A 66,368-nucleotide genomic window follows, 5' to 3' on the forward strand; every position below is an offset into this window, starting at 1 on the left:
AACATCTTCGATGTCAGAATTGTAAAGTTAACTCGTCTGCCAGACTTATTTTTTTTTGTAAATGTCAAATATGTGTCGCTAAGTCCCATGTTTTGGCGGGAAGATATTCACGACGACATGTCTTAACAATCCCGCGTTAAATTTAGTCAATTTCGGTGGATCTAAAACAGGACACAAGATTAGCAAAGTCATCTGAAAACATTGTCAACACTGAAACTCTTCTTCGTCGCCTTCGGTTATTTTTCCCACCTTGTCCTTGTTCCATAGACTCGGTAGAATTGTGAATATCTTCATCTTCGGAAGTTTCAAATTCTGTCTGAACCTGATCATCTTGTAACATAGGGTTTTCCATGCCTTCATTTACATCTATAGGGTCTGGCGTTTTCCTAAATTTGTCTAATGGTACCTTTTGTAATAACCTGTCATCCAGATGTTCAGCTTCCAAGAGAATAACCTCAGGTGGTTGATTTGTAAATCTGACATGTTTTTTGTCGTCTTCTTCTACGTCAGAATACTCTCCTTTTTGTTGGTCTACTTTCTGTGGCTCTGGTTCTGCTTTTTGTGTGTCTGTTTCATCTTCTGCTTCTAATTTGGCGAGATTGTTAATGTCATTCGGTATAGAAACTAATCCCCAAGATAGCTTGTCCTTCAACATCGCCATTCGAGTGATTTTCATGTCTTTTTTCGTCGATAGTTTTGAAGCTCTTTTATACTTCTTATACATCCAGTATACTGATGCCAGAGCCGTTAAAAATAAAAGCATTGAAAGTGTTACCAGGGCAACAATAACACTGGTAAGCATAGAATCTTTCGATGGTGATGGGTCTTCATCCATGATCGGTAATGCAACCGTACTGGTAGCGTTTCGTTGCGTTTCGTTCTCGTAAAGTTCAAGCATTTGGACAAGGGATCGCATACAGGCCTCATCAGTTACCCGGCAATCGTGCCCTAGGTAACACTGGGAGCAGAGACACGTGAAATCATCGCACTGGTCACCTGTTACCTGGCAACGCCCTCCGTTATGACATTGATTGACGTGGCAGCCATTGACCATAATTTCGCAATAGGATCCTTTCATGCATGGTGGACAGTCACATGTTTGTTGACAACGACCCGTCACATTTAACGTACAAACCCCGCCATTCAAACATCTCAACTTACAAGAATCCGGGAGCAGTATGTCGCAATGGGTTCCCGCGAAACACTCGAGACATTGACAGTAGTACGCTCCGTCCGAGATGGAATCATTCGAGACCGAGGTTCTGTATCGGAAGCAGCTTCCCCCATTTTTGCAAGGGTTTGGACCCATACAGGACTGGTGACCGGCCGCAGTATCCTCCAATACATTGACAAAAACGATGACGAAGATTACCGTTGCTACGCATCCGCACATGATAATTTTCCAACTCCGTGGTAACCCTAAATATGTCAAATCGTCAGTGTGTGTATCATTCATTGAAACCGTCATAGGTCCCAATAATTATTGACAACATCAATAAAAAAACGTAAAATTTTCAGAGGAACGGCAACTTTCAAAACAACACAACTGGGCGTTGTCGACCGTGCAATGCAATGGCTATATAATACGTCCAATCTATCGTTATTTATGTAAACACAAAAGAGAAAAGCGTATACACATATTGACTTTTTAATCGCATATGTCACATTAATTTATCTCATGGTGGTCGACAAAGTATGATGTTTACAATCCCTTGCCGCAGTATTTCTAACCGTATGGTTTTATTCAGTTGAACTTTTTAAAGCTCGTAGAGTGGAACGCTCTCCAATTTATTTGTCTATTTTTCAATTTCCTTTGTATAATTCCTTTGAATTCATTTGAAGAGCAGGGTGAATTTTTGCCAGTATTTATATTCAATGATTAATTTTACTTGTCTCGACAGGCGTTGTATTTTAACTATGTTATCATTTTTTTCGTGAATTCTAAGAAACCAAAAACATTTATCAGGAATTCAGCAAAAGGAAAAAAAGAATGTTAATACGCATGCGCAAATCTGGTAACCGATGACCCACAAAATATTCACATTTGCGTTTGTATCGCTCAGTCACACTTCGGCATCCTTCCCTACTTTCGGCGCTGCCAGTTGTTTAATATACCTCAAGTAGAACGTTTTGTGTTCACACACACATACACGGTGATATATGTGTTGTAGTCATACACACATACAAACGCGTTTGCGTTCACATATGGACCTGGCATCATCTTGACGTCCAATCGGGTCGACATCGGATTAGGTCAGGATACATGATTTTTCGTTCCCGTGTAAAATTTAACGTCATAATCACATGTTTTAAAATAGTGTAACACTTAACAATTTGGTGTGATTTTATTTCCTTTTTAAAAATATCTTTAAAAGCCGCACCAGTTGTAACTGGTGTGTTATTTTTTCCGATCAGACAACCAACAATATATTCAATGAAAAATGTTAAAATACCAATAATTAGACATTGTACATGATGATAGAGGTTTATTTTATCTATAAGAAGTACAGTACTAAGTTGAAATCGTGATTCGTTGGGGGCGCTGATTTTAGGGTGCGGACCCAAAGATCAATTTCATTTTTGAATACTGTTCAGGGTGTACGATATTACCATTAGGCCATTACATGCAACAAAATTCTTTTAAAATACAAACCCATTCCAGTTGCAGCTAGCGCAGCTTCAATGTAATATGTTGCCTGGTGCCAAAGATGAATATCTGTGATTGGTGATTCATAAAGTCCATTAATATTATTTGAACATCTGTTTAAGGTGTATTCTAATTTGACAGATAAAGAACATATAGGCCTTACCTTTCATTAAATTACTTGTCACGTGGTTTTGTACAATAGTGAGGTGAAACTTAGCAGTTCCAACTTCTTGACCGAAATACATTTAAAGTTGACATCCAGACCACCTTTGACGGTTTGTATCCCAAGAATAACATTCTAACCAAAGTTGACGTGCTACACACATCTGTACGCATATTTCTTATTTTGCGTTTCAAGTCTAGAAGTATTTCATTTGTTCTTATATCCTTGTGTAGCTGTAAAAAAACGAAACGCTAAACTACAGTAACACGTCTGTCGCAGTGAAATTTAATTACTTACTACTTAAGATGTTTGAGTTCTACTTTTAATATAATGATCACATGGTGTTCACCTAACCACACAAGTAGTTTGTTGAGTAACAGGTAAAGAATGTGATTAAAGGACAGCTATGTGACCCAAGATCAGCCGAGTTATGGCTTAAGAGTCCTTGGGCAAGATTTGAACCACGGTTATGCCCCAGTTAACGCAGCTCTATAATTGGAGACCTGGTAGGATAGAGGTTTCAATGTGAATGCTTTAATCCTATGTGTTCACAGAGGAAGCAATGGCATGTGTGCTTCCCGGGGAGTTGATGAATTATAAAGTGTCGCTGTGCCGTTATAGGTCCATAGCAGGGATAATGTGCACAGTGTTGGAACGCGCTAGATAAAAAACTAACAATTAGTAATATTATTACTCTGGTTGATTAAACTTACTACAACTTCAAAGAACCCCATCGAGCACTTGAGACCACGTGATATTTGTGTGCCTGCATGATATAACGTTTTCTGATTGCTCACATCAACAAAGTGTAGCCATTCATCGGAACCCTCGTACACCAAACATACCAAGGACGTACATGTATGTAATACAGGCTGTACATCTAGAATAGACAAATAGTATATCGTACACACAATCACATTTTGCCTGGTTTACTTAAACGGCATAAACTTTTACGAAACATTCTGGAAGATAAAACTTTAAACTCACAGATGGACGATTTTGTCGCGTCAAAGGTACGCTACTTTAATTTGATGTTATGTCTTTTAATAAAACTGCTTTCGGATTGTTTGAAGCGTAACCTTGCTTATTCTACATACATACATACATACATACATACATACATACATACATACATACATACATACATACATACAATACACATCGCTGGGTTGTCAAGAGCTCTGACCGTATCAAATGATGTAGCGTGTTAATCTCATTAGAGACAACCTTTGACGACGAAAGAATTCACCATTAGTGGGTTTACTACACAATTACGACACTGTTTGCAGTTCACCATGTACACTTACAACGTAACATAGGTCGAACTAATCTGAACTCAAGGCTTGAAAAACACGTCCATCAAATGAATCGTCTGTGTCAGCGGGCTATCTTTTTAAAAAATTAGAAAACTGTATTTAGTCGAATTGTCAATGAAAAACAAATCGAATTTCATAACAAACAGGATAAAAGACTGCATAGGTCACAATTTCAATAAACTGAATACGGTAATTTAATGATATATTGCAAATATGCTCGCTACGAATAATTACCTAATATGCTTAACAGAAATAGTACGCCGCGGGAAATAACACATTGTATTCTACTGCGTTAAATTGGAAGTACTTGGTTTTGTACACCACGTAGTAAGCCAAGGAAACAGCCGTTGGGCGGAAGATCATTACGTTGGGATTATGTACTCACGGTCTTACTTAAATTGTATAAGCAGTTCACGGAGAGGGCAGACCTTGGAATAGAAATGGACTGGTAATATTGGCCATGATGAACGGTGTAAAAAGCTCTACTCAAGACCCCTCAGGTTCACCCATAGCTTATCAAAAACCCACGTTATATAAATCCATCAATTTTGCAAATGATCATTAATATTCATAAGATGTTTGTTTATATTATCGAGTATCAATAGAATTTATGCACACATTTTTGAGATGTAGAATCCACAGATACATACATACATACACACACACACACACACATACATACATACATACATACATACATACATACATACATACATACATACATACATACATACATGATACATGCATGATACATACATACATACATACATACATACATACATACATACATACATACATACATACATACATACATACATGCATGATACATACATACATACATACATACATACATACATACATACATACATACATACATACATACATATAGACAGACAGACAGACGGATCTACTGACAATGCTATGCCATTACGCCTCACTTCCTTCCAGCGTGTTATTCTTTTACAATTCATTTTTTGAATCACATCACATCATCGTGTCATGGGAAAGTTGACTGAGTGAGAAAGGGTGGTCTGAATGACGGAAGCGGACAGAGTGAAACGGAAATTAAAAGATATATAGAATTCAGTGAACGGTTTAATACAAGAGTGGGAACAGAATTATAGTTAATCGTAACACAATTACATGAGTTATTTCCATGTATGGCACTGAGTCTTAATTCAACGGTGATATCGCATCAAAAACTATTCTCAAAGAAAATTATAATGTTTGATTTCTTTTTTTGTTCCCAGATCTAGAGAAAGTATGACCGAAAATAAGATCTCTTGGAAATGAAATGTTTACTCCAATAATAATTGTGTTAACGTGAAATGTGCAACTGAAATAAGCTTTTTGAACCTTTGCTGTGACTTTGTTCACGAAAATTCTCAATTAACGTCAAGAAAAAAATAATGGTCATCATATCGTACAAATGTTTAAAATGAAGGTCAAAATGTTATCAAAAACACATTTTAGAATCCAATATGGCTGCCAAATGTTGCGTAATAATTCTATGTGAAAGTAATTGTCGATATCCGTGCAAACAAAACGGTGAAACCCCAGATTTCTTTTTTTTCTTTTATTATCTTTTTCTCTCTCTCTCGTATAATTTCAAAAGGGTCAGAAGTAAGCTTCCATAAGAAAAAAGTTGGAGAGATTGTGAAAATTTTTATTTTTAATGAAATTTGTCCCAGAGCGCATTCTTCGCTATCTCGACATGCCATCTCGACATATATATATATATGTATATATATCATGGTCACTTTATTGTAATTAATGGCCATCGGCCCAAAATACAAAGAAAATTCACACATAATCTGATAAAATGTCTCAATCTCAGAAAATATCAGTTACTTCTTTTCTCAAAAGATAGTGTATGGTAAAGAAAAACAGCGAGTTTTTTTCGATTGTATCACTGTCTTCAGAATGTATGATTTCTATGAACTTTGTATAGGATGGGGGAGAGAAGAAGTACCGTGGAATGTACTAACTTCTATATTTATTGAAAAATTTACATTTTAGTAGAAAATGAAATTTGTCCTCGACCTTATGAAGGTCACAGAGAATACATACCCTATCATCACGGTCTATATTTTTTATTTCTCCTTCCCAATTCAATTTGAAGCCGATGTGCTGAACACCTAAAGCGTGCAACCATCATGCGATGCTTAATCTTAAACAAGTACTTTTCTCGATGTAATGACAGTTGAAAGTTTCTGTAATGCAAGAGTTTATCATAAGATATGTATATATATATATATATATATATATATATATATATATATATATATATATATATATATATATATATATATATATATATATATATATATAAAGTCGTGGTGGTTATTCACTAGACAATACAATATGCTAGTGAAAGAGCTGTAGAACTACTGTACGCACACTAGTCGTGGAAAATAGTATGTTGATATGTTCTTACCCGAAAAACCAACACCGAACTTCTAAGCACTATACTTTAAAGTGGCCATATGTATGAGGATTGGGCATTTAGCTTAGATTTTCATTTTATTTTCAATTTAACGATTTTTATCCAGTAATAAGACATGCATTGCAAAACAGGTACAAAGTTTGATATTGTACGTACAACAAATGTTTTTACATTTATCAATATTTTGCAATATATTGAGTTACAAACAAGGACTTGGCATATAGTGTTGCACACTGATATTTTCACGTAGGAGGCTTTGATAAAATTGTTTTATAAATTAAAAATCTCCAAAATAAATACCCAATCCTCATCCATATGGGTACTTTAATTTATGAAAGAGGGTGTGGCTATACTATACTCTTCTACCTCGCATGGTTTGTTACATACAGGGTTGTTCTTGAACGCGACTGCTATTGACATTGGCTGTTTTGAAACTTGAACTGGTTAACACACAATGCGTGCTTTACCAACGTCAATTGTGACATTACGAGAGAGGAAACAGTAGAGACATTGGTTACCAAAGCCTTGATGAAAGGGTGAACATACCGAGGACATTATTTACAGACAAAGTGTGAAACTATTCCCCAGACAATGTTCTCACCTTGGCCTTAAGAGGACCGCTCCCTAATGAAAACAAAACTGTTCCAGTGAAAATTCAAGGACTTTCAACTTGAAAAATAAACAAACAATGTCTATGTCCTCTCGTCGCACGAATTGGAAAGGACAAGGTCATGGCGAACACCTTACTACTAACTGACTTTATTTGGTTTTTATTCATTGACCGGATTAAAAGGTACCAGATGTGAGGAAATTTTCCCACAAAGCGATGGTTCCATCATGATCTGTGTGTTATGTTTGAGAGAAAGAGAGAGAGAGAGAGAGAGAGAGAGAGAGAGAGAGAGAGAGAGAGAGAGAGAGAGAGAGAGAGAGAGAGAGAGAGAGAGAGAGAGAGAGAGAGAGAGAGAGAGGGAAAAAAAGGAAGAGTGGAAAAGGGGACGGGGAGGGAGGAAGGGAAGGAAGGAGGGAGGAAGGGAGGGGGAGGGAGGGACAGAGAGAGACATATAGATACAGATATAGGATATGGATGTACAACTATGTTGGTTTTACTTAATATGTTTAAAGGCAATTAACCATGTTATAACCTATGACTCTCAATTCGGGAGTATACAGCACATCTATACATGTATCTCTAGTGGGTGAGAATAGTAACACCAAGACAAATCTCTGGCTTAATTCATGTGATACTTATTTGATATACCAGAATACTTCTGTAGTCACAGTATATTGGCACGAATTGTTATAAAATGGTCTACATTGTGAATGATGTTAGAAACCTATCATACACACACACATACATACATACATACATACATACATACATACATACATACATACATACATACATACATACATACTTACATACATACATACATACACACATACATACATACATACGTACGTACATACGTACATACACACACACACAGACATACATACATACATACATACATACATACGTACGTACGTACGTACGTACGCACGCACGCACGTACGTACGTACATACATACATACATACATACATACATACATACATACATCCATCCATACACACACACACACACACACACACACACACACACACACATCCATCCATCCATACACACACACACACACACACACACACACACACACACACATACATACATACATACATACATACATACATACATACATACATACATACATACATACATACATACATACATACATACATACATACATACATACATACATACATACATACATACATACATACATACATACATACATACATACCAATCGTCACCCAGTTCCATATTTTGTGATGACACGAAGTAGAAATGAAACAATCTGTTAACCCGATCACGATTTTTTCTATGGTAACACAGTAAAAATTATTTTCCGATAGCACTAATTAATCGCCCCTATGACGTACACACGTTTATGAATTTTAAATAGTCATATGTAGAATATACAAATAAATGTTATTTTGTATGACGTATTGTGACATAACGGTTAATGGCGGTTATTATCCGATTTATATTCCTAAAATAGCGTCGTGTAAGCTTATACGACGTAAGGCACAGGGTTGTAACAAATGCTGGTACATGTCTTTTTTATGTGTAATTGCATCAACTACACTTTTACGAAAGTGCCACGCGACAGGAAATGGTACACGTTTCAACGGAAACATTTTCCCGCCAAAACTGTGGATCACGAACGTATAAATTTTCCGAAAAAAAATATCATACGCTATATTCTTCCAACAAATCAGAATACCCCCCCCCCCAAAAAAAAAAAAAAAAATTAACAAAAAAAATTGTTTTTTCGATGAATTATGCGATTCCCCTTAGCACGGGGTATTTTGTGTTAAGATGGCGCCCAAGGTACCTGCCGTTAGAGCAAGGACGTAATTTCAATATTCTTCCATTAGAATGTCAACTTGAATTAATAAACAGGTACTAATATAGCTACTAATAATAGGTGCATTAATGGACACAGACAATGCACTCAAACTTCTGTAGGTTTAGAAATCAATGTCTTTTATTCGGGGTCCGTATCAAATACGTGAATTAGAAGGTACGTACTTAGTGGGTGTAAAAGCTCTTAATGCTAATGTAATGTTCTTTTTCGTGGATAAAATACATTTATTGATTGGTGTCTTCTGAAAATTATATTAAAAGAGCCAGAAACGAAGGCCATCGCAGGTGTAAACAAACGATAAACAATTTTTTTTAGTAAAACACGTAATCACATAATTGGAAGTTGAAAGGATAATACAGAAAAGTATTTGTAGATTTACAGACAGAAATTCGATAATACACGTCATTTACATATGTTTTCAGCTGTTAGTACAAGAAATTAATCGAATGTTGTATCCACTCATAATACACTTGAATCTGTTATGTCTACAAATTGTAAATACGGATTACGACTGGATTAATTTATCCGGGGAAATGTTTTGTTGGTTGCAGTGCGTCATAAAAACAACACTGTTTGTGCTAATAGTGAAAACTAGGTTGTTAAAAGTATATCCTTGCCTAAGCCCTGTGATAAAACACGAAAGCTTACAGCAAAAACTCCCACCAGTGACATTTCAACAAACCACATTTGCAAAACATTGTTTCTTGACGTATAAATAACAACTTTGAATTTAATAGCAATTACATAAATTCAATATTTTTATCGACATTGGCGCGAAAACGCTTCGTTTTTTGAAGGCGTTAAACTGCAAGAAAGCCTTGCAGTTCTAAGCAATACTTCCCGCGATAGCGAACCAGAAGTACAAAACCACAAATTAATAATAATATCACATTTCAAAATATCACTGAACTGTCAAAATATATACAATCCTATCGATCCCAAATGTGAACATAAAGAAAACAATAAATATCAACTTGAAATGGCGGCAAACCTCGGCAGACGACTGTCCCTAAATTCCCGCCTAAGTAGAAATACGGCATGTTCATTGCCTTCCACATCAGCTATCGAGATAATTGAAACATCGACGCTGAATGATGCGGCGTGTGTAATAAATAGATTGAATATCCCCCATTGACGCATTCGACGAGGACTGGATGAATGAAACTTCTTTTTGAAAAAAAAAATTCCGACTTGAGTGAAACGACAGAATAGCTGAATATCAATCAGCCAGCCTGTTTCTTCTTGATCGTGGCATTAATATGTGCGAGTAGTAATATAAAGAAATATTGAAAGTGTGATTGATAGTCCTTCGCTCTCCAGTAGAGTTGTCAGCCATACATCAAATGCTATCTTTACGCTACAGAAAGGAATGTCATTATGTTCTAACAATAGCACTGCATCAGTAAATTGTAAATGCGTATGGTAAGTTGTATATATATGCACGAATATCTTCGCTTCTACTTCGTCAAGTCAATTCAATTCAATTATATTCCTTGTAAATTGTTGTATAAAAATCGAAGGTCGGCGAGCACCAAGTCGTAAAACTCCCATCTCTATTATTACACCGCCCTTGAGAAGATGTAATTGTAAGATCTTCGTTAACAATACTTTCTTTGAGTCTGAGAGCTGTTCCCTTTTCCGTGACAGTCATACATCTACTTACTTAGACTTCTGTAAATGTTGGATGCGAAGATATTTTAAGAGCACTTTTTTGTCGGCAAATACGACGCTTTCATCCTCCCGCCACTATCTTCGATTCTTGTTCTAAAATTCTGAAACATGTTGCTAGTGTTCGTGCCATTTTATCGGCTCTCTTCCTGTTGCTGCACAAGAACACATCGCAGCGTAGTAGTTCATCGTTCCAACACGTGAAAGCAAAAACCTTCGGAGCCGCCGCTGACGTGCAGTATCCGATGTCTTTTACAGAAATTCTATAAGTGTTCCCCGACTTGCATGGCTGTACTTCAACCTCTAGTCCCGGTTGGTCGATGATAACAGAACATTTTTTGCAATTTACGTCCCCAAATCTGTAGGCGACCCACAGTTCATGCGCTACGTAGGACACAATAGAGGGATCCACAATTGGGCCTTCGATATCAGCACTGCCTAAATACTTGCAATGATGAACTTTCACCGCAAGCGGCTTCAAACTCACGTCTTTCCCCTTGCCGCGTTTGAAGACTCTTCTTAGCTTTGCGAACGTCATCATCCTATATAATTTTTGGCGAAATTATCAAAGTTCCGATAATATTGTCACACAATTTTAAAAATTGAAAGCGTTGGCTATCACAGCACCAGCTGCTCTCTTGTTGCATCCGCTTCGAGTTGTGTGTTTTATATCGCCCGCTCCCCTGTTCTCTCAAGTCCCTTCGCTATTGTTGTAGGACATGGAAGGTAGAAGTTCAAATACAAATGAAGTTCAGCGTGGATGGCCTCGACCCATGGTGACCGTTTTTTTTCAGTTGTTGTTCTACGGTAGCCTTGAGTAGTGATGAGAGTGGGAAACGATTGTCACTAAACAGTCCGTACTACACGCTACTACAATGAATGTGTGTGAGTTCATCGGTTGACATGCAAATGATGTATTGAAGTATGTCCCTGAAATCGATGAAACGTAATTTGACGTCATGAATCGTGAACTTTGACCCCGCCATTCGCTATATGCATCGCGTTTCTACAATGTCTGTTAAATCGTAAGGTGATTTAGAATGATGTTCGCACGACATCTGCTCTCACCTTTATTATGACAATTTTTGAGGTCAGAAAAATTGCAAGATTTTGACGATAATCTAGATTTCGATGTAGGCTAAACAATAAAAACGCGGTCGTGGCATTATTTTCCTCTCAGAATGAGAAATTGTATGATTACTGGGATCAAGAATATTTCTCTAAGAATTTCTAATATATCTGCCAAATGGTTAGATTTTGAAATTATACATTATTTGAAAATGTGTAAATAGCACACAGCAAAATGATACCCAAACGCATAAGGACTTCTATCACAAGCGCATGCGTACTTGGTAGATATTTTGGGGGAAGCATTTAGGAGTTGACATTGGGGGATTACAAGTCAATTACAGGTCAATTTTGGAGCATTGAAAGATAATTATAATACAAGGGCAGTTATCCAGATCACTGGAGACAGCTACTCTAGAATTGTGAACCGAAAGGACAGCTTATATGCTTGTCGAAATCGCTCGGATGCCAGGAGGGGGAAACGTCACTATCTTAGTCTACACCGTATCCGACATTTGATGTCAAGTCACCAAATGTCACTCTAATTCTTTTCAGTGAACATTTGAAATAGAGAATTCCTTGTGAGGCTTGTAGCTGGATTTTTGTTTGTAGGAATTGAGTGATTACTCGCATCTGTTTTCTTCTGGTTTTAGAGTCACAGCGTATCTGAAAGGACGTAGTTCAGAGCAACACTGACAAGAAGCACATCCGGGAAACACGCACACGTCTACAGAATCGTGTCCATTTGTACAAACACAAACACACACACACACACACACACTCACTCACTCACTCACAAACATACACTACACCACCACCACCACCACCACCACCACCACCACCACCATCATCAACAACTTTAACAACAACAACAACAATAAACAAAACAATACACCAAACAAAAACAAAGAAAAAGAACAAGTAAGACAGACTAAATTTGAAACAAAAATGTAAACCGGAGGAATTTTGTATATATAATGATTTTACATAGAGAGTGTTTTGATAGGTAAATAATCACGTGTATACATTCAAGGCTACTTAGGACTGCAATAAGATAATTAAACCAAATGCAATGCGTGTGTTTTGCCTACAGTAGATTTCAATACAAATGTACCTTCCTGTTGGCATGGGAACAAGCATATTCTAATGATCATCATCTGAATTAATATTCCAAGCCATCAGATAATCACGCCTTTGCTTCATTTCGGTTAAATGATCCAACACAACATAATCGTGAAAAGACGATTGACACTATCACCATTTGTTTCTCATTGTGGTTTTTTTTTTACATGACAGAAAGAAAATTTATATATATGTAACTGGAGTATCCTTAGTCACTTTGGCACATATGGTGCCGGATATGTATTGAATTATATCACATATTTTGTGAAACAGTATATCAATAACATACATTCATTTATTTGACACATACGATGGCTTTCCCTGATAAAAAACGTATGGTACAGGATATAACACCTACTATTATTCACTGTGTGGAAAGATAAAACACGACCTTGGACGACGTGGAAATACTTCCCAAAATGTTGAATAAGTCGGATACCCTTGTTATAGCATTTGTGTAGGTATTACTGCAGCTAAAGTATATATTTGCCAAACATTTTGAGTTGAGCTCCAGTCTTACACTTTCAGCAGAAGTTCAGGCGGACCTTTCGAATCAATCGCGCCCTCTGTAGTCAGGACAGCAGAACACAAATTTACGAGTTTGTCAAGTTTCTGTCGATAGCATTTCGAAATATACCAGTAACCGCGACTGCGCCAAAAGGATGAGGACATTTGGTTTGAAAAAAATATCTTTGTCATCATCAAGATTTTTCAGAAGTTGTCATTGGTAGACGTTTGACATTATGACGTCATAGAAGGTATGCAGTTTTTTTTTTTTAATTTGCGTATTACCTTTAGATAAATAGTCATGAATATTCAGTGTGCATCTAATACATACGTCCGTCTGTTAATACCCATGATGCAACGATGGATCGTTTTGAGAACAAAAGAGGCGAAAGAGAGTTTCAATTTGGTGTTTTTGGCAATCGCGCGAAATCTATGTGAAATCATGAAATGGTTCTCCAGAACCCAAAGTTTATTAAATACATCTATTTTCCGGAGTGGCACTCTCCTTTAGCTAAATCTCTCACTACTATGTTTATGATAACAATACCTTTCTGTGTAATAAATGACAAATGGCGAAACCTTATCCTTGTAAGTCTAGCCAGATTATGTTTTTTCTCTGACGCACAAAAAAAAATAACAACCTGAATAAGTGCTGCTGTAAAGAGACAATAGGGACACAACGATGATTTAGGCAAAAATATATATAAAAAAATATTTGTTTCCGATAATATGACTTCAGCAAATAGAGTGAAAATAGGGTCAGAATTTTATTTTATTTTACTGTAAATTTTCAAAACATTACTTCAATCCCAAGATACTCATCGGTCTCAATACTTCTGTGAGAGTTTGATGAGAAGTGTAAAAGAAGTAAATGAAGACAATTATAAGTTAAGTAGACGAACATGTTATGGAGACTGTACTGTTATAGTCGAAAAAGACCTGGTTTCTCGCTGGAATATGATTGTAAAAAAACAAGTGACCACAGATGAGGCAAGTGTATGAAGGTGTAAACGGAAATAGAACTAAATTTACCAATTTACCTTATTTTTGCATTGCAAGAAAATATTGAGGGTTAAGGGCTTAAACTAAGTCCGTCGGGTTATCGGAAAGACGCCATTTTTTTTATTTGGCCTAAAGAGATATTTAATTTGGAACGAGTGTTTGGACAAAATATATATCTATCATCCTTCTTAAATCATATATCACGATTCGATAATCTACAACCTTTGGGAAAATATCATCATCATGGTACCTTCTTTAGGTTTCCGATTTCGTTCGCTTCTCTTGATTTAGCAGGAAATCAATCATTCTCCGTGTGAGTGAATAGACTTGGGGGAAAACGTTTCGTCATGACTTACATGTTCTCTTATGACACTATAAGCACCATCAAAACTTTATCACCAAAGGAATAAAACATCTCCAATGTACAATCGCCAGAAAGGCCTCCATGGACTTGGATATCTTCCAGGTCACTAGTGGGATCACTAAGGAACGACGGCTGCATAGTGTTCGTGACGTTAGTGTATGTTGAGATAAGAACGTGATGACACGACGGGTACATCGCCTTGCAGACCCAGTTGGGTCGTTTTCTTGTTCGCCACGGGACTAACGAGCATTCCCTCTCATGTTCCATAGCATCGAACACGTGAATACGTCGAATTGTGATGATATACACGTACGATGCCAAGTTATGATACATTCTTACGAAGGCGAAGTAGCTAATTTGTAATTCAACTCTTTCAGTACTTTTATCCAATTAGATTAATTACAAACTATACTTTTGTTTTTCTACTTGGAAACGCAACGTCTACACATCATGTAAACATTGAACAATTTGACTTTAGATTTGGTAAAAAAAATTATTTTCCGCGCGGACCCGAAAACGAAATTTGGAGACAGAAGTGGCTCTGCTGATAACTGACACGGAGTACGCCCTTTGTGGCACTCACACACCACGTCTTCAATTTATCAACAGATAATTCGATATATTATTAAGAAAATGAATATCTTACATACAGTATACATGAACAATTGAACTTGTACCATCTTGCATGATTTTCTGACAACTGTAAAAGTAAACCATAGTTGTTTTTTTATAATCACCCTATGATATACCTTATAAATTGTATCGAAATTATTACTTTAATGGTTGTTGGCGGAGGTTGGGATTGGAATTAAAGAGCTAGCATTTTACTAAATGGTCATTTTCCAACTCAGTAGTTCCGACGTAAATCATCTTAAACAGTGTCCACATAGCTTGAATATCTATCTCTAATGTTTATGAAATTATACGATGTATGTATGTATGTATGTATGTATGTATGTATGTATGTATGTATGTATGTATGTATGTATGTATGTATGTATGTATGTATTATGTATGTATGTATGTAATGTGTATGTATGTATGTATGTATGTATGTATGTATGTATGTATGTATGTATGTATGTATGTATGTATGTATGTATGTATGTATGTATCTTTGCTGTGACATGATTCGGAGTAATTTCCTGCTCTTACAGAAACAGTTGCCGTCACGGTATAGAGGTCTGATGGTTCTACGACATACTGTAGCAGTTGTGAAATGTTGTGTTATACATTCTAGTATTTTGGTTACTCTCACCCCCCCCCCCCCATGATACCGTTTGTACCGTTTACAGTATTTTGATTTCATTAAGTAGCTTCAACAACGTCACACGACTTCATGTATTTTATTTACTTTGGATCACACGTCAGCTACAATACTAGGCTTTAATTAATTGATGTAGTCTGATGAACGTTACATACGCCAATAGCTGAACGGGAATATTTTGAGAACAAAGATTGGATGTTTGAAATATCGACATAAAACTTTTGAGTATCTGACTCTTGGACTAACATGAAAATGAACGAGTCATAGCAATGTGGTTAAGGAACTTAATGTATGAATCATTAATTATAGATGATAAATGTACTCTCACGTGAGTTACAAAACTTGAATTATTTACCCTACTCTTTTGAAATATATATTATCATTTATCTTTGCTGTGGTCAAAGCTATAGCAATACATCATTTTTTGTTTCCGCAGTCGCTATCACCATGCTAATTTATTCATGGTTATGCAAATGTTCTCTAAGGAGTGATCATTTTCGACAAGATACCCTGCAATTTAACCTCTAAATAATTAATGAAAGAGAACATAAAACGACTGTACTTTGGAATGTTATAAGAATCGCCATGCACTTTGTACTTTTTATTGCCGTACTTGCACTTTCAATTAGGAATCGTTCCTTAGTGAGCATGCGCAGATCCAAAGGATTGCGAGATTACTTGTAGTTGCGATAACTTGGGTGATCGGAAGGAGAACCTTCCTCTAAAGGGTCTCGATAAATAAGCCTAGATTATTCGTGGTTACAAACAGTGCGACAGACAATGATAAGGACAATGATTGATCACGGTTTATCGACGGGATGATATACAATTACCCAGAATGCAACATTAACGATCATTCAATATAGCAAGTGTGCAAATCCCCCATTGCATACTTTCAAATGTTAACAGAGTAAAGATGTATCTATCAAAGAAAATCGCGTGTATAGTATCTCATATACTTGATCGTTTTGTTTCTTTATAGGCAGATCTGCTTTAAAGGTCAGGGTTTCTATCCCAGGTTGTTGTATTTGATAGTGATATCTTATCAGTAGAACCATAATGCTTCATAGCATTACTCTTGTGTACTTAGGCAACTTTTCTATACCTCTGTCATAAAACTTTATTGACTCCTGAATTTCAATCGCAATCTGACCTGGGCCTTTAAACATTTGCCCATTTTTGTAGCGCTTCGGGTCGGTGAGGTAACTGAATGTTTTTTTTTAAGGGGTACACTCTGTCACTTCACAGTCTATGGTGTTTACTTTTTGTTTTAATGTATTTATGCGATTCCAGTTGATAAAACAAATTAAAACCATGCCTTGCAACATAAGCCTAAAATTATTGTTTGGTTCCGGTTGCCTAGTTTTTCACTACTAACACTAAACATTTTTTCGTATTCGAGAAAAAATAATATAATCGCGAAAATTGCGAAGTCTCGCGAGAAAAAAGTGGATGCGGAAACTGACATCAACTTAAAAAAGATAATATAAAACTGTTCTTCCAATCTGTAATGGTTGTACATCTGATGAGAAGAAACCAATAACACGGAGACCATACGGAAAACAACGCCAACGAAAAACATAACTACCTGAACTAGACACTTACATAATCTATTCAAAAAATCAACAACAACAAAATAAAAAAAAATAAAAATCTACTTACCCCACCAATTCCAAAACTGACCGTAACCAGAACTACACAATTACAACGTAATCTGTTAGGTACTAATTAGTTCTAAATGTAATACAGTCTGGATTCCAAAGTTTTCTTTTTCACATTAAAAAAATTTCATGTCATGTCATACTGTGTTTGACATTTACTTTTCATCCATTTTTGCGTTTATTGTGTATTTGATTTTTATCTGTATACTGATTTTTGTTGAAAATGGAGCCTCAGTACAAAATGAACAGCCTCTATATCGTGCTGGGTCGGACCATATTTATTTCTGAAGACGTTTTAGTGGGTTTTAAATTTTTTACAAAAAATTAGTCGAAAATGTTCCTCAGAATTGAGTGTTTCACAGTCGTACTACTGTAGTATCCATATCGTTCGGTTTGTTTGAAAGAGATAAAATCATGTATACATCAATAACTTTGTCACTAATATGATTTGACGTAATTACCACAGTCTGACAACAAGCTAATCGTCACATATTGGCAATCTTATTAGGCCAAATAAAAAAAATTATGTGTTTCTGGTAACCCGACCGACCCTAGTTTAGATCCCCGACCCTCAACATTTTTTTGCAAGCAGAAAATGTAAAATGGTAACTATTTACTGATATCTCCGTGTACATCTTCATGACTTTGTAGTCATTAAAAAAATCATATTTCAGAGAGAAACCAGATCTTTTTAGACTATAACAGTACAGTCTGCATAACATGTTCGTCTACTTAACTTATAATTGTCTTTATTTACTTCTTGTAAACCTCATCAAACTCTCACGGATGTATTGTGACCAACGAGTATCTTATCTTGGGGTCGAAGTAATTTTTAAAAATTTAAAGTAAAATAATATAAAATTCCGACCTAACTACCCTATTTTCTGTAGTCATGCTATCGGAAACAAACATTGTATTTCATTTTGCCTAATTACATACTCTGAAGCCTAGCAAAATGCGTTCGTGCGTGAAACATCCAATGAAAAACTACAAATTAGACGTGGAAGTAAAAATAAAACCTAGTTAGACAACAATTCCATTATTGATTTTAAGTACTTGAAAGAGTCATAAGCACTAATGCATAACGACCAGAATCTTTTTAATGTACCCAATGTTGTGATACGAAGCTCGGTGTTCACTGTGCAGACAAGTTCTACATTAGCAATCAGCTGTTACGTCATGTCGGTTACTCATGACGTAAGAAATTTTGGATATGAATTTTAAAAAATTGAAACCAGACCACCTCGGGATTCACTCAAATGAAAGACCATTTGTGTGGTTGTGAACGTCTTAGATGCTTTTTTGTGCTAAAAGGAGCCAAAAAGCCATCTTTACAAATTTTGCATTTAGAGATTTCTCTAGAAGAGAAGTAGAAAATGGCAAAAATGGCTTAGAAGAGATCTGCTGCACTCTGCAGTGAGGCATTCTGGGAAACCGACAAAAGTTAGGAGCCCCACATCACCTCTTTAACTCGTGCCTAAACAATGATGCCGCGGCTATTGCCTCAAGAAGTGCCCCAAACTCGTGTATACGCATAACAGGCACAGTGATAGGAGGCATTCTATTAAGTCAGATTTGCTTACTTTTATCAATCTGTACTAATAACTTTTCTGGGTCCCTACGCATAAAAGAAATGCTGCGGAGATAAAAATCAGTCTTGCGTTTCTTCCACTTTTAGAGTGTGATAAATTATCGATACTCTTTACGTTTATAGTCGTAGGACCACTTGCGTGAGAATAGTTGGAGTATCTCCTACCTAGTCGCATGCAATGATTCAATATTTATGGTAGACCTTTTCCCCGTATAATGACTAACGTTTTATGTACGTTTTGAAATACTACGAATGGGGAAACTATTAACGGAGCGACACACATGATGGTAAAACGGTGTTTAGAGTCTGTATCCTAAAGCAAATTTCATCGTGTTTATAACAGCCCAGATAGGCGATTGAATCCATTTCAGGAAATGTAGGAATTTACAATACAGAATGTGATATGAAACACTGTCCTTGCATGTGTTGCTTGCCTGCCACTGACCTATTAAGAATTCACGTTAAGAAAGTCATCTTTTTTAGTACTTCCGACCACTTTACAGATGTGGATCTGATAACGATTTACTAAAGCGGAACAGCGTGATGAAACGTGATCATACGGACATGGTCGATATGTTAATGGATGTGGTTCATTCTAAACGAAACAACATATGGCATACAACTTGCGTTTTAAATAATCGGACATGGGAAATGAAATATCAAAGAATAGGCAAACGACAAAACCAAAGATCAGAGCAAACAAACAAACAAACGAACAAACGAACAAACACACACATAAATACATACTTAGATACATAGATATATTCATACATACATACATACATACATACATACATACATACATACATACATACGTACGTACATACATACATACATACATACATACATACATATATTTACATACATACATACATACATACATACATACATACATACATACATACATACATACATACATACATACATTCATACATGCATGCATGCATGCATGCACGCGCGCGCACACACACATACTTACATACACACATGCATGCATGCACGCGCGCGCACGCACGCACGCACGCACACACACACACTTACATACATACATACATACATACATACATACATACATACATACATGCATGCATGCATGCATGCATGCATGCATGCATACATACATACATGCATGCATGCATGCATGCATGCATGCATGCATGCATGCATACATACATACATACATACATACATACATACATACATACATACATACATACATACATACATACATACATACATACACACACACATACATACATACATACATACATACATACATACTCAAAATATCAATTGAAACTTTTAATAATAAATAATATACAAATTGAAAAAACAAATTAAAGAATAGACGAACAAGAAAACAAATAACCAAATATGCAAACACACACAAACAAACAAACACACAAGAATTCAGGATGTGAAACAACATCACACAACGAATTGATAATACACAACAACAAAAATCGCGTGTAATGTATAACATTGAACTTGCAATAAAATGGAGAATAAAAGAATAAAAAATAACTAAGCTATAACAAAACGCATCCAAAGGAAATTTCCAAAGGAGAAATAAATAACAAAAGAAACTGAAAATTATTTTTGAGAGAAAAAATTGGAAAAGTGAACAACTTAAAGAATCAAGCCAATCAATAAATAAATCGACATCAGAAGTTTTGCTATTTTAGACAAAAACGTACAAAGACACACTTGGTCTGTTCCCTAAACACAAATCAATAAAAGAATTTCTAGTTTATAATTGAATGCAGTTTTGATAATGAGGAGGCCATTAATGACATTGACTTTATGGTCCATTATTGGAATATGATATGCCTGAATAATATTGCTATGGTAATTTACCACTTTTTATCTATCTGAGTTCATTCCTAGGGAATTAGTATTATTTCGCACTACTAGTTTGAAATTGATATTGCCCTCCATTGCTCATTCAACTTTAAAAAAATTGATTTTGTCTTTTCGCTTAGTGCCTGTGAGCATGCATTTTGTAGGGAGAGAGAGAGAGAGAGAGAGAGAGAGAGAGAGAGAGAGAGAGAGAGAGAGAGAGAGAGAGAGAGAGAGCGTGTGCATGTATGTATGTATGTATGTATGTATGTATGTATGTGTGTGTGTGTATGTATGTATGTATGTATGTATGTATGTATGTATGTATGTATGTATGTATGTATGTATGAGTGTGTGTGTGTATGTATGTATGTATGTATGTATGTATGTGTGTGTGTATGTATGTATGTATGTATGTATGTATGTATGTATGTATGTATGTATGTATGTATGTATGTATGTATGTATGTACGGATGGACGGACGGACGGACGGACGGACGGACAGATGGATGGATGGATGCAAGCAAGTATGTATGTTCTTTTAGTTAAAGTTCATAGGCCTCCGATCTCTCTTGGAACCCATGTCGTCTTATGATTTACTATCCATATATACACATGCCAAAATATGAAAACGTTATAGTGAAATGAGAAATAGAATTATAGCAGTGTAGGAATGGAAATGAAGCACCATAGTTCATAACCAAACCGTCGTTTTGAATCATAAACCAGATTTTGACGTGACGAAGGCTAATAGTGGGTTATATAAATCACTTAAGCTGAGGATATGAAACTCTGAGAATGACGTAGTAGATTTTGACATTTATGGAAATGATGAATTTATGACGTTGTAACTGTCGAACTTTGTAACTTTAACGTAATCCTCTGTCATCAATTGATACGTATCAAATGTTTGTAATAAGACCAACATGTGATCCCTCGCTCTTTAATCAGTTTTATTATCACATAAAATATTAAGTGTTTGTAATCCTCTAGTTCCTTTCCTATACTGGTGGTCACCCGCAGATTTATGTGTCGAGGAATGGATGTGCAGCCGTGGAAGCGTGGGAAAAAGTTTCATCGTGCGGAGAAGAAAACATTCATATGTTTAATACATGGTTGAATGCTTTTAATTTTAGCTTACTGGTACTACATTGGTACAGGGTCAGCCATCTACATGTTGATGCCACATTCAAAATCCTCAAAACGCACTTACAGCACGTTTAAAGTTACCATTCACAAGCTCTGTGTGATACAACCACATAGAAACCGATAAGAAACAACTTCAAATGTAACACTTTTTAGATGACAAGATTGAATCAATACAGTTCCTTGCTACATTTTGTCTAAATTGAATGAACTAAAGTGTCGCCATGAACACACCAAACGCAGACGTCGTAATGTTGGCGCCTGCGTGTCTGCGTTTAGTAGCAGTTTAAATGGTTTATTTCATAATAGACAAAGTGTAGCAAGAAATTGCGATCTAGCTATCTTAGTGTAGATTATGCAGTTTATGAGTGGTTTCTGCTGGTTGTATGAAACAGACCAAGTGAACGGTAACTTGAAACGGGTTGTATTCGTTGAAATGATGTGTCAGAAATTTGATGAAACTATCGCATATACTATTGAACTCCTCCGTTGGTCGCTGCGACATCCACGTCTCCGACTAATCGTTGTGAATGTGTATTCGTCTAGTATTCTCCTAATTTCACTGTGAACGGTTTTTACAACGTACAGTTTTAGTCAGTTAACCTGAAATAAAATGTAGCAGTGTTAGTAATGTTAGTAAGATTTTAGTCAAGCCCAGACAATTAAAATGTAACAATGTTAGTAAAAGTTTTGTAAGCACATGCAATCAGATGTATCAATGTTAGTAAGATTGTGTGACGTCATAATTTGTAATGTTACTGTTAGTAAGATTTTTGCCAAACCAGGCGATAAAATGTAGCAATGTTTAATATTAAGAATTTTGTCAAGCAAGGCGATAAATTGCAGTTGCTGCAATGCTTGTAAGGATTTTGACGACCGATTGAATTTTTAGAAATAATTTGGATAAAGAGCCGGTAAATTGAAGAGATTATGAGAACTCTCTCATAAAACGTTAATTCTACTAGAGGGCCGTTGGTACTGGATGCTTCTTTTGAGCAATCCATCGATACCAGAACAGCTGTTAGCCTGCCATCTACGGTTAAGTATTGACGAATCATAACTTTCGTTTAGTTCAGTTCGCGGGCTTGACAAAGAAGACAAAATCATATTACTGAAGGGACTATTCACTGGATTTGTTCGTCTTTAAATTTTGTTTTGTAATTTAAAATTTAGGTTTCAGACAAACAATGGGTATGCTTTACAAAGTATTGTCAGTCGATGGTACATACACTCGTTTACTCATCGGAGTGCAGAACATCTCCAGGTGGGAACACGTCCATATCTGAAATCTATCCTATGTCCACCACTATAGCACAGCGAAGAGCACACTTCGCGGCAGGTCACTGCTTCCGTGCGAAAGGACCAAATCATCTCAGCTGTTATCTGCTTGCGATTCTCTTGTCCAAATAGGGGAAGAAGACCTCTAGACTATATGGATACAATTGCTAGAGACACCAAGCAAGAGATTGTGGACCTCCCAAGTCTAATCAGGAAGAAGGACTCCTGGCGCAACATTGTGGATTATATCTCGCATGCGTCCGCATGAAGATGATGATGGTGGTGATGGTGGTGGTGGTGATGATGATGATGATGATGATGATGATGATGATGATGATGATGATGATGATGATGATGATGATGATGATGATGATGATGATGATGATGATGATGATGATGATGATGATGATGATGATGATGATGATGATGATGATGATGATGATGATGCACTCATCAAGGCTTATGTGAGAGTTAAATCATCACTAAATCACCAAATTATGCTAATCCTTCTGTAGTATTCACACACACCACTAGTTGTAGGAGTTGATGTCAGAATATAAGCCACCACTAGACAAAACATTTGTAATCTTATTCTTTCAGGACTGGCTGAAAATTCCAAATTCGACCGATACAAACACATTTCCAAAATTATATCATAGTTCTACAGGTATTGTCAGCCAAGTTTCCATCAAAATAAAAAAAATGATAACGAAATATTGTTTTATAAAGTTTAATTAATATCTTCTCAAATTTTCGCTACAAAACATATCTAACATATATACATATTTCTTTAAATGTGCAGTTACACACAATTTACATTTTTTTTATTATAACATACATTAATTTCATCCTAAATTTTATATCATGGTATACCTCTGGATATTGCAATATTTTAGTCTTTTTTTTTTTTTTTTACATCCGTTGTCATTCAGTATTCTATGATGTACCATCGACAGTAAACATTGTTAAAGAAGATATTCTAAGATTTCTTGATTTTTGTAATATTTTGAATCAAAAAGGGTTTCTAAATTGCACTATCATCAATTATCATAATAATTCAACTAGTATAAGTTATAAATTGAGATCATAATACTGATTCAATGTCATTTTCTAAATGATTTCATTCTACTATGAATACATATAGCGGCGGTTGTGAATAAGCCTCGTTCGCATGGTGGATGACGTCACATGCATATTATCTGTAAGGTTCAATAGGCCTTGCAGTGGACAGAATAATGATACACGCAACACATAGGATATCGTTAAATCTCACGAGAGTGGATGAGAGTTCAAGGTCCATTCTTTCCATGTGGTAATTTCTTCTCTATTGCATCTGTTAACTTATCAAGGAGAGCCAGTTCTTTTTGTCTGATTACGTCATCGTCCGCATTTTCAGGTACACTGTCGAGTCGTTTTTTGTGATGTCGTTCTGGGTCTTCTGTCACCTTGATATCGCTAACACCTGTTGCATTCGTTGGATTTTGGTTCTCGTAATCGTCTTCTTGCGCGTTGTTCTTCTTAGGAAGTTCTTTCATGAGATGTTTCTCTGTACCCTCAGTTGGTACTGCAACGTCACCGATGTCGTAAGAATTTTTCCGATTCTTACGCCATTTTGATCTATGTCTTGCCCCGTCTGCTTCATCAAGAGAAACCGCACCCTCCTTGCTCTGGTGTTGTTCCCTAACTACGTATCTGTCTGCATTCTGATCCTTCTTCGAAGTTCCAGCTTTTCTGAAATCTCGGTGTCCACGAAGCGTTGGTATTTCATTCCCAGGGTCTTTCGAGTCTGTAAATGTCATCATGATATAACACAATAGCTTATTACGACGTACACTCATGGTTTGGTCGAAGGTTTGTACCTCAAAGGTGTAATTTGCATATATGCTAATTACGACATAATTAGATATTATTCCAAAATAGTTTTGTTTAGTCCAGACGAGGAAAATTGTGATCTAAGAAGCTGTCTTACCACGACTCGTGGACGAGTAGTGATAAAACTCTGCGGTCACAAATATTTTCCCGCTGAATGAAGAAAATCAATAATATAATATACTCTACAAGTAAAATTTTATGAAAATAGCAAAAAATATTAGCTATTTTGAAAGTTGTGACTCACATTTCGAGCACCGCAGAACCAGTTATGTAGACGCGTGTTGTCGTGACGTAGAATGACCAGGGTATAAATCCAATTTAATTCTATGACAATTATTTTGAAATTATATGAAAATACAGTGACTTTAAGTATAGTGGCCATGATGTTGTGATGAACATTAATTACACCTACATTCAGTGATTTCGAAAAACAACATTATTTGTGAAACTTTACGATGGACATTTCGCATATTTTGCTTTTTTAACAGCAAATTAATTTATCTGCATTCGAAAATAATGAATGCTTCAGATCTTGCTGCCATTTCTTCATATTACAAGCGGCAGATAATGATATAAAAGTCAATAATGTCATCTGTAATCAATCTGATTAAAATCCGATGTAGTGTATGTAACGAGCGCTCACAGAAGAACAAACGACATTAAACGTAACAGCCAAAAAGAAATCGCGACGTGTACACTACATCGGATTTTAATCTGATTGATCTGTAATATACATGGCAGAAGACCGTATGCACTGTACTACTTATTCTTCTAGATAGGCCAGCTGCTTCTGACACCACAGACCATGACACATTCATCTGAAGACTTTCAAACCTTGACATCACAGGAATGCCATTAATGGTTTATACCATACCTGAGGAACCGACACCAGTCTATCTCCACATCAAACAGTGTCTCCAAATTTACAATACGGCATAACCCGGAGTGCTCTGTGCTAGGATCATTGCTATTCTGCATTTGAATTACCTCCACTTGCCAAACTTATCTGACGTCATACATGACCTGACCTTTCACCTACTAGTATATGTAGATGTGCTATGACAATTGGCTCTCTACCAATACAAATCTGACTGACACATCCATGCAACTGTTACAAGGATGGAAACCACTGCTTGGGATTTCAAATTGTGGTGACACGAAACAAACTTCAAGTCAGCGATGGCAGAACTGAAGTACTACTCATAAAGTTTTACAATGCACTTTAAACTGGTTTAACCAATGAACCGACATAGGAGTGGGGTGGGATGGGGTGGGGTTGCAGCTGTCACACGCATACGATCAGGTCCTCAATTCCGAAGCGTTGGACAAAAATCACCCGACGCCATTAACACCTGGCGAAAACATTCACTCCGCTGAAGAAGTCAGAAATATTTGCGCAAGGTAACATTTCCTGCTTGTGATAAAATAACCTTTATATATCATGAAACAAATCTCTTTGGCTCTGGTTTAACCAGTTCTGCTACCTCGTCCCTTTGACCATATAAACGTTCTGATTATGTTCTGTTAATTATGCACACAATTTTCGATGACCAACAACACAATTTTGGAAGGCAAGCATGACTAGTAATTTAATCTTTAAAGATCTCCGGATAATCTGTCCTATTCGTCACTATCTGACAAAGAAAGGACTTATAAGAAAGAAAGACTGGTCCATGCTGTCATTTCGTCCAAACCTGATCATATGTAATGTCCCTTGTATGGTTTGTCACCCTTAAGGCATTACACATCTACAGCATACTCGAAAACACTGCAGCTTTGATATATTGCTTCACACATCAAGAAATCGAACCATGTAATACCTACTTACATTTGGTACAGTCCATTGCAGAATACACTTATTTCTTAGCAAGGACATTTTGAACGTTCACATTCAGTTTTCCTTGTTCAGTGCATTCGAAAATTAATGTGTACTTGAGGCAGTCACTTTATAATGGTTTATGATTGATTGATTGATTGATTGATCAATCGATCGATTGATTGATTGATTGATCAATCGATCGATTGATTGCTCGTTTGCTTGCTTGCTTGCTTGCTTGATTGATTGATTTCTCGATTGATTGATTGCTCGATTGGTTGATTGATTGATTGATTGAATGATTGCTTGCTTGAATGTGATTGATTGGTCGATTGATTGATTGTTCAATTGATTGATAGATAGATAGATAGATTATTGATTGATTGATTGATTGATTGATTGATTGATTGATTGATTGATTGATTATTAATTTATTGACTGCTTGCTTCACCACTTCGCCACTTCTATAACAAAGCTATTTTTTCATCACGACTTGCACTTCTTAAAACATATGCAAATCTGTACATTTTCATAGCTATTTACACATCGTTGCTTACCATTCCTTCTCGACTTCCAACAGAGGGCAGCCACCAGCATCGAAACCACTAAACATACAAGAAACGCAACTAGAAGAAAGTATGTAAGAACACTTGTTGGTTTGGGAGTTGGAAGAGAATAAACCGTCGTTGATGGCGCTGTTGTTGGATAACCTGTGGACGAAACAGATAAACAAAGAGATTTAGTTAGAGAAATAAGTTAGAAAAGTTAGGTCTTGCTACCGTACTAAAATCTGTCAACTATAATTTCACGGGTTAAATTGGTCACCATAGCAACACTAGTCTTCCAATACGCATGTCCGGATGACGTATTTTTGTTTGTTGACAAATCACTTTGTGACGAATCTCGCCAAACAATGTCTTTGTTCAACATATGACTCACCAGGGCTTGTCATTATTTGTAACGGTCCAACCGTGCACTTTTTGGGTTGGTCGAACATTGAGTGGTTTGAGGTACACGTATACAGCGCCCCCTGTAGTTCAGTTGTAACGCTGAGTTTCATCTCTCGTCTTTGCACTGCCTCACTAGTAAATTGGTCTATCCCAATAGATTTATCTTCGCTGGACCATTCAAGAGTTGGTGGAGGGGATCCGCCCCTAGATTCACATACGAGGGACACAACGTCCCCGACGATAAGGTATTGGTGAGATGTGCTACAGAGTGGGTAACCTGCTTCTGGAGCAACTGGAAATGAATAGAATTGTATTTTATAAAAATACTATAATATTGGTTAGAATCTTAGAACTAACATAACTTCTACCTTCCTTCAATTTCTTAGCATTTACATGTAAACCGCGAATTGTGACTACGCTATATGTGCTGATGTGACGGACTGACGAGTCCGATTTATCTAACGTCTCAATGAGGTCCGCAAAAAATCATAAACTTGCCTGAAAACATGATATGGTTATCGATAAGCTGTAAACTAGTAAACGCATGCGCACTTTTAACAATTATCCGTTGTAAAGAGTACACTCACTGCGGTATTGTGTAGGTTTCTACGCTGCATGTCCTCTGTTTGATGTACTTTATATGTGCACTTGAACATGTGAAGGTGGCACCTATGTGCTCCTGAGTAAGGGACACGTTACTAGTAACTTCAATAACATCGCCAGTCGTTGCTATGGACGACACAAGTTGTAAATCACCCCAACTCCACTCAAGGGTTGGTAATGGGTTTCCTCCCTTTGATTGGCATGTTAGAATCATGGTTGTATCATTGGTCAGTGGTCCAGAGACCGAACACATTGGATAGCCGTAATCTGGTGATGTGACGTTACCTGTTGACGGTAAATGTCGTAAAACATTGTTAATTATGAATGTAAGAAATGCAGTCATGACCGATTTTAAAGTTATAAACAAATCTCCCCTTCCTGCATTTCTCAGCATGTGTCTCTGTTTATGTCCTGTTTGTTCTCCGTATTCGTCTCTCTCTCTCTCTCTCTCTCTCTCTCTCTCTCTCTCTCTCTCTCTCTCTCTCTCTCTCTCTCTCTCTCTCTCTCTCTCTCTCTCTCTCTCTCTCTCTCTCTCTCTCTCTCTCTCTCTCTCTCTCTCTCTCTCTCTCTCTCTCTCTCTCTCTCTCTCTCTCTCTCTCTCTCTCTCTCACTCTCACTCTCTCTCTCACTCTCACTCTCTCTCTCCGTCTCCCTCCCTCCCTCTCTCTCTCTCCTCTCTCTCTCTCCGTTTCCCTCCCCCCTCTCTCTCTCTCCTCTCTCTCCTCTCCTCTCTCTCTCTCTCTCTCTCCTCTCAATCTCTCTCTCCTCTCTCTCACTCTCTCCGTCTCCCTCCCTCCCCCCTCCCTCTCTCCTCTCTCTCTCACTCTCTCTCTCCCCCTCTCACTCTCCCATTGTCTCTCTCTCTCTCTCTCCGACTCACACACACACACACACACACTCTCTCTCTCTCTCTCTCCGTCTCCGTCTCTCTCTCTCTCTCTCTCTCTTCTCTCTCTCTCTCTCTCTCTCTCTCTCTCTCTCTCTCTCTCTCCCTCGTGTGTACTCGAAACGTCACTATTTTTACGCTGACGTGTCGACAAAATAATATGGCATGATGGTAAAATGGTACGTACCACAGTTGCTTTCATCAAAGTTGTCTCCACAGTCGTTAAAATCATCACAAAACCATGTAGAGGATACACACATGCCATTGGGACATTTTCTTTCTCCATCCGCACATCCTAAAATCAAAAAGTTTGCAATAAGTCTAAAACTAAAATTGTGTAAACTGTAAATCCGATCGAGACCCTTCGTTTCGTTAAATTCGGGTATGTCCTCTCATGGAAGTGCCACCCACTTCTACGGTCCTCTCAGCTCAACACTCTTGAAGGCACGTAGCCGAACTCAACCAAGCGAACGGTCCAGATGACGCCTGTATTTACTTTTGAGGAAATTTGTCAAGACAGGTGCATTTGAAATTTATGATGTACTTTGTATTTCAAACCTCAAACCACAAACTCAGACAACCACTTTTGACTGTTAGAGTTTCTATGGAGATGGGGTCGATATCGTCCCGCATCGTTTGTTAGCAACACCTCGTCTCGTAGGTACATTTAGTGTGGACTCAAACCACCACTTTGGTGGTCTGAGTTTAACCGTACAGTAGCGGCCATATCGTATCTGTTTACGATTGAATTTTCAACATTTTTTCTCCTTTTCTCCAGTATCAGATTTCGTCTCAGTAAACATATCGATTCAGTGAAGCAACACCTGCCACGAATGACTGATATCAAAACGTTCAACATGCTTCGGTCTCGTGCATCTCAGAAATATCAAAGTTACTACATATACATATACATATAAATATACATATACATATACATATACATATACAATATACATATACATATACATATACAATATACATATACATATACATATACATATACATATACATATACATATACATATACAATATACATATACATATACAATATACATATACATATACATATACATATACATATACATATAAATATACATATAAATATACATATACATATACATATAAATATACATATACAAAAATAATAAACACCCCAGACTGGGCTATACGGCTAAGTCTGTTTGAATCATCAAAACACGTGAAAGATTAAAGTGGTCATATGGACGAGGATTTGGTATTTATTTTTGGATATTCAATTTCTAAAACAATTTTACCATGGCTTGACTTGAAAAAGACTTGAAAAATCAATGTGAAAGAACACTGATATACCAAGAACTTGAAGTCTGTTTATAACTCAATATATCACAAAAAGCTAAAAAACATGTCAAAAGTTTGTTATTGTACCTACAGTAGCAGACAGTTTACACATTTACTAATCTTCTATAAATAGAGTTGCAAATAAGGACTTGACATAATGTTATTCCACATTGCTTTTTCAAGTAGGAAGTCGTGATAAAATAGTTTTAGATGTAAAAATCCAAAATAAATATCAACTCCTCATCCATATGGCCATTTCAACAGGTAGGTAGTTGACTAAACCGAATATCATCAATTCAAGTCATCATATTTTTATCATCACCTGGTCGCCGCAATCCATGTCAACTTACCGTTACAAGTGACGTTGGTTTCGTCCGTGTTGTCCCCGCAATCATTCATTCCATCACAGACCCACAATTCATCGATACATACACCATTATCACAGCTAAATTCACCAGATTTACACTCTGAAAAGGATCAAAATTGCATGACGTCATAAATGAAGTAAGATCGTATAGTCTGTATTGAATTAACGAAAACGACAAGTATTTGGAAATGGTAAGAAGTAAAATCGAGAGGGTCAACAATAGTATAGATTCGAGCTCAAATTTACTTAATGCAATAGTTGAAAATTGTTGTGACGAGATACTGCTAATGAACAACATGGAATAAATACCATTTTCTACTCAGTGTTTGCTCCTTTTTTGACCACTTCAGAACCCAGTAGAATCTATTTTGAGCCACCTAGTGAACGCAACTTCCTAAATCTATTGAAATCTGATGACATCTGACGAAGGTTAGGAAACTGCGTAAGGAAGTACACGAACATATTTGAGTATTGTACCTGTCAATGTGTTTAAACTTTTTTTTTGTACATTGTATAATGGGTCGATGACCTAAATAAAGACCACTATAAACATGTATATTAACAACACGGGGTGCCTTGAATATCTTATATCGACCCATCTCCATGGAAACTGTGAAAAAATACACAGGCACGTATCATTATAAATCCATTTACAGTTAACCGTTGTACAAATCATATAATGGCTGAGGATACAGACAAGCACTAGTGCCCTGATACATGTTCTAAATAAATAACGAATGGCGGTATGTATTTGTATTGCTGGTAAAAGTGTTCTTCTTCTTACTATCGATTCAGCTATAACTCTGAACACGTGACTATCTCACAAAGACAAATGAACGAACACATATTCTATACAATTAGTACATTGAAAGAGATTTTGATTTTGATACTTGAGCGAGTCTATTATGCTGTGGAGTCTTTCGTGAAGTAGCTGATATAACAACAGGGAACAGGACGAATAAATGATTTTGTTCTCGTGATTTTCCGGATTTCTAATATTGTTTTCATATTATACACGTCCTTTTGGAGTTGCTCCCCTTTCCGTGTACTTCTATTAGTCGGATCAGCAGATGTTTACCCTCACTGCGCAATGTGCCTGTGAGTGTGTTCTAGGATTAGCAATGTACTAATTACTGCAAAGCTGGTAAACTCTAATAAGACAGTGACAAAGTAGGAAATAGACAAAAAGAGTGAGAGGAATGAATAGTTATGATGGCAATATTGAAACTGTATTTGAAATATACAGAAATATATATATATAAGAAGACAATATTAGAAATCCGGAAAATCGCAAGAACAAAATCATTTATTCGTCCTGTTCCCTGTGGTATAACTGTATTTATGTGTGTGTTTTTTTCAGTCTGAGATGAATATTAAAGTTCCTCACCACAGTCCATCTCGTCAGCGCCATCCATACAATCCTTTATTCCATCACACTGTTCTCCTCCAGGAACACAGACTCCCTCTACGGTACATCGAAAATATCCATCAGGACATTCCACTGTAATAAACAAAAATGTAATTGAAGATTTGGACATGATCAGATACTGTTTTATAATTATACACAAACTTTTGTTTTAATATGTCCTGGAACACCCTTTCAAGAGAGGTACCCTTTTTGTTGAGAGCGCGTCTCTTTTTGACTAGAGTCACCTTTTTTGGTTGGGAACCCCTCATTTTGATAGAGCACGCCTCTTGGTCCTTTGTTTTCTCTTTTTACGTTGTTGGTGAGAGCCATTGAGATACTGGGACCTACAACGTTATTTCCATAAGTTGATGAGTCGTTTCGTAACGTACTCTGGAAAGCTGCGACATTTTGCAAAACACACACCCACCCTATCTATCTACACCGTCGAAGAGAATTGCTGTTCAAGTACTTTTGGAGCATACCTACTTACCTATACCTACCTACCTACCTACCTGCCTACCAACCTACCAACCTACCATATCGCAATTGCTTTTCAATACATTTGGTACTGTTTAGCGACCGTATATTTTGATACAGGTAAAAGTCCCCAGTGTCGTCAAATAACCAGGCCTTTTTGCGGCAGCTGTGTTCAACACACGTCGCCAGGGGATACATGGATTGCGAAAATTAGACTTATTTGTTATATTATAGTATCTTAAGAACAATACAATAATCCAATATATGTCATTTTCTTTCATCTACATCTCAAACTTCGAAACTCGAAAAAATGTGACTGAAAAGTAAAACTGTATATAAAACACATTGTGAAGTTTTCGAGACCCCATATTTATAGCAGTTGATCTGCCACAAGCTCTGGGGATGTCGTAATCTATGTTTGACGGTAACTTTGAGAAGGAAAAAAGAAGAACACAAAAGAAACAGAACTAAAACACAAACATGCCTCTAGACTGGTCTGTGGAATGTATTAGAATTAACCGCGATGTAAAATCAGTGCAATATGTATAGATGTATTCACGTGTAAAGAGATAGTTCCCAACTGTGATCAATATATGTTTGTTGTTATGTTGGTACATTGTCTGATAAATGCATTACCCATTCCTTAGAGAAACACATCATTGCGTGACACTGTTCCTTTTTTTTGGAGAATAGGGCGATTGTTTGTTACATTTCGGGTCGTGACCTTTGATGCAGACGACAATGCAGGGCCAACAGTACATAGCGTGCAATGAACACTTAATAAGTGAAGTAGCCCAAGATGTCAAATGATGTCATACATACGTCATATGACAATATGTAATGCGACTGTGTGTTTTGACAACTCCGTGGATACATTTTACTACACTCATTTGTAACCAACCGTTCAAGACACAGGGACACGCATTATTGTTTAGATTATTCTTTTCCAAAGGAAAATATCACAAGAATCCCGCAACTACAAATGTGTCAAGTTTACGCTCTATACTAGTATATAAGGAAAACAACGATCTAAGAAATATTACACGCCCCTGTGGTTCAAGATGACACTGATGTACAATCGCATAAACAAATCAGTAGGTAAAGCAAATAAGTAGGATATCACTATCAGACCAAAGTCACTTTATAATAGAAGAACTAAACTAACGAATTATCTTACAGATATCGCGGCGGACACAACTGTGTGTAATATCCGGTCCTACTTCACATGTTCTTACATTAATTTTGAAATATGACCCCCCCCCCCCCCCGTTCTTGCGAACACGTATCTTAACTAGCCTAAGAATAATGTAAATTTTCTAGATTCGACGGATTGATACTGTTTTGATTAAAATTACGTCAGATAATTGGAAAAAAATGACAAAAACGACGTGGTCGTCCCAGGGGGGGAGGGAGGTTGGTTTGTTAGTTGGTTGGCCAATTGTTTTAATAGTTCACCTCGTTAGTCTCAGTCTTAGTTGGCTTTTTTATCAAAATATTAAAAGAAAACATGAGCAACTTCTCGTAAATTGAGAATGAATGTTTATATCTTCTTTTCAACGTTCCCGTTTATTTTCACTGCCAGGACTACTGATTACTACATTGACTAGTCTAACCTATGTCACACAGTATGAGATCAAGGATTACAACCTTCAACAAATATGTTGAACTATACTTGTATCGTGTTCCCCTGTGGGTGTCAGGTTCACCCATGGTATGATATATATATTTACAATGTTAATTTTACTTTTTTGAAGAAACGCTGAAATATGACTTTTCTTTGATTATTTGCTTGAATGTTTTACTTTAGTGAGACCGTTTAGGGTTCTTTGAACGGCGATGCCATCGTGTGTGTCCGTGTGGCCTATTAAAAGTCTAAAATAACTTCTTGATCATGATTGTGTTGACACAGGTACATGTAATGCATGACTGGTTATCAAGTAGCTGTATTTTTAACTATATATACCGTCGTTATATTGGCTTCCAAATCGACGAATTTGTTTTGCAGCCAGAGGTTTGATACAGTAACTTTGCTGCCTTGTATGGAATTTGAATTCGGTTATACTCGCAAGCCAGGCGGTAATGTTGCCGCTCTCTCCAAACCGTTCTGAGTACTTTTACCGCAAAGAGGGTTTTGGTTTTATGACGATGAGCTCTGGTTTGTCGGAAACAAACAAACAAACGAACAAACGTTAACTTTATCCTTAGCTCATTTACCTTGAAAAAATTGACACAAGTACTTTCTCACTCATTGCACATACATCGTGGCAATGTAACCATTACAATTTACCACAATGTTAACAATAATAAGATCATCCCTATGATATACTAAGATTAGAAATTACACTTTGATATTCACATTGAGTTTGACCTTACTTCAGTATGACCTCTGAGAAGGTATCGCATGACAGAGTCAGGTTTCGATCTTGGAAGAGAATCCGCGAACTCCCCACAAGTCATCCTGTACTGTAACCATGGTAACTATACTTACAGATTCCATTTTCACAGTTGTTTTCATCTGAGTTGTCTTGACAGTCCGACATTCCATCACACAACCAATCAGTTGATAAACACCCACTGTCATCGTCACAGGTGAATTCATAGTATTTACATTGACCTGTCGTGATGGGTCAAGAAAAGAAAACAAATAGGTGATATTGTAACCATTATGAAAAATGTTGAGTCACTGTAGTAATATATTCTCTCTCTCTCTCTCTCTCTCTCTCTCTCTCTCTCTCTCTCTCTCTCTCTCTCTCTCTCTCTCTCTCTCTCTCTCTCTCTCTCCCTCTCTCGCTCTAGAAATCCCCGCAAAATGTGTATTGAGTAGGCAGTGCAATGTGTCAATGTGACGTCCCTTGCGTATATTTTAGTAAGACCATATCAAATGCTACGAACTAGAATACATATTACGGTTTTGGTCTTAATTAAGGCGGTGACGTCATTCTGACGAATATAAATAATGTAATCTTTCTGTGTAATTTTATTTTCAGCTATGCACGTAAATGTTTTCTTAGCACAGATCTGTACATATGAAAACGGAAAAGCCAATTGTCTGCTTTGAGCAAATAATCACCTCTTTCAAAGACACGCATAACAATGGTGATTGTTTAGCCTTCGTTGACACATTGATGTATTAGGGGGAGACATCCATAGTTGACATAATACCGACAGTGTTCACTAAAGGCTTACTTTAATAGTCAGCTGTCACTCCTTTACCGTGGTTGAGACATACTAATTTAAGTTGTTCAACAACACGATTTGTTATTCTGCTTTTGCCTTCGTCCCTATCCAGACGCTTGCTAACAATGTCCCAGAACCCCAGAACAGGTTAAAGATTTTCTAGCTTGTGTACTTCCCAGAAAGTAACGTTGTTAAAATGTTGCGTACAATATTAATTGCAGTTATGTGCGGCCATTACCCTTAGGGCGTTGTTCGCAAAGGAGTAGCGTGTTTTAAGGCGAGGTTATCTTCACCGTGAATAATACCTTTGACACCATTCCTTCATTGTCAGTTCTACTTACCGTGTACACTTAGGACAACTCCTAGGATTTGAAAGAGAAGTCTAATCCACGATCGCTTACACATATTGTTGCTTGCCAGTGTACCTTCATAAGATGATTACAAGCCTGTGGCCATGTGGTAAAACGCCTGTGGTAAAACGCCGAGGTGAAACGTCAGAAACCTTCGAGATCACAAAGCTATTGTACCTTCATATATTTCCATGCATGTACGTGACGAGAATGTCAATTATATTCAAGACGACGGTAAGAAATCAAGAACGAAGAACTGTCAGTTGTCCCCGAACATTCTAAAGAGTGTATGAAAGGTCGATGCAGACTTCTACTCGATATGGACTTGCATTCAAGGCTTTCAATCGTCGAGTCGTTTCCTACGTCCTGCAGTTATTGGATCCTGATCACACTCACCACTGACTTCCCCTCTTTTGTGACCCCTGACCCCTATGACCTAGGCGTCATACTATTGGTGGTGGACAGTACTCAGTGTTCATAGGATCGTGTGATGTTATTTTGTGTATTCTATAGACGTCGGAGAGTGTATGGTTTAACGATAGGCAGTGGTCCTATCTTCGTCATTTTATTTGTATACATTTATATTATATTATATATGGGGCTTCCTTTCAATTTATGGCACTTGTCAGAAATCACATTCAAAGAATACAAAATATTCCGTATGTCACTATTATGATTTTAAAGCACGACCATCGTGATTGTATTGTTTGTGTGAGGGGTGGGGGGGGAGTGGGGATGGATGGGCCCGCCTAATCTGTCTGCCTAATCTGCCTGCACACCCGTGTTCATGTTGACAAACTGCTCGTATCCTGCATCTTAAAAAGGTCATGCATCAAGTTTCATATAATTTGGTATGTATGTTGATGATAACAAAGGGTAGAGTTACAACAACTTTTACGAGAGGCATTCAGCTTTAAGATCTGGTTAACATTCAATATGTAAAGGTCGTTTCCTGTTATTTTCACTCGATCTTTGGTGACCCTAAAACGAATGACAACCCGTATGACGGAAAACGAACTTATGACAGCAAATCCAGTATGTAAATAGTGGAATGACACCCTTTTAAACATTCAGTTAGTTGAAGGACACCCTCTGCACTGTAAAACGAGTGGTCGATCTTTGTAACCTATTTCCGAAATACATACGCACGCACGCACGCACGCACGCACGCACATACATACATACATACATACATACATACATACATACATACATACATACATACATACATACATACATACATACATACATACATACATACATACATACATACATACATCCATACATCCATACATACATACATACATACATACGCACATACGCACATACATACATACATACATACATACATACATACATACATACATACGCACATACATACATACGCACGCACGCACGCGCGCACACACACACGCACATACACACACATGCACACATACATACATACATACATACATACATACATACATACATGCATGCATGCACGCACGCACGCACGCACGCACGCACACACACACACACATACATACATACATACATACATACATACATACATACACACATACATGCAAATAACGGTAGTCGTCTTTTCAAAAAATGTTTCTGTTTATTTTACAAATATACAGAGGAAATGTACTATCTACAAAATGTACAAGATTATCGTACAAATGTTGCTGTCTCAACAAACATACTTTTTTACTATTTTTACGTCACCATGTCAGCTGATATGAAAATGTTGTGTTCAATGATTGCATAATAATGGATTGACAAAAAGGACAATGTGATAACGCTTCTTATGTATGTACATTAAACCTGACATTACATACTGCCAAAAATTGCCAAAATGAGAGATACCAGTAACAATGTATAACTTGCAGTAATCAAGTGGGTGTTGGAGTTGGAATTCGAGTAGGCGAAAAGTCACATATCGTAAACACTTCTGTGATTTAGTCGGTGGTGGCGCTATTCAAGAACACAGTGTTTGATTATAACAGCTGGGTGGGAATTCGATTCGTGCCTTCTATGACGTCACAATAGTCTTCTGGTATTGCTAGTAGGGACATTTTTTATACGTAAAACAATTACGTCATCAAATTTTTATAAGTATATCTTAACACCAAGGTTGAGTTCAGTCAATAGGGAATTTGCAAACCCGCCATGTGGAATATTGCATCATGGGAAATGTGATAATAAATACTAAGCATTTTACACTTTAAGCTTGACCACCCCCAAGAGGTTGCTATATGGATGCAATGTTTCACACGAGCTAGATCTCGTGAGATCTACCGCGAGACGAAAATCGGCTTATTACAAATTATGTACACTACACATAAACTTACTGACACGATACGAAAATAAATGGTCAAAATAAAACACAAAAGTCTACAAATAAAAAAGAAAGAAGTATAACATAACGTATATAAGATGATATAATTTTACAACTCATTTAGGTGGTCAGCTTACAAACGATTGGTGGATAATGTAAATAGGAATGCATAACTGAATAATAGAAACAAAGGCATAAAATAAACAAACGGTGAGGGCGCCCTATACATCACGGCTACTATAACATATCACAGGTATAAAATGTAATATTTACAGAAAAATTCTTTCATTAAAGCTTTCAAATTAGAAATAATACACGTTAACGAATAAACAGCATACTTCCAATATAAAGCTACGCCATGTCTTGTTTAAAGTACAAATAAAATGAAATTTATTAATTCAATCTTGGAAAAAACGACCCTGAGATCCCCGTGCTTTTAATATTTTACTTATCCATGAAGAGTGTTTACTACTTGAGTTTAAGAATAAGAGTTTGTATATAGTACATATTTATGTTTTATCATTCTGTAATTTCAAATTGAAACACACTGTGCTTGTATTTTGATTCGGTTTACTATTTGAGGTGCCGATTCCACGTGCACCTTTAAGATTTTGAAATAATACATTAACCGCATGTTAAACAAGCTTCTAGCCCAACCCCTTAGAGTGACACCCACTCCTGCTCCACCCATCCCAACACTTTAGAGTGTCACCCGCCCCTACCCATCCCATCCCCTTAATGTGATACCCACCCCTACCCCACCCCATGTGACTCCCACACCCTACCTTTCCAATTCCAACCCATTAGACACCCATCACATACATCACCCCTTCCTAACCCAAAGTGTCACCTACAACCTACCCAACCCCACCCCAATCACTATAATCCCTTGAAAATAACATTACCTTCAAACCACGGGCAAATATTAGTTTTCCGGACGGTATCCATAAAATTTCGTGTAAATATAAATTTATATTAAACTAAGTTATCAAAAATCGAGATTAAAAATTGTTTGAATACACTCTACCGTTGCCACGTCAAGTTAATGAAATAACTTAAGAGTCTTTAAAACTGTGTCATGAGAATTATGAGTCCCCAATTCTACATATTCACAAAATACTTAAATTTTATAATAAATAGTGCATAACAGCTGCTTTGAAAGGTTTATCATTATTTCCGTGTAAATGATTATATTGTAAAACTGTACTTTTGTTGTCATGGAAATCTACAAATGCACCCTTAACCTTACCACCGTGAACTTAACCATAGTTCACCTTACCTTATAACTAAAGATGAATATCACGTGACATGATACAATAAAATTTAAAAAAATTCTAATATATGTATCGTCATCATTTTGCGCCTGATAGTCACAGCAGATTTATCACGTGACCGTCAAAATTCAGTCCGTCCCTGGGCCAGACAAGCAATGTATTCTTTCGAGAAATTCAAAAAAATGTCAAAATTGACAAATTCTCAGGAGTTTCTAAACAATACTAATCAAACTTATTTTGATAAGTGGTTTGCGGAAGACATAATTGATTTATGATTTCTTATCAAATGAATGACAATATCCTTCTAACATTATTTATTTTAAAAAGTATGATTTTGCTATCATTTTATTATGTCTAACATATTTTAGACGAAATTAAATTATCACTCATAGAAATAACTTCAAAGTATAAATTTGTGTTTAAATTCTGTATATTATTTACAAAAATAATTTTTTTCTCATGCACGCCATCTTGACATGGTGCTCAGTCTTTCACAAGAAAGAATCAAAACAGTTTTGATAATAATTAGGTGGATTTTGTTTCAGAAAGGGTCTAATATTTCAAAGACGCGTCATCAAACTTCAGTCACATTTTCTTCTTCCTCTTGACTGTCTTCCGTCGTCGACGACGTCAGAACGAGAGCGTTTTGTTCTGCCTCGTCTTTCCACGCACTAGCAGTGAACATAGAACAGTCTGTGGTAAAACGCATAGATCGAAGAGTGTGCAACGTTTCGGACTCGTCCTCTCCATCAGAAATAGCACGACGTTCGGTTCCCAACTCCCTCGCCAACGCTTCGGGTTGAGTTTTCCCCCATCGGACAGGGTCTGGCGTTATCCTGTAAGGACGCCTTTTGAGATTCGTGGAGAGAGTTTGAACGATGTGTCGATGCCTTCCATCGGAGTGTCCGTCATTCATAGATGATGAATTCAGTGTTGTCTGTTTGACGTATCCGCTACGTTGAAGCGTGGAATTTCTCGATGTTGATGACTTCTGACTATGTGTACGCGACAAAGTCGATTGACCTTTCATAGTCTCGCCAAGAGAATCGCGAAATCTTGCAAGTTTGAAGAGTTCGTCTTGTGTGATGCCAGACATTGTAAAACCTCCATTGATAATTATCTCTTTGGTACCCTCTTCCCTTCTTAATTTCTGTAGCTCCTCATCAGAAGTGATACTTTCAGACGCAGTGTCCGACAACACATTGTCGGTCCCTTCCTGTCCCGAGAAGAAATTTCTCCAGTGTCTATTTTGTACAGAATGGCTCTCTCTCAGACTAGTATCCATATTTTCAGGATCCTTGTGGCCGTCTGAAAGGAAGACCAATATAATTGACTAAAAAAATAGCTCCACTCAGACAACTTAAAAGTAATGCCGGTAATGACAAGGTATTCAATATACATGTGATGGTGGTGGATTTACACATATTTTCTTTAAATCAAAATGAATAAATGTCTCCCTCACTGGCAGCATTGCACGAAACAGACTAGTCGTCTTTAAGATACGATGTATCGTACAGCCCAAAGTGGTCACTGATAAAGGCACCGCGACACCTCGTATCGTACCGAGGCTAAAACTGACTTTTGTACTGAAGTCTCTGTGTACACAGCTGGAAGCACATATATGGGTGACGAGTTTCTAGACAACTTGAAACGTTGAGACAAAAATCTACGCACGATTGATCTGGTCTAAATAAACATGTTATCTACCTGGAACCAATGAAATAACGTCAAGACTTTAGTGATACGGATACAACTACTAGAGCATAAATTGTCCCCGTGATTCAGTTGCCACGTTTTCGAATATTGCAAGCAAAATCCTACATATGAATCAGTACTATACATAAACGAAAACCTTACCTATTTCATCTGTGTCTTCATCACCCTCTTCGTCATCCTTCTTTTTGATAACGAAATTATCGTCGCCCTGTAATGTGACGTATGTGTTGTCTAGTCTTTCCAATCGGCCATCTTGTTTGTTATCGTCCCCTTCCCGTGTGATCACACGGCGCTGTGTTTTCTGTTCTCCGTCAATTTCGTCATCATCATCATCATCCTCATTGTCTTCTCTGCCATGCACATGCGTAGTGTGTATTGAGACGTTCTTAATATTAGTTGTCGTCGAGTGACTGTTACCGTGTTGGTTTTTGATGTCGTCAACTTTTTGGGTGCCTGTAAATAATTATAAATAAATAGACTCATCGAGTACATGTAATCATGTATTTTCATATTTGAAACCATTCTTTTCAGAATAGTGTATCCGAATACATAATCAAAATTCTTTATCAAAGATAAGAATTTTGATCACTAATTTTCATTCCAATGAGCAAATTCAACAAACAAAACATAAAACAAACAAACAAACAATCAAACAATCAAACAAACAAACAAACAAACAAACAAACAAACAACTGAATAAGAATGAATGACTTTCTACCAGATGAGTTTTGCTTACACAGTCAAGAATAAGCGAGTTTACAAAGAACGTGTTGGAATTGAAGATAGCCTTCTACGTTCCAAATATGAAAATTCACTTCGCTATATCCCCTGCGAAATTCAATACACGACGATTTAATACATTACTATGAATATATACTTACCCCTACTTTCAGTCGAATTCAGTTGACCCTTTTTAATATTTGACGAATCCTCGACTTTCGACTTTACAACCTTCGACTTTTTCTTTATATCGCCATTATGTTCTGTATCTGTTTTCGAGATGTTGATCTTTGTTATGTCTGTGTCCTGGCCTTGTATGACGTAATGGATGTTGTCATAGTAAAGATACCCAGGTGTTTGTGTCTCTGTAGTCATAGAGTTCACGTAACCATTTGGAATGACCAATGGTGCGCCAGCTCCTGTTTCTGATATCAGGACACCCCTTTCGATGACTGCAACCTCCGCGTCGTCGACTTCTTTCGCTACGTAGCAACAGCCACAGCCGGCAAAACATGGACACTTAGCCAGACACTTGTCCAAGCAATCGCCACAACATTCACAGAAAACTGAAGGAAACGAGAGATATCAAATCGGGTATAAAGATAGAATATAGATATATTCATATATCTACTGTAATTTTTGAAATTCAATATAGGTATCATATACTATTATGCTGCAAGATGTGTTGCTTTTTATTGTTGTGCTGTGTTTGTATTGTATTGTATTGTATTGTATTGTATTGTATTGTATTGTATTGTATTGTATTGTATTGTATTGTATTGTATTGTATTGTATTGTATTGTATTGTGCAGTATTGTATTGTGCAGTATTGTATTGTATTGTATTGTATTGTATTGTATTGTATTGTATTGTATTGTATTGCATTGCATTACATTGTATTGTATTGTACAGTATTGTGCAGTATTGTAAGTGTTCTGTTTTATGTGGTGTTGTTTGTTGCACTGGTTCTGCGTGTTGTGTTATCACAGTTATGTATACTGTGTTGTGTTGTGTTGTGTTGTGTTGTGTTGTGTTGTGTTGTGGTCTGTTGTGTTGTGAACATCTATAATTATCTGAATATACCATCACCTGTAACAGGACTTAGTCATTCTGATGGGGATGGTAGACCAAGACAGATCAAAAGTTAAACACTGAAAAGGTGAACTGCTTGTAAGTAATAACTTTTATAATGAAATCTGTAAATATGTACTTACACACTTTACGTCTCCTACAACAACAGCAACAACAAATCAACAAAATAAGAATAATTAGTAAGGCCAGTAAAAGTAGGAACAACAGCAGCCAGAACCACCATGGAATCCCTGTAGCTAGACCTAGAAACACAAAATATAGAATGAATGAAAAACAATTATGTAGATATTTGTAGCGAAATTTGACGATTTTGAAGAGATGATGACATGTAATAATATCTATCTGATACCTGTACTCAATAACTAATAAATAAAGGTTTGAATGTTTAATTAGTTATATACTTCTGTGGATTTTTCATCAGAAGTTCTATACTTCTGTGGATTTTGTCATCAGAAGTTATATACTTCTGTGGATTTTGTCCTCAGAAGTTCTATACTTCTGTAGATTTTGTCATCAGAAGTTCTATACTTCTGTTGATTTTGTCATCAGAAGTTCTATACTTCTGTGGATTTTGTCATCAGAAGTTCTATACCTGTGTGGATTTTGTCATCAGAAGTTCTATACCTGTGTGGATTTTGTCCTCAGAAGTTCTATACCTGTGTGGATTTTGTCACCAGAAGTTCTATACCTCTGTGGATTTTGTCACCAGAAGTTCTATACCTCTGTGGATTTTGTCACCAGAAGTTCTATACCTCTGTGGATTTTGTCCTCAGAAGTTCTATACTTCTGTAGATTTTGTCATCAGAAGTTCTATACTTCTGTTGATTTTGTCATCAGAAGTTCTATACTTCTGTGGATTTTGTCCTCAGAAGTTCTATACCTGTGTGGATTTTGTCATGAGAAGTTTTATACCTGTGTGGATTTTGTCATCAGAAGTTCTATACCTGTGTGGATTTTGTCATCAGAAGTTCTATACTTCTGTTGATTTTGTCATCAGAAGTTCTATACCTCTGTGGATTTTGTCATCAGAAGTTCTATACCTCTGTGGATTTTGTCCTCAGAAGTTCTATACCTCTGTGGATTTTGTCCTCAGAAGTTCTATACCTCTGTGGATTTTGTCATCAGAAGTTCTATACTTCTGTGGATTTTGTCCTCAGAAGTTCTATACTTCTGTGGATTTTGTCATCAGAAGTTCTATACCTCTGTGGATTTTGTCCTCAGAAGTTCTATACCTGTGTGGATTTTGTCAAGAAGTTCTATACCTCTGTTGATTTTGTTAAGAAGTTCTATACCTCTGTGGATTTTGTTAAGAAGTTCTATACCTCTGTGGATTTTGTCAAGTGGTTCTATACCTCTGTGGATTTTGTCAAGATGTTCTATACACCGCTGTGGATTTTGTTAAAAACATCTGTGCCTCTGTAAGAAGTTCTATACTTTTGTGGATTTTGTCAAGAAGTTCTATACCTATGTGGATTTTGTTAAGAAGTTCTATACCTCTGGATTTTGTCAAAAAGTTCTATATCTTGAATAATATTTTTGACAAGTGCATTAAAAATGACCAAGGCACTCGTCATGGTGAATTTTCCAGACCCCTTTAATGATGATGACGTAACTTACCCTCGTATTCTAGTGGTCCAATTTCACAATAGTGTGCCTCGTCATAAGTTTGATGGTGAGAAGTACACACAAAGGTGGCGCCCTCCAAGTCTGACGTCAGATTGAGTTGGAGTCCAAGGCGTCGAAAACCTGTAGCTGAGTCCAACCACTGCCCTTCATATGCTACCCCATCTCTACTCCATTCTAACGTTGCTGGCGGTAATCCACCACGTGACTCGCAAACCAGTAACGTGCTGTCATCTTTTATCAGGTGTTCGTTGGTTATAGTACATTTTGGATACCCATCATGAGGTGGTTCCAATACTGCAACAAGAATGAAACAGACGGTGTCTCAACATGTAGTTACAACAGTGCTGTTTGGATAAGACACAGGGACAAAAGTGTACGTTGTATATACTTGTTTTAACTGTAACTGCTTTTAACTGAAGGCAACCTTTAGAGGATAGACTAGATCGAGAAAATGGCTTCATTCAACGCAAAATCCTGAACTTGTGTATTTGGCTCGGATTTTGAAGCCGAGTCCAGTATTCTGCAGGTGTGTCTATAGTTTTGAAGAAATATGCTGCTACATACTGAAATATCTATACAGAACAAAATTACGTAACCGTCACGATTATACATAAACTTGTGTAACCTTATAAAAGAAGAGAAGAATGTAAGTTGTTGATCTTTTATTGCTTCATCACGCACAGCAAGCATGATGTTACCTTGGCAACCAACTTTTGATGATACCACTGTCTATATGTAAATATGAACTACAAATTTTGGTGTTTATGTTATCTTGGGTCGTATTTTGTTGCTCTCTTTTTAAAAATGAATACAGAAATGAAATTTTAATATTTTTAATTCATGCAATGTCTATTGCCACATAAGAGTTTTCAAGATACTTTGATATGATAGCTGCCCTGTCAGAAATGAAACCTAATTTTTACAGTGAAACTTCTCATTTTCTATCGAATTCATTGTCCTTTTGTATCACAGTGACTGAAGGTCTTTGAACTCAAAATTATGTGCCCTAAAATGATAATGATAATAATACATACTGCCTGTGTTAATCCGACCAGTGGAACATGACTTTGGAGCTGAGAACATCACGTGATTTGAAACACAGACGAACTCTAACCCTTGTAATGAATACGTCAGAGGCATTTCCACAACGAGTTGTACCATAGCTGGATCTTTCGAAACGCTGAGGATGCTGGGAACATCGTCGCCATTTTGAGTCCACTGCAGATTGGCGGATGGACTGCCACCTTGAGATTCACAAGTTAGTTGTAATGTTTGACTGTTGTCGATTATGCTCCAGGAACATTGAGGGTAATTTGCCAAAGGTGAAATAGGATCTGTAAAAAGAAAAGATGGAGAATTCCATGACTGCGCATGCTTATTACCACTGTATCTATGATGTACCTTAATATTTCATCTTATCAAATATAATCCATTCTACAAATTAGCTATAGAATGATTAATAAGTATGATGGAATATACCATAATACTTGTAGGACTGTCACCTTGTACTTTTTATGAAATATTTAATACACAGATATTTCTATGAAATATTTGATACCAAAATAAATACCATTTTGTCGTCCATATGGCCACTATTAATTATGTCATACGAAATATATTTGAATAAAGTGCTAAAAAACACAACCCCTCATCAAAACTTGCCGTTCTAGACCTGGCTAGTTTAGAAACAGGTTTGATGTTACACATTGCATTCAAATCTGTGAACCACGTGTTTAACTCATTCATCCGTTAGCAAAAATTGAAACCTTGGAAATAGTAAGCAAACTTAACCCTTTGACCATTTCGTTTGAATTTCGGTATTATTTCAGAATTACAAAGATATTAAAGATCTTAGACATTGCTTACTAGACTTTATTTGAGCTGTGTATTTATTAGACTTGACTTGTTAGTTCTATGCAAACGTTCCCGTCCCCTAAACACACGTATACTATTTTCTATATGATGGACCAAAGCCTACACTTTCGAAAAACAAAAGGTAGGAACAAAACAAACCATTGGTCGTTCATGGCTCACCTGTAACATTCACTACAGCGGTGAGAGACCTAACCTCGGGACTGTTATCGGCTTCTGTCACTCTGGCCTGGTAGTATCCCTCATCGATCGCCGAGATGTCGGTGATACGTAGATTATACTCCCCAATAGAGCTATCCCCAACTATCGAGAATCGCGAGTTGCTATTGGTAATCATAGTGTTCATTGAAATATCTTGGCCATCTTTGGACCAGATTGCATCCCCTTCTTTGTGAACGATTTGTAATTCCAATATCACTGTATCGGACGCAGAAATGTTGACAGAACTTGGGTTTTTTACAATCTCCTGCGTTGCAATATCTGGGAAGAAAGAGATACGAATGTTTAATTTTTTTAGTTGTTTGTTAAAACTATACTCCAATGATTTTCATAATCAATGCATAATCAAAGTCATGTAAATTTTGAACATAATATGTCTAAACTAGATATGACAAAGCATGCAAATCGTGAACTAACAGTGGAAAAATTCATCATTTGTAGGTGAATAAAGCTGAACTTTTGGAATTTTGATAGTCCCATACTAGTACATCGAGCGTCAATTACACTCAGTGCTCAATGCAACAGAAAGGTACACTTTCAAGAATCTTGTAGTCTTCCTTGCATTGATTTAGTTTCGCGCATTGTTGAGTGACGTAATTTCATTTCTCTAGAAAATGACGTCATAAATTATTTTTAACATTCTACCCAATGCAATTAACAATTTTGTCGGTGGTTCATTATGACAACAAGACGTCGAACTGTTCTTCACTTTCTGAAATAAATAACATACTAAATTAACTACAGGTAAATTTATATGTGAAAAAAAACTCACCGTGTACTGTGACCGTGATTGGGTCTGTTGTTATGGCAGAGTCTATACTGCCCCCAGTGACGATCACACTGTAGGATCCAGCATCCGACAACCTTACATCAGTGATGACAAGGTTGTATACACCTGATGACGCTCCACCACTGATACTAATACGTGCATCGTTGACTGCAACACTCAGGTCACTGTTCATAGTCAGGGCGCCATTTTTTCTCCAAGAGAGTGTGCCATGTTTGTTTGAAACCGTCACGTACAGTGTGAGAGTATTGCCCTCCACGATTGTAACAGCGTCGGGTGTCCTCGTGAAGGCCTGGCGTCCTAGGAAGAGGAAGTGAAAAATAATTAACGACATATAGACTGTTAAAAAGAACAAACGGACACAGAAAGATTGAAATAGAGCATTACTTGTGACAACTTATGAATTATGTACGTGTTAGCACTTCCGAGAGTTAACTGTATTTCATGACATAAACACAATCGGGAAAACCTGATTGCTCCGACATTCGGCCAATTATTTTAAGATCGATAACGATTCACGATTTGTAAAGAATTTTTTAGGAATGTAGACTAGAGAACCAGCGAAAAAAAACCGTATTTGTATTAAAGTTCGGAATTAGGGACAGGAAATTGACCCGTGCTGTTGACAAAGAGTGGCTATTGTAAATAACATTCGACATATAACAAGTGTAATTTTCTTTAATGTTTTTTTTTCGCAAAACAATCGAAATCGAGAGTGGAAATTAAAATTGATATTATTAAATAGTGTTAGAGTTTAATATAGCAGAACTTTATAATTATTATCCTTGGCACAGACCTATAGCGACACAACGGCCTTTCATGATATTTCCCCAGCCTCTCAAGCGAATAGGATCAAAGCATTCACATTGTGAGTTTGCATCCTCTCTCCCACTAGGTAACAAATTATACACAGGGTTGACTGGGGCACAAACGTGGTTCAAATCTTATCCAACAGACAGCAGAGACGATGCTCGAAAGCCTGTGTGTGTACATGTGTGTGTGTGTGTGTGTGTGTGTGTGTGTGTGTGTGTGTGTGTGTATTTGTGTATCTCTCTCTCTCGCGCTCGCTCTCTCTCCTCTCTCTCTCTCTCTCTCTCTCTCTCTCTCTCTCTCTCTCTCTCTCTCTCTCTCTCTCTCTCTCTCTCTCTCTCTCTCTCTCTCTCTCTCTCTCTCTCTCTCTCTCTCTCTCTCCTCTCTCATGTGTAAGTGGCAATGTTCAAAACACTCAATATCTACTCACTCCTGACTGTTAACTGTGCATTCCCAGACCGTAATTCTGCACTATTGTCTGCAGCCGTGACTCTAACGCTGTAGGCTGCGTCGTCGCTAAGCTCAGCGTGCACAACTGCAAGGTGGTACTCCCCTTCTGCGTGGTTACCGACGATAGAATAGCGACTGTTGCCATTGGTGATGGTGTTGTCGCTGCTGATGTCGAAGCCATTTTTGGACCAAATCACAGTCCCTTCCTTGTTCAAGATCTGACACGTTAGAACGGCGTTACGCCCTTCCACAACGACAGTGTCGTTTGGTACTTGTATGAAGCTTTGAATGGCAGCAGCTGGAATATTTGAAAACAGAAAAAAGAAATGCACTTCTTAGATACTACACTGCACTTCTAAGATATGTCGTTGCGCCCTCACCGACCGTCACGACGTACCTAGGCACTCTAGTTGGATTCTCCTTGTCACACCTAAATCACATTCTCACTTCCACTTTAAGGTACGACAAAAACAAACACAATACATAGAACAGAGTAAGACCATCCGGTAGTGGTGTAAACCTTATTCACTGTTGGGAAACAACCATTGGAACATTTGTTGACCTAGAGCTTGGCCTTTGCGCATCTCTTTTCGTTTTGAAATGATTTCGTTGAAGGAGGTCAATGCCTTTCTTTTATATGCTATACTCGTACATCTTAAATTACATTCCTACAATTACTAAGTATTTTTTTTATATTTTGAGTTTCATTGACACTTAAACTTTGAAAGGGTAAAATATACCAAATCCATGGTTGCCGCTATTTACAACCGTGGCAACAGAAAAAAAGACCTAACTATAGCTTTGTACTGGCAAATGATCTGTCGGTTGCTAGAAGTTACAAAGTACCTCGAATTATACACGAATTAATGTGTCGATACCAAAGGCAGAGTTGGGGGAAGAAAAATCGATGCTTCCAATTTTGTCGGAAAATATTATTCAAATGATTTAAAAGAAAAAGACGAAATAATACTCACTGTGGACAGTAAGAGTAACAGCAGCTGTCTCTATGGCAACGTGGCCATACCTCGCTGAGACGTACGCTTTGTACGTCCCTCTTTCATGTGCACCAACATTCCACATAAATAAATTGAAGATTGAATTATTTCCTTCGCTGATAATACTGTATCTCGTCTCAGTTACATTCATTTCAAGGTCATAGTTCAAATAAAGGTAGTCATCTTTGATCCAAGACATGACTCCGAATTTGTCTTTGACGGAACATTGGAAGGTAACGTTAGCGCCCTCAGTCGCCGTTATACTGATGGGCTCGACTGTGAACTTCTGTTGCTCTGTAAAAAGAAAAGATAATATGCAATACAATACAAAAGTTAATATCCAAAATAAAACCCACTGTCGCAAATGCTTTGAAGGACATATTTTGTAAAAAGTGCGGTTGGCTAGAAAAATAACTGATAATACAGAGATTTCGGTAGAACTCTCACTTTGAAGTCAACCATGTTACATATTGTAAACTGCAATGCAGTACAGGAAAGTGTGTGCGTCTTTCAAGGCCACACAGTAGCAACAACTGTGTCCTGGGTAACGACAAAATATCCGTCTGTCATTCCATTGAGTTGTCAACCGAAGCTTTGAGTGGAAGTAGACCTTTTAACACACTTTTACAACCAGACAATAAATCTATGAAACTGTCGTTAACACATCTGCGAGAACGCAATTGTTTTGTTCCCCGTACCGCCTTCATTTTCTATATCTGTTGACAACTTTTTGGATTGGGTCGGTAGTACCATAACCTGAATTCCTTAACCTCGCTTGACGTCACTGTGTACTGCACAAATTCACAAGATCTTGTACATGTGTTATGGTTGGCGACTTGTGTGCAGAGCTTAATCATTGTGGAATTATTATGCATACAGTAAATCGCCATGTGGAGCAAAAGCGTTCTAGAGATTAAACCGTTCGTTTACATGTAAGGAACCGTTGGTTTTACCTAATTATACACAAAGCTTGGTCATCTTTGAATCACACATTTTTCAAAAATGTTAACGACAAAATTAAATCGACATCTGGAGAAAAGTGTTCGTCAGAAATAACAGTAGTTATAAGTGGTTGTTGGTTGAGTATGGCACCATGACAGGAAAACCCCTCCACCCCCTCCCAAATATGTTTGCTTCCTCTAAATTAAATAGCACCCTCACCTCACGTCGTACAAATCCACCAAACCGTGCGAATCAACGAGTAAACCTACCTGATGCAGTCCAATCCACTTTCCATCCTTTATATTCTCGGGATTTATCAGTATCAAACACGGACCAGAATGCATTGCCGCCAAGGGTCAAAGGTTTTGGAGCAGTGTTACCTTGATACACCAAATGTACTGGGTATGTGGTTTTGTTCTCAAATGGTAGTGCCAAAGGGTAGACGAGTCCCTGTCCGAGGTGCATCTCGTCCTTGTGTGTTTCTACTTCGAAGACGGGGTCCCCGGTAAAAGTCACAGAAGTAGCGCCTGGTATGTAGATTAAATATAATTTTCGATGTCGACTTATGTATAGGTTTGGGTAGTTTGGTGAGCTCATGGACCCCGTCCAGCAATGCATTCCGAAACACGTCCATTTATCGTTCAGCGGACCTGCAAACATGAGATACAGTTATTAGTTACATAGTTGTGCATATGTTCATTTATTGGTGGAAAAAAAAACGCGCGAAAAGTCATGAAAATTTAATGCAAATGAAAACTTTGCATAATGTGCCTACTTCCCATTTTTGAATAAAATTTAGAATTTACTCCTCATGTCATCATGAAGACTGTTGTTTTATGAGTTTTAGTCTAAAATTAACTTGAAAGAGAACAAAAAGTTACAGTACTAGAACTGTGTGGAAAAATAGTTTGGCAGGAAAATGATCGGTATTAAAGGACGCCATGCAGTTAGATAGTTAGGTATATTAAGTTTCTGTGTGAGATATTAGTTGTTTTTGAAACTAGAGTGTGTTACTTTCCTTCCCAAAATTTGATCTCGTAGCCAAGTCAGAACTTTATAAACAAACATACAACAAAAAATATCATGATATGATGATATTCGCCAATAGTCATTTCCAACAGTACTGTGACTCCCCTAATCACTGGGTTACCTGTGGACTGAATCTGAATTCAAAATCACTAAGGTATACCCCATTTCATGACAGTGTTCACTGACTCAGTGTGATGCAACCGCACAGAAACCAATATCAAACTGCACATGCTACATTTTAAGATATATTGAATGAATATAGTTCTTGCTAAATGAAAATGAACTAACATGACATTACACAGACAGCAAATGCAGACGTCAAGTCAGTGGCGCCCGTGAGTCTGTGCATAGTTGTAGTACATTCAAATGGTTTATTTCATTTATACAAGATGTAGCAAGAAACTGCAATCTCCACATCTTAAAGGGAATAAACAGTTTCTTATTGGTTTCTGAATGGTTGTATCACAAACAGAACCAGTGAACACTAATATGAAACGAGCTGTAAAAGAAGGGCTAGTACTTCCTTACACTAAACTGACAGATTCGTCGTTCTTTCCACTCCACCACATTGCTGCCAGCAGGGTGTAACCGACAGCAAATTGAAACACAAACAACGGAGAATCGTTCGTGTTTACTTACCTGCAAATTCATCACAGTTATACCCCATGTAGTAGAGTTGGTGTGGACATTCGCACACGTACTGCGGTTCTGTCGGGTCATCCATAGGACGATTAAAACATGGACCACGATAATCTGTTCCCGATACTCCACAAGGGTTTGAAGCACATTCTCCTGTCAAATGATAAAGTATGCAAATATGAATTGAGTACCAACGAGTTCAAACAGGGTTGACGTGTATTCTGGTGGCCGATCGTGTAAACCACAGACAAGTAATATAAGACTTACTTGTCTGTGTATAAAGTTAGTAAGGATTCGCTTATCCACAGTTACAATTGGTTCAAAACACGTGAAAATTAGTTTGCATAATGTAACAAGTAATATTTACTTGTTACATTATGTAGTAAACTCATTTATTTACTACATTGAGCTCGTGGAAAATACGAAGTAGTTGGTACGTGATAAAGTTCATGAACAATAACCCAACGCTTTGCTAAAGGGCTGCAGAAACTATGACACATGTATCATCTTAGGATCAGAAATTTAGGTTTCAAAACACCAAGCTTCATCTCGGTTACCTCCACATTTTTCAGAGGTCTGAGCGATCACTAGGCCTCTTTGGGCATGCTGAACCAGGCATGCCATCCATGTGTTGATGACGATTTGCTCTGAAGTAACTCTCAAGTGTGTACTCTGTGTAGTTTTTCAAACCACTATAGAAATTTTTCTACTATAATAATGGTGATATGGAGATATTTTGTACTCTGGCTCTGGTCGCTAATGGTGCCTCGTTTTAGAGACTGTGCCATTTCATTGACAGTGGAGGGTGTCGTGATGGCCGTCTGCTGTGTTGTGGCGGTCTCTATTATTTTGTCGTTTTTACTACTTTGCTATGTTAGTATTTTCCTAACATCTGGACATTTTAGTAACAGTTTTTCAAATAGTGTATATATATTTTTTTATGTTTGTTTTGTTTTTCCTGTCGGTTGTACAGTGCAGTGTGATTATTTTTAATTTGTAATGCGGTTTAAAAGAAAAATTTAGATTAAGCTTAAGATTGAGATTAAGATTACGATTTTTAACAGTGAAAAACTAAATTTTGCAACAAACTTAATAGAAAATGTTGAGGGTTTAAAAAGTGTTGTCTTTGCTAAGATAACTATAAAGCTTACCGTCGGTGTCACCCGGATCAATCGTAGGTGTGGGTGCTTGAGAAGTAGCTGAAAATAACACAATACCACAATTATTGGTTATCAATACTTTCAAAAAGAAACGGGGAAAAACATAATGATAATATTGAATTTAAAAATATAACATGTGATATAATCTTGATATATGTATATGAAGTCATATAAATGGATATTATGAGAATCATCGGTAGATCTAGATGCTTCAAAAAAGCACGTACTTGTCAAACACACATAATTTAATTTGTGTTTTGCTGTCTCTGTTATAATCAGCCGTGTACAAACACACAGACACACGCATACACACCCACACCCACCCACTCACAAACACAGACAGACACACAAATACATACATACATACATACATACATACATACATACATACACAGACAGACAGACAGACAGACAGACAGACACACACATACATACATACATACATACATACATACATACATACATACATACATACATACATACATGCATGCATATATACACAGACAGACAGACAGACAGAGACAGACACACACAAATAGACAGACAGACAGACACACACACAGACAAACAAACAAACAAACAAACACAAACACAAACACAAACACAAACACAAACACAAACACACACACACACACACACACACACACACACACACACACACACATATTCCTGGACCAGCATATTATACCTAAACTAAGCTATTGGTATAACCTAAAACGTATATTTGTCTCTGCAAAAAAAACCGGTACGGTGCCGCGTTGTCTTAATTGTCGTTCTACGTGCCATTCGTGAATACAGTCGAAAGAAAAGACGCACCGATAGCGTGAACTTGTCACCCCATCAACAAGGCAAGGCCTTCTACAACAAACACATCTTTGGATGACCTTTAGCTCGTACAACGTAATGATTGACACTTTCAGAGGATATAAAAAACTTTTTATTCAGAATATAATACATGCATACTTTGTCAAAGGTATAAACCCTGCTATTGGGCGAGTATGCTGACTTTTGTGACAAACACCGCAATACCGAGTTTTCATTATATCATTTTGAAAATCAGAAATCTAAGTGCAGTTTGGAAATAACCTCACAGGGGAACGCCATTCCCGGAAATAGAGACATTTTAATAAAAAATGGATTCTGGAGAGTCATTTCTTGATTTTACATTACCCATATTTTCCACCTTTATCCCACGGTGTGATTTTAGATTTGATTCTAATTACGGTTTGATAAATAATTTTGTATTTACAATGTATACTGTCTTCAGTTGAAAACAGCCCATCGATTATTGTAGACGTGCCCTTATTAGGACAAATATGCAAGCAAAAAAAACCATTAATTTTTACTGAAATTCGTCAAAAAACTAGCTCCAAGGAAATGGTTTGTGATATTATTACACTTACCTAGGTCCAAAGTGGAAATAAAAAGAGCGAAAAATAAACCAATTCCTCCTGTTTGCATGTTCTGTCTCTTACTTTTACAACGTTACAAAACGGAGTTCTTTCTAAGAAAAAAAAGAAGAAAAAATCAAGGATTTCCGTTAGTTCATCCAAAATTCGTCTAATAAACGTATTAAACGCTGCCCAAGGTGATTATTCGATTTCTCTTCATGTCTTGAGTATGGTAATAAAGTCACTGTTTTTCGCTCAGGGCATTTATTTGCACGTTTTTGAAAGCACACATCGTCAGTGATTGCCTTTGACTAGCAATATCGATCTGTATGCTGTAATCAAAAGCTAAATAAAAAGTGAACGAACAGTTCAAATAATGAGTTTGCCTGCGTATATTTAATCAAGTGTTAGTGTACTGTGTTATAGCCTGAGGTGGTGTATTTTATTACTCACAACCCAGACTAATTAAGTGGATTATTCGTGAGAGGTTGGTGTAGATGAAAAATTTCAGTTCAGTAATCAAACACAATAAATATGGCTATTTGTTTTGAACACTTTCTTCTATTACGACACTAGCTAAGCCTCGTGGATCATTTTATATGGTGATTTATTATGGCGTGGTGTCAAATACTTAGCGTGTCATGATCATGTACAGTAAAACATATTTGATTATAACTTCATAATTTGGGGCAAATATTTCGTAACGATGACAAAGGGTGTAATAAAAGCAAAGTGATTTTGTGCATTTTACAAGAAACAAGGACATTCCGTGACGGAAACGAGTTCAAAATGGCGGCTAGCTGCGAATATGATGATAAATTGTGTAATAACACGAATTGGTTTTTTTCAATTTTACATGAAACGTGCATCTAAAACGAAAATGAGTTCAAATGGAGACTGGTTTAATATTAATCAAAAATTAGAAGAAGAAAAATGAACCCCTTGAGGGCAATTACATGTTGTAATGCGTCAAAAATATTGGTTTCGCGCTCTTTCTTATCTGGTTATTACATTTGTGAATTGCTTTAATAGAATACAAACGTACTGTAGTAGTGGGACGCCGTGTGGAAGCTTAAGGTGTGTGGATAAACACACATAAATACAAACAAACTCTCTGACTATGTATTCAACGCGATATAAGTATTGGAATAACAGAAGAATCTACGTTCACGGTCGGTATTGTATGCATGGACAACACAATGTCCAGTCGGTATTGTATGCATGGACAATACAGTGTCCAGTCCGTATTGTATGCATGGGCAACACAGGGTCCAAGATCTCAAAAGACAGTGTTCTCAATGTGAGTGGAACACACACCTTGGATCACTGGTGTATACAGTATTGAGACCAGTAAATTAATCTATATATACACACTATGCTAATATAATGGCGTTGTGATACAATAGTAAATGAAAGGTACTGACATTTTTCGCCTGTCGTATTATCCCCCCCCCCCCCACACGGTTTTACTTTGATGCATTCATCAATGAATTATGCTTAACCATGATTTACAGTTTACATAAAATTCACTGTGGAGTGTATACAGATCACAGTCACTGTAGTAGTATAGGGGGTATCACAGAATTGACAATTGTGTTAAATGGACTTATAGACGTCCTCGTAGCAGTCCAGTGAATCATGTCTGACCCTGTGTGACCCCTTTTGATGCCAAACCTTCAGAGAAATAATGAAATGTTTATGAAATTTGGACGATAATATTTTCCATTTTTTACGATTTTCGCGATCAATTTCAGTTCAACAACAAACGCATCTCATTCCAAAGCTATGGTATGTGTAACGTTTTGACTTTAAAAGACAAATTTTGGTTCTGGTAGAAATTTGGCAGGTGGTTAATATAATTTTTGGTAACCTCAAAATAAGTATTATAACTTCTGTCATATTTATCACCGTTAATCCCTGGATTGGTTTATAGGTTGCTCAAAAAAAGGCGCGAAAGAATTAAGAAATTGAAGCCCCTTTTTTGGTTTTGACTACAGAGCATCTATCATAGTAAAACCCATGTCACTCTGATGTCAACAGTTTTTGAACTATCCTGAGAGCTATTTGAAGCATATCTTGCTAAATCCGATATAAATCACATGTTTGCCTCTTCGTATTAAAGACAGTTAGATTCACAAAGTTGTCGGTGGCCGAGTGGTTAATTCTTGTCTCCTGTTGTGTATGGTATTCAATACTTTTGTGGCACCGAGTATACATGTGTATTCTGCTAAAAAGAACAAAGTAATTGTCTGATTGCGGTGTCATATATCTAGACTATACTTGTTTGTTAACAGGTAGGTCCGCCAGACCGACAACCATTTCCTTTGATGGTTATTCACCACCAAATGGTGTTTTTTGTCCCCAATAAAGTTATTATCCATTCTGAACAGACTTGAGTTGTTCTCGAGAGCCCTCTAGACATATGATAACTTTTTTCAAAAAAAAAAATAATGTAATATATTATAGTGACTGACGACGACAAACTGTCCCTTCTCAACGGGAGGAGTCAATCTGAACTCTGACCTTTCGGGGAGTTAAATGCGAAGGAATATAAGATTGGAGATGTATAAATACAGCGGTCATTTAGGTGTGAATTGCGATCTTAGAAGATGTCAAGTAAACAGGCGTTGTCAACGACTTTGGGTTGACCTGGTTTGACCCCTACCATTGTGTGTTATTTGCACCTTTTGGATGCTGTCATTATCATCCGCTATTGTGCCCTGTGAATGACTACGCGACAAGTCTGTGTGTGACCCCAAAGTTCTTTTTGACACTCTTTGTGACGTCACTTCATATATATATGTTGTCGTCTCATTAAAACGAATTGTACGCCAATGGTTTTCAAGTGAACCGTAAAGCCGCACATCTATTCAGCACAATAGTATCGCTCTTCTTGGTTTCCACGACAACCGAATTCTATTCGTTGACCATGGTTTGGATGGTCAAATCATTGTGACTATACAATGACATTGGCATTTGCCGTCCGTGACCCTTTGAATGTTCTTGTCGTTAGACTTTTGATTCGTCTAACCTGCTTATTTCAATGCATGACGGTTTTTATGTTTCTTTGCAATGGAATACAAAAGCGTTTATTCTCTCTTGGACAAACCAATTGTGGTTACGGAATATGTTGCTCAGAATTTATCAAAATATTTTCAGATTTTGTAATCCGAACATGGTGGCAAACGTTCGATTTCTGATATGTAAACTTTTGCCTTCAACTATAACTGTTTACCTTGACATTGGGGTAAACATCGATTAGAAAATGTGGGGTGGGGATATAAAAATAGATTTTATGCTTGTCCGAGAGTACAATTATTTGACGCGACAATAAAAACCTAAACAGTTGTAAAGGAAAGAAACGTTCACTTAGTGGTGACAAGAAGCACTCTATGGTAACATAAAGAACACTCTGTTTTTAAGAGTTAGAAAGGGCAGAGATTTTTTTAACTTGGCGGTGACGCGCTGAACATAGTGATATACTTTGGCGTTCGTTAAAGAACTCTCAGTTGAAATCACGTCACAAAACTTTCTCAAAGAGAATAGATAAAACGGGGACGTGGTCTGATAAAAAAAGTAATCTATCGGGACTTTACGAGTATATATGTCACTCCACCAAAATCCACTTTTAGGCTCCCTTGGACGACGTTTACACATTGGACTTGGGCCAAGTCAACCTATGTATATAAACAACCCAGTGTATTACAAACATATACTGTGAGTAGATTAGCTGTGACGTTGATCAAGGCTATGTCACTAACACATACACTTCCTCAAGGTTTATAAGAACAATTGGCGAACTTGACAATGGGATGACAATGAAAATAGAAATGTCAAGAGTCCTTTGTCAAGTTCGACTTGAAATAATTCTGGGCCGCAGGGTCTTCTGATTCTGAAATATGTTTGATTTTATATTTGTTAGCAAACAAACTTTCTGACAAGGTATGTGCAGATTAGCTGTGACGTTGGTCAAGGCTACGTAACAATACATTTCCTCAAGGTTTATTAGAACAATTGGCGAACTTGACAATGGGATGACAATGAAAATAGAAATGTCAAGAGTCCTTTGTCAAGTTCGACTTGAAATAATTCTGGGCCGCAGGGTCTTCTGATTCTGAAATATGTTTGATTTTATATTTGATAGCAAACAAACTTTCTGTTCTGACAAGGTGTGTAAAGGATTAACCACAAACCCGACTTCAAGCGAGATGTTGTCAGTTTGAAAGTGATTTTTGACTACAGAAATATGTATCTGATGAGCAAAACATAAGCTTCTATCATTTGGGGGAAAAAATAATTATAAAGCTTACCTTTTACAACTCCCCTATTGGACGTCGGGGGTTGTTGTTTCCACTATTTTTATCCGTAGAAAAGTTCTCGTCGTCAGCTCAAAGCAGAGAAACACAGCGTTGTGAAAATGTCCAGGTAGCCTTGTCACTCTCTGATGTAAACAGTAATGAGTACGAGTATATACCTATATAGATAGCCTTTCTATCCTTTCCATATTGTCCAAGATTTATACAAGTAACAGAACAGGGGGTAGCATGCCTTGTATTCAATACTGGATAGTCCATGTATATCATGTGTTACTTAAATACACGTCTGTGATGTCTCATTTGCATGTATCCATGGCTGTAAACAGAGACTCGACCAACATCGCCGAGTTCAGATTGAGGCTCATCATATTGTGTTTGAAGCCGCCCATAAAATCAGACCCCTTTTCATATTCAAATTTCCCTTTCTTATATGTGAGGAGGCGCTGTTCATATGTCTTTCGGTCAGGCATGACTTCAGTCGCAATACAAGCATGACAAAGCTATAGTAATTACTATGTATACTTACTAGATATTGCCTAAATTAGCAGTGCGCCTTTTCCCAACAAAAGCGATTTCCCGCGTGCACCAGATGCACTGTATGCTGTAACTTTTTACGTTCCTCCCAATTCTACGTGAAAGTGTGGATAACTCGCAGACAATGATACTCACGTGCTCTCGCGATTCACCTGCAGATGGTAAACACACACTAGATGATAAGACACGTACTGCATTCGCCAGAGTGAGAGTGTGGCATGGTTTCTGAGCCTTCAATTGTATTTAAGACTCAGAATTGCAATTTATCATTTATACTACAATGGCAATCACAAGACCTGAAACCAAAGGTCATTTGTCTTGGCAAAAATCTTACTAACATTGTTACATTGTATCGTCTGACGCGACAAAAATCCGACCAACATTGCTACAACTGCTTGTCTGACTCAACAAAAACTTACTAATATCCCTACATTTCATCGTCTTGCTTGCACAAATATTGGTAAGAATTTCAAAGTTGTTAGTCTGGGTGCCAACGTGGTTTCTAACTAAACCACGTCTAGTCAAAGTCCCTCGATCAAAACAAAAAGTTGGTCATCCAATCAGTGAACCCCATAGTGACGTAAACAGTATATAAGTAGCATCCTGAGCTGACAAATATAACCAAATTTATACCAATTAACACTAACTTCATGAGGGACTGTGTTATTGGTTTGAATTTTGTGATTAATTACCAAAGACATGATGTTAATGACTGTGTGGGTGGCTGTGGATGAATTTTAAATTGCATCTCATGCTTATCAGGACTTCTAGAGTAACGACTTTGACTATACTGTGAGTGGAGGTGTAAATGGTAACGATACTGTATAGGAACTAGACTATGTGAGTGGAGGTGTAAATTGTAACGATACTGTATAGGAACTAGACTATGTGAGTGGATGTGTAAAAGGTAACGATACTGTATAGAAACTAGACTATGTGAGTGGAGGTGTAAATGGTAACGATACTGTATAGGAACTAGATTATGTGAGTGGAGGTGTAAATGGTAATGATACTGTATAGGAACTAGACTATGTGAGTGGAGGTGTAAATGGTAATGATACTGTATATGAACTAGACTATGTGAGTGGAGGTGTAAATGGTAATGATACTGTATAGGAACTAGACTATGTGAGTGGAGGTGTAAATGGTAATGATACTGTATATGAACTAGACTATGTGAGTGGAGGTGTAAAAGGTAACGATACTGTATATGAACTAGACTGTGAGTGGAGGTGTAAATGGTAACGATACTGTATATGAACTAGACTATGTGAGTGGAGGTGTAAATGGTAACGGTACTGTATATGAACTAGACTATTTGAGTGGAGGTGTAAATGGTAATGATACTGTATAGGAACTAGACTATGTGAGTGGAGGTGTAAAAGGTAACGATACTGTATATGAACTAGACTATGTGAGTGGAGGTGTAAATGATAACGATACTGTATAGGAACTAGACTATGTGAGTGGAGGTGTAAATGGTAATGATACTGTATATGAACTAGATACTGTATAGGAACTAGACTATTTGAGTGGAGGTGTAAATGGTAACGATACTGTATAGGAACTAGACTATGTGAGTGGAGGTGTAAATGGTAATGATACTGTATAGGAACTAGATACTGTATAGGAACTAGACTATGTGAGTGGAGGTGTAAATGGTAACGATACTGTATATGAACTAGACTGTGAGTGGAGGTGTAAATGGTAACGATACTGTATATGAACTAGATACTGTATAGGAACTAGACTATTTGAGTGGAGGTGTAAATGGTAACGATACTGTATATGAACTAGACTATTTGAGTGGAGGTGTAAATCTTGTAGTAAATCTGGTGAACAAAGTGGCAGATGAGTTCTAAAGAATTCAAGTCGTTCAAACATCGTCAAAAAGGTTAAACTTTGTGATTGTATATATAGTAAATCACTTGAAGTCCGTAACATAATTCACAGCAATAAACATTCAAAACAGGAAACTATTAAAGACACTCTCACCCCAGAGCCTTTCTCTCTCATTTTTCTTGGTACAGAAAGCATAGCGTAATAACCACGTCACATCGATTGTTCACAGACCGACAGTCGACATGGTAACGATAGTATAGTAACAGTCGAGTTGTGGATTTATTAAGATTCAAGCATGATGGAACAGTGTCACAAACACTGATTTACACGTACGGCGTGTGAATATATGGATGTGTACTTGTATGTATGTATGTATGTATGTATGTATGTATGTATGTATGTATGTATGTGTATGCATGTATGTGTATGTGTGTATGTGTGTATGCATGTATGTGTGTATGTATGTATGTATGTATGTGTGTATGACAGTATGTGTGTGTGCATGGTGGTGGTGATGCGATTATTGAGAAGAAGAAGAAGAAGAAGAAGAAGAAGAAGAAGAAGAAGAAGAAGAAGAAGAAGAAGAAGAAGAAGAAGAAGAAGAAGAAGAAGAAGAAGAAGGAAGGAGGAGGAGGAGGAGGAGGAGGAGGAGGAGGAGGAGGAGGAGGAGGAGGTGGTGGTGGTGGTGGTGGTGGTGGTGGTGGTGGTGGTGGTGATGATGATGATGATGATGATGATGATGATGATGATGATGATGACATATACAACCACATCCATCCAGTCCGCCAAAAAAAAACCAGGTCGGTGCATTTAGGCTAACCGTAATGCTGTACTTCCCATAGTCTACGGTTGGGTTCATCTCACGGTTCAAAAGTCACCCGGGACACTATATTTCTCGTGTTTTAGTAGGTGTTTTGTTACCCAAGGATATAAACGTTTTCGTTGTTACGAAAAAGATTAATTGATTAAGTCATGGGTTTGGTATGCTGATTTACAGTTTTTCTTTTAAGTTTTTATCTCGCACACCATTTTAAAGCAGATTTCGGATGCGGAACGATCCATTGAAACTTGTTGTAGCATCTGAATATAGCCTGCACACGGTTTGATGTATGGAATGAAGGTTTAGGGTTAACGTACTGTCGTTGAGTTGTCTGGTTTATTCCCATTACTATACGGGGTAGGCAAGCGGCTTGTGACATGTGCAGCTGCAGTGTACGACAAAAGTAAAGTAAGTTACGAACGTAATAGATAGATTATAATAGACTTGATCATAAAGTTCTAGGATTAAGAAGTACGGGACACAGCTAGGTAAACATAGCCTACAATGATCTCATTACATTTACGCCTAAAAAGTTGAAGAAATGTTTCTTAAAAAACCTGATTTTTATTTTCATGTTTTACGATTTAACGAAAATACCCCTTTCACACCCTCAACTCCCCCTCCCTATGGCACCCCCTACTCATGAGTGTTGTTCCTGTTTTGTTGGTTGTTGTTATTGTTATTCTTCTCCGCGTTGTTATCGTTATCGTCCAAAAGGTGCTGACACTGGCTGTTGATGTTTACTGTTGTTTCCATGGCTACGTATTGTGTTCTGTGAGTACACCTCGACAGGTGATTTTTCACTTGCTACAGTTTATTTTGGTGGTGTCATTGTCGTCAGTAGCGATGCTGGCAGGAAGCCATGGTAGTGGTAGTACAGTGCGGGGGTGGTAGCGAAGTTAACATGGTTAAGGTCTTTAAATGTCGAACGCCGGGATATTGCCGAAGTTTTGTACACTATTAGACATTAATAACACTCGACAAGGGTTACGAAAGCTGGTAATAAATTAATTTGCACGGCTAAGATAGAATGGATGGGATTTTTGTTTTGCTTTTTCACCCGTCACACTCCAACCACATAGGTTACCCTCAGTGTGTCTTATTTAGACTGAGTGCACATATAAGAAACCATGAAGGTTTTTGGCGATAGAGATAACGTCTATGGTTTGGTCGAAGAACTAGACTCAGCTGAGAGGCGCAAAGCCAGTCTCTTTCGTCTCTTTTTATCTTACTACCAAACCAGAGTGACGATATAGTTTCAGTTAGACGGCTCGATTTTGTTACGTCTCGCACAAAGTTTTTTTTATACATTACAAATTAAGTAAAACAAAATACAGACACTGATAGCATGTAAGCATATAAATTTATGCATTTTATTTCACTGTGATTACAAAAAAAAACATCACTGTCAGGAAGATTTGAACACAAAACTGTTTCTTTGTATTCACAGTGAGATAAAATGTAATATTTCATGTGCGTGCGAGCAGGGCCTGTATTTTGTTTATGTAACCTCGGACCACTTGTGTAACTCATAACAACAACAAAAGTTGTATGGGATATAAAAACAACAACTTGCCACCTAATTGAAATAAGTGTTTCTGGGTACCATTAAAATACAAAGCCATGAACATCTGAAGTTGCTTTAGAAATAAATAAATAAATAAATAAATAAATAAATAAATAAATAAATAAATAAATAAATAAACAAACAAACAAACAAACAAACAAACAAACAAACAAACAAACAAACAAACAAACAAACACATATACATAGATACATACATACATACATACATACATACATACATACATACATACAAACAAACAAACAAACAAACAAACAAACAAACAAACAAACAAAATAAAGTAAACTGAATGTTAGAAAACAGTTATTATTGTAAGGAATTAATGGGGTACTAGTGCATCAAATCTTTGGTGTAGAGAACCGTCAATAGGACTTTCTCAATGGTTAAATATGTTGTCGACGCGTCACAAACAATGATGTATCCGTTGCCAGCAATACCATTTCTTGACATGCAAATTTCTGCATCCAAGTATGAAATGCAATCCAGGCCGCTATGCATGCTAGGAGATAACGACCACATTTTAATTTCACTGATTATCATATCTATTGGAGGCAATTTGACAATTTACTGTTTTGTTTTTTGTTGTCATAGTGACACGGATGACATACTTTTGACATGGCCCTAGGCCTTGCACAGAAGTAAATGAAGCGAGGAACATTTATCAGCAAATGCGGATTGTCTATAACGTTAACAGGACACTGGGATCAGTTCTTTCTTCATTTTGACGCAGATCAGACAAGTAAGAATTTTTTCACTTGTCTGTGATTTTGATGATTAAAACCTACGTCTACAAATCCATGCTCTGTAATAATACATCATCGAATATTTGTAGTGGTGTAGAGGTAAAGTTTATTATGTTACATCATTACAATTAATTCAATTGGGTGTAATTCATTACGTAGTAATCATATGTCGCTTTACTATACACACCATTCTGATTAAAATCTGATGTGTTGAAAGCGGCTATATGACTTTATTTACCTCTGTTTCAATCGTTTTGTGTCGTTTGTTTTGTTCTGGGTGGGAAGGCGGCGATCACCCAGAACAAAACAACTTTAGGACACAAAACGTGGAAATAGCCGCTTTCAACTCATCAGATTTTAATCAGATTGTATACACACATACGTGCGTATCTGTATATAAGACAGTCAGACGGACGGACGGACGGACGGACATCCAACAAGCCGCTGAGCAAGCCAGCAAGCAAGCCAGCCAGCCAGTCAGACAGCCAGCCAGCCTGACGGAAGAAAGGGCGGACGACCGGACGACCGGACGGACGGACGGACGGACGGACGGACAGACAGACAGACATACATACAGACAGACGTACGGACGGACAGGTAGACAGCCAACGCTGTGACAAACCTGCCAGCCAGGCAGACATTACGTGGGTTCGACTTTTTTGACTCTCACTTCCCTGCTTCCGAATAGCACCCCCAGTGGTCAAAG

The 66,368-nt window shown here is 37.2% G+C and overlaps 3 protein-coding genes across 3 annotated transcripts; all 3 read right to left on the bottom strand.

The window, feature by feature from the left end:
* Nucleotides 1–24,459: 24,459 nt before the first annotated feature.
* LOC144442463 (uncharacterized) lies at nt 24,460–28,412 on the bottom strand. The gene is made up of 3 exons (XM_078131823.1): nt 28,178–28,412; nt 27,796–27,948; nt 24,460–25,336 (listed from the first exon to the last, which is right to left on the bottom strand). The coding sequence occupies exons 1-3, from the start codon at nt 28,296–28,298 to the stop codon at nt 24,840–24,842; spliced, it is 771 nt and encodes a 256-aa protein (XP_077987949.1). The 5' UTR covers nt 28,299–28,412; the 3' UTR covers nt 24,460–24,839.
* LOC144442462 (uncharacterized) lies at nt 28,301–37,174 on the bottom strand. The gene is made up of 7 exons (XM_078131822.1): nt 36,765–37,174; nt 35,735–35,860; nt 32,749–32,862; nt 31,345–31,461; nt 29,865–29,972; nt 28,776–29,076; nt 28,301–28,480 (listed from the first exon to the last, which is right to left on the bottom strand). Exons 1-7 carry the CDS (start codon nt 36,826–36,828, stop codon nt 28,450–28,452), a joined length of 861 nt encoding a protein of 286 aa, XP_077987948.1. The 5' UTR covers nt 36,829–37,174; the 3' UTR covers nt 28,301–28,449.
* A 2,741-nt stretch (nt 37,175–39,915) lies between these two features.
* Nucleotides 39,916–60,436, bottom strand: LOC144442315 (uncharacterized). Its single transcript, XM_078131628.1, has 15 exons — nt 60,132–60,436; nt 55,834–55,934; nt 54,422–54,469; nt 53,271–53,423; nt 51,872–52,252; nt 50,640–50,954; nt 49,646–49,963; nt 48,391–48,705; nt 47,562–47,879; nt 46,562–46,861; nt 45,519–45,821; nt 44,024–44,143; nt 42,971–43,375; nt 42,231–42,542; nt 39,916–41,681 (listed from the first exon to the last, which is right to left on the bottom strand). Exons 2-15 carry the CDS (start codon nt 55,889–55,891, stop codon nt 40,948–40,950), a joined length of 4,080 nt encoding a protein of 1,359 aa, XP_077987754.1. The 5' UTR covers nt 55,892–55,934; nt 60,132–60,436; the 3' UTR covers nt 39,916–40,947.
* Between the last annotated feature and the right edge of the window lie 5,932 nt (nt 60,437–66,368).

This window comes from Glandiceps talaboti, chromosome 11 (genome assembly GCF_964340395.1).
Source record: "Glandiceps talaboti chromosome 11, keGlaTala1.1, whole genome shotgun sequence".
In the NCBI taxonomy this organism is placed as follows: domain Eukaryota; kingdom Metazoa; phylum Hemichordata; class Enteropneusta; family Spengelidae; genus Glandiceps; species Glandiceps talaboti.

What these genes read in the sequence shown, in the direction of transcription:
- LOC144442315 (XM_078131628.1), bottom strand. Translation starts at nt 55,891, where the DNA reads ATGCAAACAGGAGGAATTGGTTTATTTTTCGCTCTTTTTATTTCCACT. An exon ending in TGTTACTCTTACTGTCCACA is followed by an intron (nt 49,964 to 50,639) that starts GTGAGTATTATT and finishes CAAATATTCCAG; the next exon opens with CTGCTGCCATTCAAAGCTTC. An exon ending in TGAAGACACAGATGAAATAG is followed by an intron (nt 41,682 to 42,230) that starts GTAAGGTTTTCG and finishes TCTTCCTTTCAG; the next exon opens with ACGGCCACAAGGATCCTGAA.
- LOC144442462 (XM_078131822.1), bottom strand. Translation starts at nt 36,828, where the DNA reads ATGTGTAAGCGATCGTGGATTAGACTTCTCTTTCAAATCCTAGGAGTT. An exon ending in CTTTGATGAAAGCAACTGTG is followed by an intron (nt 29,077 to 29,864) that starts GTACGTACCATT and finishes TACCGTCAACAG; the next exon opens with GTAACGTCACATCACCAGAT. An exon ending in GAAACCTACACAATACCGCA is followed by an intron (nt 28,481 to 28,775) that starts GTGAGTGTACTC and finishes ATTCATTTCCAG; the next exon opens with TTGCTCCAGAAGCAGGTTAC.
- LOC144442463 (XM_078131823.1), bottom strand. Translation starts at nt 28,298, where the DNA reads ATGAAACTCAGCGTTACAACTGAACTACAGGGGGCGCTGTATACGTGT. An exon ending in ACAAATAATGACAAGCCCTG is followed by an intron (nt 27,949 to 28,177) that starts GTGAGTCATATG and finishes TTTCGTCCACAG; the next exon opens with GTTATCCAACAACAGCGCCA. An exon ending in TTGGAAGTCGAGAAGGAATG is followed by an intron (nt 25,337 to 27,795) that starts GTAAGCAACGAT and finishes TGACATTTACAG; the next exon opens with ACTCGAAAGACCCTGGGAAT.